Genomic DNA, 72,089 nt, shown 5'->3' with positions numbered 1-72,089 from the left:
CAGAGACCATAACAAAACCAACTCCAAAAACTGCTGTTAAAGGAAGACTTCAACTAGGTGGAAAGATGGGATCAGTGAACTTTTGGGCGTGACATTTTGCGATGCCGCTCGTATAACATATGATCGATGACGATGCAGTTGGAGGATTTTGTTGGTGACCACAACAGCTCCTCAGGGTTCTATGTGACTGGAAGAAGAAGATGTTTAAATGTATAGATGGAGCAGACATGTATGCCCAATGACTGGAAGATGAAAACAGTGTTTTCATGGTAAATGATAATTTTAAACGAGGAAGGGATGTCGTAAGAAGAGAGGGAATAGGAAAAAAAATCTGAAGGAACTTTTTTTATAAAATGAATATACACATTCTAAAATATTCAGTCCCTTTAAATTTACATAAATAATCTTAGGCGTAGAAATAATGTTATTACTGTAATTTATTTCAATCTAAGAAACGGTATTTCCAAATGGTTTAACTCCAGAACGGTATTGTATAATTTTGATGATTTGGGTTTCTTCTGTAGGAAGAGGTGTGGGCTCCCTTATATGAGAAGTGGCACTACACGCTTTTGGTTTGCAGGAAATTTCTCCAGATGATCCACAGTAGCAATCCATACAAGGGCCGGAAGAAGTAGGTATAATCTGGCCAGTGATATATCGCTGTCCATCAACGTGGCAAACTGTAAATATGCCAACCAAAATCAAATGACATTGAACGTCTATGTTATTTTGAGAACACATTATTATTAAAGAGAAAAGAATACTTAAAAATTGCACTGATATATTCAAAACGATTTTAACAATACACGATCAGTAACATAATATTATAAATTGCAAATATATATATTTAAATATTTGAGTACGCTTTATATACTATGAGTTAAAAGTTGGGTTTATACGATAGGAAGGGTAGAAGAAGAAGAGTACAATATAAGAAAGATATAAAATATTCACCTGAAATGCGTGGAGGTGTCACCGGAAGGGCAGCGTGATACTTCACTGGAGGAGCCGGAAATGTAGAAGCTAGAAAAAAAATTATTATTTATTCATTCTGAAAATTATAGCAATTATTATTACTAATGTAAAGTTCGATTTCAAAGTCGGATAAAGAATCAATACTGTTTCTTAAACTTCAGTTAATCTAAAAGAAGTGGCAATGACTCTTCCTTTTCTGTGGTCCATTGACTTCCTAAAAACAGAACTAGGTCAAGAGAACTAACGTAAGAAAACGGCAACATGAAATGAAGAAAGATATTGCTTTTTATTTGTTAAGCCTCATCGTGCTAATTAACAACCAACTGGACATAATCACCTCCTTTCCAAAACGGGTAAAAAGGGCTGATTTCGAATCTCGTCAATAACTCGAAGAATTGGGCTTTTTTCACTACGTGTCAGGCGGGAGTTGCGTGGTGTTCATTCCTGGAAACTTCTTTTTTGTCCATAAAACAGAAAATTCGACAATGGAATGCATGCAATTTATAGACGCAATACACTGACGCCTCATAGCCTTAGTTGCTATGGAGCTTAACACATATATGCATTTATAACGTGCCATTACTGCTTAAGCATTATTTAAAGGAGTGGATTGCATTTTTTTTTAGAATATACGCCGAGACAACTAAATCAATGAGGCGCCATTTGTACGCTTATATCCTCTATTTGGTCTGCCTATTTTAGGGATGAAAACCCCAAGGTTCCTAGAGTAAGAAATCATGCAATGCTCTTCTCAGACTGATTATCACGGCCACGTGTGCCGGCTGTTCATTGTCCTAAATGCGAAAACGACTTGGCCGTTTAAATTAAATAATCGGAGATTGTTAAACATATCACAACGTAAAGTAAATAACTTTACTTTGTTAAATATTCATAATATTCCAGGTCACTAAATCAAAATTAAAAAATAATTGACACTTAACTACACGTAAGGTCTGAGCTCACATGGAGTTAAAATCTGTGAAATGTTTCTGGGACCTCGAGCGAATTCTTGTTTGTAGTTTTTATGGTGCAAAAACAACTTCGGCTATATTGCGCCTTGCGAATTCTTGTATTACACTTGACTAATGAGTGAATAAAGTTAACCTTTTGACGATTGCAACGTTTCGAACTTGAATTTAGAGTTTGTTATCAAATCTGGAATAAAAGAGAAGTAAAGAATTAACTTCTCTAAGAATTTATGGTCCTCAGAAAATTCATTTGATTATGTTCGTCAGTGTTCATTGAAAATCAAAAGATGGACTTACTACATTTGTATACAGGACAACATCGCTGTTTCATTCGAACTTCACGACATCCATCACGTGATGTTTTAGGAGGACACTCCATCTGCCAGCAAAGAATACTACTCTTGAAGCAGAAACATCTCTCGCATGGATCGGAACTTGTTACATTTTCACCATGGAGGTAAATCCTTTTCTCTGAGACACAAGATCCTCTCACGCTGTTGTCAGGATTATCTGGTGAAAGGCATTATGATTAGTAAAGAATGGATTAAGGATTTGGAATTATAATAAAAATTATAAATAAATAATCCTGTCCCTCAACAACTTATTGCTTTTTAGTTATCTGTGATTGTAATAATAATAATAAGATTCTTTATTAACATAAATTGTATACAATCGTGATTCCTTAAACAGAAAACTAGAGGAATCTTATAATACAATACAATGTCAATGCATTGTATTGTATTGTAAAGTCCATACAAGTTAATAGACAGAGATATACAGAGTTAAGCTACATTGAGAAGTTACATAAAATAATGAATAAAGATTTTTAAAAAAATAATAGTAATTAAAGGAAAAAGGACTACAAGTTCAGTAGAACATAAAATGACATTGGCTAACTAGGACCTTCAATTATACAATGGTCCTTTACAAACAGAAAGGTAGGCCAAGATGTCATCGCGATATGGCTTGTCAATAGACCACAGGTCAATATCGATGTAGAGCGAGTTGAGAGTGTCCAGAGTCACATTTGGAAAATGTCTCTTGAAATTGTTTAACCTCTCGAGCCTTGAGCACAAGGAGGGGGTACTGCAGAGATGTCTTCGGCAAACGCCAACCAACAGGGTTGATCTGATCATGCTTTGAGCACTGATGAAGGAATGCCTTTGTTTTTAGCTCATAGACTGTGGGCGTGTATTACAAACTGGAGCAGAGTGCAGAGTTAGATGTCATATAGATCTGGTGAGACCACAATTTAAATTCTGCAGCACACAGAATTCAAGACCCCATGGTTTCCTGAAGCTGGTGGGAGGTGCTGCAGACCAAACTTCCATGGCATAGGAGAGCACACTTTTAAAGTAAGTTGCAAGGTATTTCCTAATTATTTGTTTATTGTGAGTTTTATTTTAATTTTAAATGTGTAATTTTTTCCTAGGACAGCAAATATTATAAATAACAGGACAGCAAATATTATAAATAACAGCAAATAAAGTCAGCAAACCATTAGCCATAATTATGAGTGTTTCCTTGGACTCAGAGGAGACACTCATGGACTGCAGATGTGAAAATGTGACCCAAAATTCACAAAGGAGGATAAAAGGGTGACACAAGTAATTATAGACTTCTTAGTTTAACTTCTGTTCCAGAAAAATTAATGGAGGCACTGGTTAAAGAAGTACTGCAGGATCATCTAGACAAGACTTCACTTATAGCAAGGACACAGCATGGTTTTGTTAAGGGAAAGTCTTGTCTGACCAATTTGATTGGATACTATGACGTGGTCACAAAAGAACTGGATGCAGGGAATAACTTTGATATATATCATATATTTGGATCTTAGAAAGACTTTTGATACTGTTGCACATGGAAGACTGCTGCACAAATTGGAGCAGTGTGGCATTGGAGGCAAATTGCTGCTATGGATAAAGGGATGGTTGCGTGGGAGAAGACAGAGAGTGGTAATCAATGGACACTGCTTCGTGGACTAATGTTATTAGTGGAGTCTCTCAGGGTTCAGTGTTGGGTCCATTGTTGTTTTATGTATTTATAAATGATATTGATGATGGTATATCAGGCTTAATGTCCAAGTTTGTAGACGATACGAAGGTTGGCAGGGTTGTTAATGTTACTAATGACAGTACACTGCTGCAACAGGATCTAGAAAAGTTGAGCAGATGGGCTGAGAGGTGGCAAATGAAGTTTAACCTTGACAAATGTAAAGTACTACATATGGGAAGCAATAACCCCAGAGTAACGTATCAGCTCTGTGGTACTACACTGACAGTGGTAGAGAATGAAAAGGACCTGTGGGTAATTGTGCAGGCAGATATGAAGTTTTCTGAGCAGTGCAGACGGTCTGCAAGAGTAGCTCATGGTGTATTGTCAATGATATATAGGAATTTTTCTAGCAGGGATAAGGAGGTGATTATTCCCTTGTATAAGGTAATGGTCAGGCCACACCATGAGTACTGTATACAGGTCTGGAGGCCTCATTTCAAGAAGGATGTAGAGCTGCTGGAACGAGTACAGAAAAGGGCAACAAGATTAATGAATGGAACAAAGGGTTGCTCTTAGGAAGAAAGTCTTAATTTTTGCAAATTGCAGTGTCTGGAGACTAGGCACCTGCGAGGTGATCTGATTGAGGTGTATAAGGCCTTGAATGGTTTGATCATGCTCAATGCTGATGGGATTCCTCTTCTTGCTCAGAATAATCACCTGAGAGGGCATAAATTCAAATTGAGGAAAGACTGAAGTAGGATAGATGTGCGGAAATTTGCCTTTAACCAGCGGGTAGTTGGTTGGTGGAACAGACTTCCGTCTTTTGTTGTGGAAGTTGATAGCCTAAATAAATTTAAGGCTCAGCTGGACAGGTATTTGGAACGAACAGAAGGGTAAAATGGGAGCATGTTTTTTTTTTGTTTTTTTTTTTTTTTTGACTGATGCTGCATAAGCTTGCTTTCTTGCATCACATGTCTCTACTAATGCTAATACTAATTATTGAGATATTCATCAATAATTTTATCTAATAATTTAACTAACCTTTAGCATGTGTTTCACGAGGGCTTTTCTTCAAAAAGCGCAGAAAGTCCACCACTCCTCTTCCAGGTATTGAGGCTGGAACATAGAAAAGCACCGTAAGTCCACTGGCATCCAGATTACTCTGAATCTGTTGAATAGATAGCGTAAGATAATGCCAACATAAAATAATTATAGCAATTAAAACTTCATTCTCTTGGAAAATGCAAATTATCACCCACCTGATAGAATGCATGGGAACATCTGCAGCAGCAAAACCAAAAGGAAAGCTGATACATTTGGCACCATACTTGACCTAGAAAATGGACAATATCACATAAAGCCCACATCGCACTGATTTGAAAAGAAGTTTAATAAAATGAATATTATATGTTTCCATAAACTTTCTCTTCCAAGGACAAGCAATGTGTATTCTATCAAACATAAATTTACATTTGTTAGTGTACAAATGTAATTCTGGGACAAATAACAGGTATTTGGAACGAACGCCTGAGTATCGCCTGAGACTGACTAATTCAGCCACGTTGTTCAAACGTCTGTAAAAATTCCTTCTGTCACTGACTGGATTCGAATCCTAGCATTTTCCGTTCTGTGTGGGGAGGATGGTACATTGTGCGAACTGCGAGAGCCTTAAATGCTGAAAAAGTTTCGAAATAAGCAATTCAGACGAACATAAAACAGAACCATTCAGGAAAACACTGGCTGATATATTGACATGTGGTCTTTGAAAGGAGACTCGTCTTCTCTAATGATGGTAGCAATCACCTCAGATTCGATATTTCAATGTATTCACGCTATGAAACTGATGCTGTTCGAACAAATGCTAGAGTACGTCAAGCGATCGACAAGACTTACTAAAATTCGGCGCAGATAATAAATGCATGACAAACGTGCATGTTATGGAAAACATCCCACTGAACCCGTGATACCTGTTTTATCTCTTTGTGTGTTCCAAATTTCAATGTGGTGATAACCTCCACCTCCAGTAATTTAATTGCTCCCTCGTCTAGATTTTCAAACGAAGATTTGCAAGAAACATAGATTTTAAGTCTTTGTAAATGCGAGGTCTGGCAAGCTAGTTGCACTATGCCAGTTGTTGACACGGTGATCGAGTTGGTCATTCTAATATGCCACGTATCTTTGACTTCCTGTCTTAGGTCTGAGTACTTCGTGTTCTTTTCCTCGTATGTTTTTTAGAGAGGCTGTTGGTGTTCGGCACTGCTATATCGATCAGGTAGGCAGCCATTTCCTTTTTGTCGATGAGGGTTATGTTTGATCTATTGTGTGGGATCACCTTGTCCGTCATTACAGCACGGTCCCGTTATGACCTGTGAGTAGAGGTCTATTGTACAGAGTGAGGCTCGTACTTGTAATACGGTAAGCTTTTTTTTGATCAGCTGGTATTTTTGCACTAGCTTGTAATGTATTATCCTAGCCACCTGGTCGTGTCTGTGAGAGTAATCCGTCTGAGTGATCTAGCACATCCTGCGGTGATGTGCTAGATTGTTTCTGGGACCATTTGGCATCGACGACGTGTCATCTGTTACTCCGGGGTGCTTGGTGATGTATTTTCTGTAGTTTGTGGTGTGTTGATTACCTGATCTTGGATGGTGAGCATGAATCCTTCGGTCACGAGGAAGAGCTTTTCTTTCGCAGGCTGGGTTGACGACTCTTGGTCATCATTATCCTGGTCAATCTCATAATCTCCTCCAGCTCTATGTTGGTCCAATCTACGATCCCGAAGAAGCACATTAGTACTGGAACTGCGTAAGTTATGGCTGTGACCATGTTCCCACCATTCAGCTTTGATTTTATTTGGCTTTTCAGTCTCTGATGGTATTTCTCTGTCAGACGAGCCTCGATTTCCTTGTGTTCTAACTGCTCGGCTTGCATTATCCCCAGATTTTTGTATGTCTCTCCCTTTGCCATGGCTTCAATCTCTTCACTGGTCTTCAGCTGTTAGTTTTGTCCGACTAGATGTCTTCGATGTAATCACGGGTCTTGCATTTGTCTATGCCAAATTATATCCTGATATCAGTGCTGAACTCTTCGGTGATCTACAGCAGAAGTTGTAGTTGATTCTCAGTTTCGGAATAGAGTTAGATGTCATCCATGTATATCAGGTGAGAGAGGATGTACAGGTTCTTCATTTCTTTTAGGGTATGTTAGTTGAATATAACGGATAGTGGGTTGAGTGCTATACAAAACCATAGTGAGCTCAGGGCATCTCCCTAGAAGATTTCTCTTCTGATGGGTATCGTTTCGGTCTTGGTGTTCTCGATCTAGATGGTGGTCCTCCATTTTTCCATGGTTGCTTCTAGGAAGGAGATTATGAGACTGACCAAATGATAAGCAAGAACCAAAAAAAAAATTATTATATTAGGTTCCCCTGTAAATTACGTGTGTTCTCTGGTCGATTTGCCTGTTTGCTGAACGAAAAAAACCCACTTTCTAGGGAACGAAAACTTTGCTATGTACGCCTGAGACCGACTAACTCAGACACGGAGTGAAAAAGGCCCTTTAAAGTTCTTCGCGTCATCGACAGGATTCGAACCCGGGCCTTTTCCATCCGGTGTAGGGAGGACGGTGACAAAAACACTGTGCTACCGCGCAGAAGATGACCGAGAACCGCCAACACCACCCGAAGTCGACCATTGAGAGACAGATAATAGCCCGGAAAGATGGGCTTTCGTGGGTAGCACAACTGGTGTAACTGCCGTCTTCCCCTTCCCCACAATGGATGGGGGGAAAAATGAGTTCGAATCCCATCAATGACGCGAGAAATTTTTATGGGTCTTTTTCATAACATGACTGAGTTAGTTGGTCTCAGGCTAGGGGTTCATGGTTTTTTCTCCCGGAAACTCTGGTTTTTTGTTCATAAAACAGAAAATCGACCTTAGAATACACACTAAATTTACAATGTAAAGGAGCAATATGGCCTTAGTCGCTAATGCTCCTAAAACCCTACCGCTACATATACTGCAGGACTCACGTAATTTACAGACATACACTGAGTGATCATTGAATTATGACCACCTACCTAATACTTCGTAGGTCCTCCTTTTGGCCTCAGTACAGCAGCTATCCAACGTAGCATTGATTCAACAAGATGTCGGAAGCGTTCGGGAGGTATGGCCAACTAAGCTGTGTGTAATGCGGCTAGCAATGCAGGCATGGACGTGATTAGTGTATCCAGACGCCTAATATGCGTTCCAGTGTCCCACAAGTGCTTTATAGGATTGATATCGGTGGAGTTCGGAGGCCAATCGATATGCTGGGAAGTTAGAACTGTGTTCCTCTAACAATTCCTGCACAACAAGTGCCCGATGGCTCCGCGCATTGCCATCTTGGAAGACACCATCGCCATTCCGGAAAAAGTGTAACATAGTGGGGTTTACACAGTCAGCAAACAGTTGACGGTAGCGAAGACCACTGATACGTTGTTCCACGCGCACCAGGAGTCCAAGTTCTTGCCAGTGAAACATGCCCCACACCATAAAACCGCCTCCATCGGCCTACACTTTTGATACCATGCATGATAGATGAAGAGCCCCATGTTGTTGACGCCACATACATCCGTACACGACCATCCACGGTGTGGAGTAAATAACGTGACTCATCCGACCAGCACACCTTCTTCCAGTCTTCCAACGTCCAACTTGCATGCTCTTTGCACCAGGCGAGTCTTTCACGCTGATGAACCTTGGTTAAGAGAGGATGTCGTTGGAGTCGTCTGCTGGTATAGCCCATACGTGAGAACGTGCGACGCATGGTCATGCTAGATATTGTTCCGGGTTGGCACATGTTGTATTGGGTAGTCAACTCTTCAACAGCGCTGCGCCTGTTCGCCTGTACGTGTCGTCGGACCCGGCGCTCACCTCTAACATCAACCTTTCGCTGACCTTTGCAGTTTTGCTGTCGGATCGTTGTTTTACAATTTTGAAGCCAGTCCTGGTACACTTTAACTACGGCAGCTCTCAAACACCACACCAGTTCAGCCGTTTGGGAAATCGAGGCACTAGCTCGTCGAGCACCCACAATCTGTCCTTTATCAAAGTCCGATAAATCCTTCCTTTTACCCATTACGCTCGGAATTTTACTACCTACTGAACAACTGACACCATATCTATGCTACGTAGGTCGACTAACTCCGCACTCTTGTACCTCACGTGGTCAACGGGTTGCATTCAGTTTTCATAAGGGTGGTTATAATTCAGTGATCACTCAGTGCATATACTGCGCAATATGGCCTAAGCTTGCTGAGGCAGCTAGGCCTAAAAACCCTACAACAGCAACAACAAAAACAACCGGAAAGAAGGAGGTGTTTGACAGACTTCATTGAACAAAGGAAAAAGGCGATTAAAGGAAGAGAGTCAAACGACACACACATCGCTCAACCTGAACAAGGAGCCCCACACTCCCAGATATAAGAAACAAAGATAGAAAGATGGGCGAAGACGGCACTCCTTGGAAGACACATTTTAATGAAGACTACATAGTAGGATGGCTACATAGATAAGATGGCTTTCAACGTATGGTTCACGAGGCTCTTCTCCAAGAGCAAAGGATTCATGCTTGCCATCCAAGACCAGTAATCAACATCTGGAACTACTGGAAATGCATCGCCAAGGACCTCGGAGTGACAGATGACACACTTCGACGATCGAAAACAACACAGCGCAAATATACCATATGATCAAAGAAAGCGTACCGTGTTACAAGTACGAACCCCAGGCCGTGCTAAAGACCCCTACTCAGAAACTATACTGAGACTGCGTTATAATATCAGACAAGACCATACATGACCCTCATGGACAAGTAAGAAATGGCTAATCACCTGATTGACAAAGTGGTGCTCAACACCAGCAAATTCCAGAAAATCTACCAGGAAAAGATGAGGAAGTATCCAGGCCTAAGGCAGGAATTCAAAGAAATGCCGCACATGGAACAATAATGACCATCCCGCTCACCGCCAAAGAGCCTCCGTAAGACCCTGGCAGATCGGCCTCCCAGAGAACAATTACACGGATCTCTAGAAGTCACGATCGTAAACACCTGTGGGACATTAAGAGAGTTTCTTGACCAACAGTAATAATAATAATAGTAATCGGACACAACCAACCGCTCCCTAAAGTTGGTACCCATCACAAGGTGGGGAAAAAACCCATAAGGAGAAAAAGGTTCTAATAATAATAAATAATAATTCCAAAAAACGTAGGATTATAATGCATATGCTGAGATAACCTTGTTGACTATTTCCTCCATAAGGTCATCTGAATATCGGATGCTGTTCGCACGCAGTCCTGTTAGGAGTGCTGTGTTGTTCAAGGCATTGTCATTGTATTAAGCGACGGGGACAAAAAACGAACATTGAAGTTGGGGAAAAGTGCGATTGAAACCCACGAATTGGTCAAACAAATGCATCATAACGATATTCTGTCATGCTGGCGTTTTTCAGCGATTTGCAAGATTTCGAGATACCCGTTTGGTTCTCGAAAACCGGATGCTACCAGACATCCGGTTTTCCGAAATTTGACTCGCTGTTCACTGTTTTGCCATGGTATCCAGAAAGACCCTTGGGACTTATAAATGGCCCATTTTACAAAAAAGTATAAAAGGTAATTGTTTATTCAGCAGATTTTATCATATTCATTTCCACGAATTCATTTTGAATTTGAGATTAGATTAAAGACTGAAGAAAACACTTATGTGGTAAGTTAATCAAGAGCTGATTCTAAGAAAATGATAATGACAACTGGGCACATTTCCCTTCCTTTCTATCTATAAGCGGTCTCACTGGTGCAGGTGCATCCACAAGAAATCCCTCCTGTGGCACATAATGGAAGTGTTCATAGAACATTTTCGGAAATTCACCACTCATTATTGAACATTATTATAATTTTCGTCACCTCAGCTCTTTCACATCGGTATATAGTTCTCAAATTATATTTGACAAAAATGTATAATTGATTTATAAGATTTTGTAATTGTCTGACTGATGGTAGATTGTAAAATCTACCATCAGATACGCTAAAAACTGTTTATATTTTATTGTAAAATTTATTTTTCTGGAATATAGTTTTAACACTCCACATTAATTACAGCGTGTCTTTAAAATGCCTCTCAATCTTGTCAATATTAACGTCATTATTAATTTGTAAAGATAAGAATTATACTGTTGGCTTCAAGTTTCAAGGATTGATGACATTCTTATAATTTATCAAAAGGAGGATTTAAGACAATCTTATAAATTAAACCCATTAAAATAGAAATATTTTAGGAAACTTTAAAGTGAGATTAGTTCCGATGATTCATGTGAATCCGATTGAGTATTCATTCTGTTGGGTGAGACTGAATTCTAAATGAAGACGTGCATTTGAATGTAGAGGCTAAGGAACTTAATGATAAAATGAGATATGACGTCCTCTCCTGCAATTTTTGATGGTCAGATGGAGTTTATTGCATTTGTAAGATGCTCTTTGGTTATAAAAGCGATAGAAAGGTTAATTGTAAGGAACAAACTCTGAGTGTTGATGGAAGGATCTTTTTGGGGCAGCATGGATTTAAAATTTGTCAAATCTTGTAATCAAGAGGAAGAATTGAAGGAAACAAACTGCGTCTGGTGAAGTACAATCTTCCCTTCCCAATAAAACAGTTTCGTTTCTGTACTCCTCTTTATTGTTGTTACTTTGCATCGGTTGAAGACAGCCCTTTCTCAAGATTATAGGGCTTTATCTTGTATGCAGCTCCAGGGATTTTATACTTCCTGCGGAAGAATTGCTTATTTTCGAAGCTGTATGATAGATCTGATATAGATGAACTACCGATGCATAGGATAGATTTATACATTCGTCTCGTGATGGGATCAACTGCGAGAGTTTATCACATTCCTTTAGAATGTGCCATGGTTTATTGGGATACCTCCTTGTACTAAGTGAGGTCGAGGAAGATCAGAAAAATTACGACTGTCTTCTGTACAGTTTTGGGATCCCGATTGGTTGTTGTTGTTGTTGAGTTTTTAGGAGCGTCGGCGACTAAGGCCATGTTGCTCCGTGTATATTGTCTGTAAATTGCGTGTGTTCTGTGGTCGATTTTCTGTTTACTGAAAGAAAACAGAAAATTTAGGGGACTTTAATATGCCACATGCCTACAATGGATATAATACTAATCCAATTAATGTTTAGACACTTAAAGGGAGATTTCAAAAAATTTTCATCTCTCTAAATCCGAATCAGATCTGTGAATTTCCAACTAGAAATGAAAACTACTTGGATTTATTTTTCACTAACTTTCCTTTGGTGGTCTTTAAGCCAACTAATCTTTTCAAATCAGATCACGTTCCCGTGGCTTTTTCCATCAAGAAGAGATCAATTAAAGATACGGATTTAGAACGAAAACAGTTCGTTCTAAATCCGTATCTTTAATTTCAATAAAGTGAAATGGCCTGATATGAATTATGCATTTAGAAACTGTAATTGGGAATTACTATTAAAAATCAATGATCCTCAAGAAGCACTGGTTTGCTTTTACCAAATCATTAACGAAATTACAAACAACCTTGTTCCATTCTATAGTGCTCCTGATCCAAATTACCCACACTGGTTCTCTAAGGAACTAAAATCCCTACTGGAAAAAAAACGAAAAATGCATAGTAGGTTTAAGACAAATAAGAAAATATACCTTTACAATAAATATTCTTCCTTAAGAAGACAGGTTACAGGTTCAGATGACATTAAAACAGGATTACAACAAATACTTGGGCTTTGTCGAAAGAAGAGTCTTTGAGGCAAAAGATATGAAGCCTATATCCAGCTAATTCAAGGCAAAAAATCAAAATGCAGTTGTAAACACGCTAGATATTACCAATGATTTGTCATCTTTGTCTGAGGCAGACTACCTTGCTAGCAGCTTTGAAGAAATTTACAAAACAGATACAGCAGATGACAGGATGGAAGGTAACGAAAATGTTCCTCTCAACTACATTGATACACTAACAGTATTTGAAATCAACCAAGCAGAATTGTTGAACACAATCCACAGTATGAAAAAGGACCTCACACGAGACCCGGACGGTATCCCTACTGTTTTATGGAAAAAATGTGGAACCACACTTGTAAAGCCATTACTTCACTTAATAAAATTGTTCTTTGAGAGTGAAATCTATCCAGCTCAACTGGAAAAGGCCTTTGCTACCCCTCTTTACAAAATAGGAGACCCATCCTCACCCAACAACTACAGACCAGTTTGTCAATTAAATAGACTCTCAAAGATAATTGAATCCATTGTAATGAAGCAGCTATTTAACTTTATGAAAGTTAATTTGTCAGATTACTCTCACGGATTTATCAAGGGTCGTTCCACCTGCACAGATATGATTTCGTTTGTCTCGAATATATCCCAGGCGCTTGACGAAGGAAAGCAAGTCGATTCCATCTTCCTTGATTTAAGCAAAGCCTTCGACAAGGTAGTCCATCAGAGACTAATCAATAAACTGCATCGCTCGCTATGGTCGCAGAGGACAGGCACTAAACAGGATTGCAAACTACTTGGAAGATAGAGAAATGTCCGTGACATTTAAAGGTAAAATTTCATATCCTTTCAAGCCTGAAATTGGTGTCCCACAGGGTTCATCCTTAGGCCCGCTATTATTTCTTATCTACATCAACGACCTGCCAATCACCCTTGGAGACCACCAAATCAAAATCAACATATTCGAACTACATAAAAATCTGTAAAGCAATTCGCAGTACCAATGACTGCATCATCCTAAACGAAGCTCTTCAACGAGTTATTCAGTGGCTGAAGGAGAACAAAATGGCAGTCGATGAAAATAAGTGTGAGCTGATGAGCTTTGTTAATGCACACAAGAAAAACAAACTTCATTTTTCTTATTGTATCAACAACAAGGCAATCAAAAAAGTTAGTACAGCCAAAAATTTATGTATCTTTATTAAAGAATAATTTTCCTTTGATGTCCATATTTCAAACACTGTAAAGAATTAACCGAGATTTCAATCAATTGGCACTTTTCATCTTTCTCTACAAAATCTATGTTATGCCAGCCCTAGAATTTGCCTCATAGGTCTGGTCAGCACATGCAGCTTACCAAAAATTAGAAATTGAAAATATTCAAACGAGAGCAATACAGTACGTTTGCTTTAAAAGTGGCTTTGAATACAATGAGAAATCCTACCAAGAGTCGTGTGTATTCTTTGGACTTGAAACGCTGGAAGAAAGAAGAGAAAGCCGACTTACTCCTTTTTAACCAGCTGTTAAATGGTTCCCTGAATTGCCCTCATCTCGTCTTACAAATAAATTTCAACGCACCGACAAGAGCTTTAAGAAACCATCCACTGCTGAAATCATCCTATGCGAGAACAAATTATGAATAATACTTCTACAACAGGACTGCAAGATCAATGAACAAAGCAAATCTGGAGATATTTGACACTCCTGGACACTTCAAGAGGCAACTGAAATTGTTAACCTCATCCGTTACCTGAACCTTAAAATGGACTCTTCTTGCAAGTTCTAAGACTGATTGTGTAATGTGTGTGAAGAAATACCAATGCTCTATCTTACTCCTACATGTTCACTTAAATAGGACGGATCAGTCCTATATTTATTTATTTACTTTTATTTTTATCTGTAGACTTCAATTTTCTGTTCTTTTTATGTACATTTACTTTTTTCTTTACTTTGGGAAATGTATACTCCAAGCTTCTGCTTTGAAGCTGTGTAATAATGCTTTGTAGCTGCACCCTCAGGCACATTTGATTGCTGTTTTGTAGCTGTTAACAATAATAATAATAATAATAATAATAAAACCCCGAGTTTTCTGGAGAAAAACCATGCTACCCTCGCCTGAGACCAACTAACTCAGCCACGTTGTGAAATAGACCTATAAAAATTCCTCCCGTCATCCACGGGATTCGAACTCAGGTCTTTTCCATCCGGTGTGGGGAGGACGATAATCCTACTACTGTGCTACCCACGAGGGCTGGAATCTCAAAGTTAGGCGTAAATAGCAAGAGAAGTAATGCAGTTTATTTCCGTTGTAATGCAGTTTGTGGCAGTGCAGCAACTTTGAACCGAGGTGTCCACTTACTTATCATTTAAACTGGCCTGTACTGTGAACCAGTTTCCTCTATTCCAAAGGCCTTCCTTATGACCACTTGGTACTTTGATAAGACCAGATATGAAAATATGTGATCAGATATGAAGGAATGTGTGGTGGTAAAAATCGCAAAGGTCGATTTTCCTGTTTTGCTGGACGAAAAAACCCCAGTTTCGGGGGGGGGAGTCTTGCTATCCCCACCTCAGACCGACTAACTCAGCCACGGAGTGAAAAAAGCCCATTAAATTCGAATACTTAAACTTAAAGCCCATTAAGTTCGAATTCCTCTCGTCATCGACGGAATTCGAACCCGGGCTTTTTCTATCCTGTGTGGGGAGGATGGTGATGATAACACTGTGCGCAGATCATTTAACATGACCATCTGCACATATCTAAGGTCTCCATACGATGGGTTCCAAGATTGCTGACGCCTTTGCAGAAGCAATGTCGAATGCAATGTTCTCGCCAACTGTTGGATTTGTGTAATGCGGATGTTGAGAACTTCTTTGATCGGTTGGTGACAAATGACGTATGCTGGGTGTACCAGTACGATCCGGAGACTAAAGACATGTGAAAGCAGTGGAAGCACACCTTCCAACAAGGCAAAGACCACTCTATCTGAGAATAAGGTGATGTTGTCCGTGTTTTGGGACAGAAAAGGGGTTATCCTGACAGATTACCTATCTCGTGATTCCACACTTACCAGAGAACACTACAGAAATCTTTTGGAAAAGTTACACGGTGCTTTGAAGGCGAAAAGGCGTGGAATGTTAACCAAAGGTGTCCATCTTCTGTCAAACAATGCACCAGCTCACACCGCCGTTTCCAACACCAACTTTGTTTCCCAATGCGGCTTCGAACTTCTGCAGCACCCACCCTATTCTCCTAACCTAGCACCGTTAGATTTCTTGTTTCAAGAAATGGAGAAACCATTGCGTGGACGCCGCTTTGATTCGTCTCAGGAAGTCATCAATGAAGTGGAATCGTGGTTTCAGGCAAAACGTGAGGACTTCTATGATCAAGGCATTAAACAACTGCGCCATAGATGGGAGAAATGTGTTACTATGTATGGAGAGTACATCGAAAAGGATTGAAGTTCCTGTGAAGTTTCACCTTTCTACAGCTATTATTTCTAGGTAAGGGTACGAAAATTTTGATACCACTCGTAAATGAGCAGCAGATGTGCGTAAAGCAACTAAGGCTATGAGGCTTCTAAATATTGTACGCGTAATTATACACACAATATACAGAAAGTGCGTGTACATAGAATTAGATAAGTTTACAAGATAGAGAAAACACCTGCGCATCTTCGTGGTGGATGCGCAGGTAATTCTGTATTATATACTGACTACGTGACTATGACCAATGACGTTCCATTTATTACGTCTTCTTTAATTTATTTTTTTTTTTAAATCTCAGAACTTTCAACTACCTAACTAGACAATGCACCTTTGTAATCTATATGGGCCGACAAAGAACCAGTGGTTATTATTAATAACCACTGGTTCTTTGTCGGCCCATATAGATTACAAAGGTTGTTTGATAAATTCCTGGCTTCTCAAAGAAGGGAGATGCCTTTTTGGATACATATACTTTTTCAATAATTTAACCTTTATATGAACGCATAAAAAGTTATAGTTCATAACTTACAGTATCGTTTTTTAGCTCATTGAAATCTGGGCCAACACAAATGAGAAAAAATTGAACGTTGAGCGGTAATAAAATATCTTTATAAAAAGGGACTAGCGAGCAAGGATATTCACGAAGACATGGTAAATACATTACGAAAATCTGCCCCATTATGTGCATTTGTCAAAAATTAGACAGTTGAATTTAAACGTGGCAGAACCAACATCGAAAATGGATGTCCCAAAGCAACCACTCCAAAAGTATCAATAAATTTCATAACATGGTGGTGGATAATCTGCGAATAACTGTTAGGGAAACAGTAAGAGGCTACAGATCTCTCCGTTAAACGTGTACGAAATGCTCTGTCAAATGAATTAGATATGGCAAAGGTTTCGGCACGATGGGTCCACTGCGTTTTGACATTCGCTCAAGAACGTCTTATTCAAAATTTCAAACTCAAAGTAACTATTTTGCTCTTTATGAAGCATATCCTGAAAACTTTCGGGCCAAATATGTAACTGTGGATGAAACATGGCTTTATTGCTACCAACCAAACAAAAACTGCAATGAAAACAATGGAAGCATGTCAATTCACCATCTTCAAAGAATGTTAGATCAGTTCCATCGGCATGCAAGGTCATGGCATCTGTATTCTAGTATCCAAAGGAATAATAATGGTAGATTATCTTCTAAAGAGAAAAACAATAAATGGATAATACTGTGCTAACTTAGTAATTAATTTACAAGGTAAGACCAAGACAAAGAGGCCAGGAAAGCTGACTGACAATGCACTTCTTCACACAACGGCCAAAACTCAATAATTTTGGCCTTTTTCAAACACGTTTGGCCACGAGTTTTCTGTTTTGGCCAATTTTTGGCCTCTTTTTTGTAAATATGTGTTATTTACTTAAATAAAAAAATGCTACTACTACTATGTCAGCAGTCCAGTCTAGAACTAGTTCGAACAGTCGAACAAACAGACTGCCGACCAGCATTGCAGCGCAGCGCCAAACTTTTTCTGGATTCATCATTGGCACAGTGACTGCCTTGACGTGCACGTTGCGAGGAGAGCAAGCTTTTTAAAACTTCTGGATAACCCTTTTTTAAAATGCCAAAGTGGAGGACTTCATACGATTGTGGCCATAAGTACAAATAAGAATGGGAGAAGAAGTATTTGTGGTTACAGAAAGCGCCAAATAATAGTGAGGATGCTTTCTGTAAACTCTGTCGTTGCACAGTGAAAAGTAAACTCTACAATTTTGCTCAACATGAAGCGTCTTCTGAGCAGAAATCTCATATTACCGGTTTCAATCAAAATACTCTAGCATCTTCTGTAACTAAGAAAAATTCAGAATCTGAAGAAAATATCGAACAGGCTGAAATTAATTTGGCAGTGGCGGTTACTTGTCATTATTCAGTAATGACATCATTTGAGTGAGGTTATAAAAGATCATGGAAAAGGTAGCATTTTTAGAAGCATAAAATTGCATCGAACTAAGTGCTCGCGGATAATAAAATATGTGGTAAGTTTAGCATTAGAATTAGATTCGAAAGAAGATGTGAAAGGATAGAATTTTGTGCTGCTCATTGATGAATCAACGGATAATGCAATTCAGAAGCACTTGTGTATAGTGGTGAGGTTTTTTTCTGAAGATCTAGCCATCAAAACTGCGTTTGGGCCTAATTCCTGTACCATCGGCAACAGCACAATCTCTTTTTGGTGCATTAAAGTTTAATTGAGTAAATATGATATGAATTTAGAAAATTGCACAGGATTTGAAAGTGATGGTGCTGCTTCTATGGTCGGACTTAAAAGTGTGGACACGAATAAAGGAAATAGCACCAAATTGTGTGCAAATGAAGTGCGTTTGCACACAATTCACATTGTCATTCTTTGGCATTTATGCATTTGAAAAACTTCCACCCAACTTTGGATTCTCATAAGTGAGATTCCACTTTGGTTCTGAAATAGTAACTTACGTAGAGAAGAATACAAATCTATATTTAAAACATTTAATCCAGAAAATAATTATCAAACACCCCTACCATTTCAGAAGTCTTCTGGAACTAGACGGTTTGTTAAAGGAGAGGTAAGGTTCAATATTCTTTTAAACTAGCAAGAACTGAAAGGTTATTTTGCAGTATCAGAAAATTATGGTCGAACAGATACAAAGCCGGATTTTAAATACTTTATCATAAAATGAATTATCTGCATTTTGTGTTTGCTACACCCATTGTAAAAGATTTTGAATCTGTTAATGCAATGTTTCAGTCATCTAACTTTGATCCGTATAAACTGCCTAATGAATTAGAATCACTCAACGCCTCCAACTATCTGGCAAACTTGCTAGAAACTTGTCGAAGCCTGAATTTCAGAAACGCACAGATATAATATGTAACGCCAAAAATAGTAAAAATTTATATTTTTACTATAAATAGTATACATTTATACATTTACCACTATTTGTTTACTACAGAGAGTATTTCAATTTTTATTATATAAAGAATTCAGGAAGATGTTTTAAGGTGTCTAATTTTAATTACGAAATTTACTTAACTAGTTTTGCAACTTCGAATTATTGGAGGAAAATCATGTACAAATGAAAGCACCGAGCCTAATGTTGAGGTCAAGCCGATATCCGTGCGTATCTCGTGCCGGACCTCCGCCCATTCAAAAAAGCCAAGGTCGTTCAGAACGCTAACATTAGTGACTCCTCAGCGAACCGACGCAATAAAGATTCTTTATCAAATTGAAAGAAGCATGCGAAACAAATTGGAAACTTTAGACCAGATTTTATTATCTGGCTGTACAGATGTCTGGTGTGGCTGAAACATGGCTTCATTCTGCTGAAGAGTCAATTGCGGTCGCTCATTCTGCTGGGTTTAAAACCCTTTTCACCTTATGTGGCTCTAGAAGGGTTTAAATGGTGAAGCCATCTTCTTCAATGACAACATTCTTTACCTAAAATATCATTCATCGAGCCAGTCTGAGCATTTTGAGACTCTGAACACCTTGGTAAAATTTCATCATATTTTAATTGATAACCACTCTGTACATTCCACCAGTCCCAGATCTTGAAAATCTTGATATCTTTAAATCTCCTTGCAATCTTTTCGGTCGTGAAGGGAACTTTGCCTTTGTGTATATATACTTTGCTATTTGTATGTATATACTTGGCGATAAAGACTTATTTATAACGTTTGTTGCCGTGCGTATATTGGAGGAATGAATGGTCAATATGATGGATGCGCAGTAAGGAAAATTTGTTGGGTTAAGCACTGTACAATGAAAGTCGTTGCTTTTTGAGAGAGCCGTTTTTTTTTTTTTTTGTTATCAACTTGCTAAATGTATGCTATATTTTTACTATAAATAGTATACATTTATACATTTACCACTATTTGTTTACTACAGAGAGTATTTCAATTTTTATTAAATTACAAGAACTATAAAAAGTATTATTAAATCGTGTTGCAGTACCAGCAATGAAGTGGAAAGAATTACTTTTATTAATGAATTGCCAATTACCCGCTATATATAACTACGATGTTCGGGACAGTTAAAGCCAGTCTTGCAATTCCAAGTGAATCGTATCGAGTTCCCTCAATACTCTGAATGTGCTATTACACAATACGCGTATTTTGTCGACAATGCATCTGGTTATGGACTTCAAGTTCAGTCTATAAAATCTAGGCTATTGCATAATGTATGCCATCAACACTAGAAGTGCTGTTATTAAACTTTTGGTATACTTTATTTTGTCTCATGCTGTATGATAGTCATTAGAAACAGAAAAAAGTCTTCTAAGTAGAATTAGATTACGCCAACTAAAAGTATGAAGTGCCAGTTTATAACCTCTAAGACCTGAGAGGTAATCTTGATTACCTCTAAGGTCTCGGTCAAGCGTATCTAATCAGGTGTATGTGGATGAGGATTGTAAGGTCACGATTTACTGGAGGTCAAGGGGTATCAAACTGAAGGACGGAGAAGAAGGCCTGAGGTTGCGTTGGAATACGCATGTAGAAGTAATGGGATACCACGAACTTCATGTTCAGAACGTTTAAATGTACCCTATAAAGAGCGTTTTTTATTTCTGTTGCTTCAATATACTTTTGCGAAAGAGGTTAAGCCGGGTTAGTTTACTTTCTTAGAAGCAAACCGGTTTCATGAACTCGACATTCACGAAGAGCCAACTAAGCAACACAAAGCAGTTCCAACAGTTTTATTGTTTATCTTTAAAAATCTGAATACGGGATATTTATCATCCCTCCCCCTTCACGGGTCCCCCTATCATCATGAAGTCGGAGCATTGATATTAGTTACAGAAGAGGCAACCTCACTTCTACTGTTAAAGATGGGCGTTCACTTCCTACCAGCTGTCAGACAGTGTGTAATTGACGTTGATAGTAAATCTCAGGATCCAGAAAAAGAAATGTTGAGAACATTGACCTCTGAATAGCGTAAATACCACTACTAGCAAGGTTAACTGGACAGCCAATATTGCAAAGTTTTAGTGCATTCAGAACCACTCAAATACTTTCAGGTTGTCATTTCTTGGTGTTAAAACCCTTCGGGTTGGTGTATGAATTCCTTATAGCAATTCCTAAACTAGCCCTTCGGAAAAACATCTTCATACGCAAAAAAGAAATTTAGCCCGAAGATATTTTGCCTAGTATTTGCTGCCGGGCTTAATAAACAGGAAGGATTTTAATAAACAACATGTATGCCAAGGTCGTTTGGAGGTCATCATGTGGTTTTATTACCCAGCTATTAAAAAATAAGGAGAATAAATACAGCAGTCCTGTTTTCGGTGAAATTTTTCTGCCGATGAATTGGATTACTTTGCCATTCTAATATGAACATCAATGCACATACTGATACGAATCCTCTTAGAGGCTGATTTTCTCTCTCGGCTAGGTCCCCAGAATTTAAGTGCTCGAAATATAACGTAACAGTCTTAATTCTCCCAGTAGAACAAACGTTCCTTTACAACGAGTTGCCCTGTATTGAACTACTTTCAATTGTGGCTTTAGCTATATTACAGCTTTGAAAACTGATTTTGCAAACCGCATGACAGTTCACTTCAAACAACTTCTTTAGAGTTGTTCTGTGTGCGTGTTGCCACAGAGACCACTAGATATCTAGAGAGTCTAGTTAGTCCTGAAACGAGTTGTCAAAGCAGATACGTTTTAAATAAATAGCCAATTAAGCTTTTAGCGAGCTATCTGATTGAAAATAGTACAATTCCATTGCAACTGGTTGTAAAGGCAAGTTTTTTATGTGATGAGAATTAAGGCCATTGCGTTATGTATGCATTTTAAATCCAGTTGGCCTGAGACAAGTAGTCCAACAAGTATCTTCTAAAGAGAAAAATGTCACCCTATTTTGCATGAATTGGTAAAGACAAATGAGATCATTCACACAAATTCTGGATTATTTTCTTAACATTTCCGGACTGTAAAATTTGTTTTTTATTTTACAAAATGTGCCTCATTTTACAGACTTTATTGTACGTTTTTTTTAAGTGATATTTATAATATAAATTTAAAATAATGAGTTACTTTATACGTGTGTTTAGATAATTTATTTTGCCACTTGAGAAAAAGCCACACAAACGCATGCATATGTCAAGTGTCTCAAGATGTGATAATTAATCTATACATCATTCTTAAAAGTAATGAATCAAAAAAAAGATTTAAAAAACTGAAACGCAATCTACTTCATAAAGCATTAACGGTGGCACAATTCAAACATTTATTAAAGTAAATACATACATACCTAATTAAGCTTTTTTTTTTTTTTTTTTAGCTACAGATAAAATCTGTATCACTGACAGGAAGCGATTAAGTTGAAACCGGTCTTAAGTTATTAGATCTCCATTATGGTTATTTAATAGTTGCATGACTCTGCATCATATTATTATTATTAAATTTGATATAGAAAACAAAAATGACCTTGCGTGGACTCCCTTGACCGCGAATATAAATTGCAGAAATAGAATGATCTTCGCGTTACTTAAGACGGGTAACAAAAGAGACACCAAAGCGGCTGAAATTGGACATTTATTCACTCTATTTTTTCAAATACCCACCCACACTTATTTGTTAAAACCATGTAACCAAAAATATTCGCAAATATAATTCAAGAGGCAAAAAAATCAGAAGTAGTGCTGTTGGAAGAAAATACGACTTGGTGAAAGCTGTGTAAGGGACTGGAGAAAAAGAAAGAGTTGATGGTGCAAAGCACGTTGATTGGAAAGAACCTTTTGAATGTCTAATGGTATGGCTTATGGGACAGCGATCCTAACCACAGTAGTTCAATAAATAAATGGAAAAAATCGATACATATGTGTGTTTATGTTTTTAAATTAATTTTCTGATTGGTTGGTTGCTTGGGAATTTATTTGGTGCATCAGCATCTATGGCCATAGTGCGCCATAATTTTCTGATTAATTTTAGTTACTTCAGTGGGATAATTCCTATTTACAAATGCAAATCTTGAATTCCGCTTTATGGCGAGTGGGACATCGAAATTCTGCTTTCAACTTTTTACTGATTGATAGATCATCGTTTAATTTGATTAAATTAACAAATTCCACATTTAAACGCCATGGCGGAGAAAATCTTTTGACCGATGATAAAATATATTAATGTTGCAAGTGGAATTCATGATGAAACACAATTTTGATTTTAAAGAGTTCAGGGAGCATTGCAACACGCCAGATGGGAAAAAACTGCTCAAAGATTTCTGAAGTGCATTTGCAGTGTTCAAATTCCTTTCGTGTTGCAATAACTTGTTTTTGTTTTTTTTTTCATTTTGCTTGAATATTTGTTAATTTTGTTGCTAATAACACGTGTAATACACTGTATATCGAGAAATTCTCTGTGGATGGACGATTAAAAGCTTTGTCCAGATTTGACATTCACATTTGCATGTGACGTTACGTCTAACAGGAGTCCTGGTTTCGAGATTTGAAAATATGGTATCTCTAAGACTAACATCTGTGAATTTTCTAATTTTCCAACTCGTTTTAAAACCATAACCCAAGCAAACAGGGATTATTTTTGTTACTTGGCAAAAAAATTTCGGTTCGTCCTCATAAATAAGTACTTCGTGTTATATTAGACAAAGTTTAGTATTCTAATAAATAGGTATATGGAATTTTAAAATGACTCTGCGAAAGATGGGTTGACCACAGTATCTATATTAAATATAATAATAATTAATTTTTGGATTTCTGCAGGCACCAAGAAAACCTCTTGAGAGCAGTAAAGGTGCTGGTTGGGTAGCACTGTTCCAGATCCTATGAAAGTAATACCTCCACTTCCAATTTGTACCACTCTTTGTTCTAGAATAATTTTAATTAAAATAATTTTGAAATGCGTGGGAGCACCTGTTGCATAAAGGGGCTCAAGTGAGAGTGAAGAATAACTATTAAAGTACTTTGCAACAACAACGCATTCATCAAAGAAACAAAATATTTGCAGCACAGTCCATTCCACATCACGTGAAAGACAGTTATGTTAAACACGATGAAATCCGAAAGTCGCTACAGCATGTCAAGACAAGTTTTGAGATTAAATGTTCTATGGCATCTTTATTTTATGATTTCCGTGGTCTGGAACAATGTTGCTCACATGCTGCTTGTCTTCACATCTACGAATGCTTATACAGTATATTGCTTACGATGGAAAAGCTGTTTGACTCTCATTAATTTTGTATGAATAGTATATTAAACTTTTCCTCGTCACTGTTGTGTTTGGTATGCCCACCCGTTGTGCAACAGCTCGTATACCATGACTGCCATCTATATTATCCATTGCTTTCTACCGTGCTTCTACCTCTTTCAATAATTGTCTCAAGAACTTTCTTTTGACCACTTCCGGCTTAGAGGAAAGAAGGTGAATCCCATGGTTCATCTGTGGGCGCAAATATGGCTAAATTATATTAGAAATAAATGCCTAATTATAAATATATATCATAGGCCAGTTATAGCTATTTAATAATTATTATTAGTCATATAACTCGGTCAGTAACGAATATATTATTATTTTAAAAAAAATCTCAGATGCCACGGGAAAACATGAAGAATAAATGCTTTATTATTATTTTTGTGGCGGTCTGCGTACTGCTAAACTCGACTTAAGCATCCTTTTCCAAAATATAATTTACTTAATTAAAGAAGAAACCAGTCATGACAGAATAAACAACCTTCAAAGTGATTTGTGAAATAATATCCTTTTACAAATTCTTGCAAATAATATATATGTTTGTGAAACAATAAACCCGAGAGAGTTCAACTTTCCTTATCAAATAAATATCGTTACATAAATTGTATACAGCTGACTTACGTGCATGTTGGCCAACGGAATTAAAATAAAACGAACATATTTGGCAAATACTGCGCTCTGCAGCGAGCAGTGATTTAAAATATTCTCATCCAATGTGGACGTAGTTTGTTTGCATAAATATCAGCTTTAATAAATATGATATACCACATAAACAGTCGTAAATAAACTGTCATAAATCATTACTAACATTAATGTAAAACTGCATAAATCAATAGCAACTAACAATAATAATCTCATAAATCAAAAATCGCCATAAATGGCCACTAAAGTTAACATATTCTGCCAGAAACAAATGTCTAAATATGAAGCTTTGGCACTGTGCGTGTATTTTCAACTGCGCCCTTAATTATCATTTCAGAATAAGCCTCATTACGCATCAACTTGATTAGGAAAATAAATTTTCAGTTCATTGCGTATTCCAAAAGCAAGCGATTATGACCTAAATGGACTTAATACTTACTGAATAAATTCTTTCCGCGAGTAAGAAGCCTCCAATTAACCAGTCCTTATCTATCAACCGTCTTGCTGTCTTGTTGGCCGCTATTTTTCGAGCCCCTCCTGATGGTAGCGTATTTATGTCTCACCTGGGTTACATGAGTCACCTGCATCCAGAACTAGTTCCTTGTCTCTTCCTGGGTTCTTTCTCATGAATAGAATGCAGGTCTCTTCTTCGCCTTTTTTCTTTCTTTTTTTAATCTTTCCATACTCGGAACCTGATTCGTGAAACGAAGGAAAAGATTGGAAACAAACAAAATAGTTCTCCATGAACTTTTTTTTGTTATCCTTTCTAATAGGCATACCACAATGTTCACTTCTGGTCGTCGCAGGAGTGTAATATTTAGGGGGCAAATATTTGCCCCCATTTTTGTAAGCATTTCTATGTGTTCAAGACAGAGATAGGTATTTGCGCTTCTTGTACAAGGAAACAGTCTCTCAAACTAACTGTAAAAGTAGTTAATTTACATGTCAAGTTCACATCCGCGACATTACACCTACTGGTTTCGTATTAAAGTACCTGAGGAATTCGATACACTTCTTGGTGTTATCTTACAAGTTTTCTCGGTTATAGTTCTCTTACTTATCTGAGGATTTAAATTACCACTCCGAATAATATTGTAATAATAAATTTAAAATCGTTATCTGCGTATAGATCCATTTATAGCATTTTACTTGCTTCTGTGACACAATAAAATAATTTATGTCCCACGTGACATAATAAAATAAAAATTCATCTGGAAATTTATTCTTAGAACATCAACTAGCATTAATATTCGAAGATTTACTTAATACTGTATTTTCAAACATATTCTGTTATTATCAATTCTAATATTCAAGGATTTTATTTTAAAATATGTTTTATAATAATTTTACGTTTTACTTTATATTTATAGTTTATTTTTATTTTTTTATTTTTATTTTAAGTGATATCGTTAAAACACACATAAAATGATTCTATTAACACTTAATTTTGCATTACGTTTCTTTACAATCGAGTTAAATAACTTATGCTATTCAAGTTCGAATATTTCAAAAGAGTGCACTGGTAGATATATACAGAAAAATGAAAAAATTAATTAGATCTATTACACCTTTGTCTTGAATGGTTTCGTTGAATGGGGAAGCAGCCTCTCGGAACATTGCACACTAATTGGATATTTTAAATGATCACTCTAATACTTATACGGATTTTCCTAATTAAACTGCTTTAACATTTTCTTTTCATGTCAAGCTCAATGCTGATGAATTACTTTGTTTACGTTTCTCCAACTGTAAAGTTTGTTTTAATTAAATATGTGAATTGCCTTTAAGATGTTTGGATTACTTACGAGATAAATAAAAAAAGAAGTATACTTTTTCCCTGAAAAATTTATTAACATCATTTGAAATTGCACTTAAGTTCATAAGTTTCTTGTTAATTAACTAGCTGTTTTTCGTAATATTCTTTGAAATTAATTATAAAGAATATCAAACCTCTATCTTAATATAAAAAATAAAATAGTATGTTACTTTGAAATTAAATTCGAAAAGAGTTAAATTACACATTCCTTGATCAAATTTACAATTCTCAGAAATCGTGAAATTCGTAAGATTTTTCATTTTGATTTCTTTTCTGTAATGAATAATTGTCATTTTCCACAGTGAAAAAGGAGAAATATTCGTGTTCCACAAGATAATAATTAAGCAGTTCTAAAAAAACTTTGCAAATCGCTTATCGACCATAATCTGTGAAAACTGTTATGCTTTAAACGTAAAGACTGTTTAAATCGAAATATTTTTTATACCCGACGTTATTTGAAAATTAGTCAGGGGTCGATGAGGTCGTGTTCCAGTTTAATATCAAAACAAAGCCACCTGAAGGAATTTCGGGAAAAAGGAAAAGCCTATCTACACTATTTTTTTCAAAATAACATAGAATAGTTTGCATTCATATAAACTCCATGAATTCTGAAATTCACTACTTGCATCCTCGGTCCAGAGCAGAGTAAGTCTGGCACACGGAATCTCACAAAAAAGTGAATTTGGCATCTGAAAAGACGCCAATCCACGACATTACTCTAGGCTATGTCTGCATCCAAAAATTTTACCACAGATATTGTAGTACTGGGTAGTATCATAAATGTTTCAAAACGCTCATCATGGGATTTTTTAAATAAATAAATAAATTATTGTCCTCCAAACATTGAAATATAAGCCAAGCAAAGAGGCAATCAAATATAAAAGTTTTATATATGATTGACAAGTGTTCAAATAATCAAAAGATCCTGTAGGAGATATTTTTTTTTACAAAGTGTAAATGTAAAATAAACATTAAATGATCATAAGTAAATAATCCGAAAATCTCAATAACAATAATTAGGGTGCATTGTGCAGTTATATACTTCTTGACTGCGAATGCATGAATTTTCCTCAAGGAAACTTTCGATTCTTCAGCTTGGTGACAAAATCATACTACCAAGCCCGCAACTGTGGGAAAAGACCTGAAGAGTGAGGGTTGTTGTTATCATAGTAGGCTTTTAGGAGCACCAGCGACTAAGGCCATATTGCTCAGTCTATATTGTCTGTAAATTGCTTGTGTTCTGTAGTCGGTTTTCTGTTTGCTGGACGAAAAACCCGAGTTTCCAGAATAAAAATCATCAAAGTACCCTCGCCTGAGACCGACTAACTCAGTCACGTTGTGAAAAAGGCCCATAAGAATTCCTCACGTTATCGAAGGGACTCGAACTCAAGCCTTTTCGGCACGGTGTGTGGGAAGGACGGCGATTCTACCAACTGTGCTACCCACGAGGGATGAAGAGTGAGGGAGCCCGACGGTTGATATTTTATGATAGTTATAGTTTCTCTCCTTGTACCCGAGATTTAAGTCTTGGCAGGCCTTTAGTGGAACTACACCATCTGATGGCAACTTGATATCCACAGTGCCTGGGTCAAGGTCCTCAGTCGACGAAACGCCCAAGGAACGAACACAGCAATAAAGTGAACACTTTAATATCTTGACAAGTTAACCATGCACCAACACTAACTTATCGCAGCAGCTCTTCAATAAATTAGTAAGTTCAGTAATTTACCCTTTGAAAAATCAAAAAAATTCTCTTAATTTATTCGTATTATTTATTTGTTTTTATCGGTTACAACGAGGTTAATCCAAATTTGTATGTGGAGGAAATTTTGCACTGTCTTGCAGGAAATGGGTCTGTAAAAAGAGGAATTGTATTCCGAAGTGATCATTTTCTACCACCATAGAGATGATGGTCGTATTTTAATAAGATGCGATGAATATATGTACGGTGCCATAAGGTGTCAGTGTATAATGAGTAATTGAAAAATTCGAGTATATTTTTTTCTACAGTCATCGATTGGAATAAATCACACCGTCCGTCGAAGGATGGTGTGATGTATCCAAACTATATCAGCATCATTCAATTTCAGAAAACGTCTAATTAGCGAATAATAAAATATACTCTTTGTTCAATCTCATGAAACTCGTTGTTATATACGAGACCTCCACTGTCTTGAGTCCTTGAATTAGAGTCAATTGTGTCGCAATCGAAATTCTCCAAGTTAGCATTGTAGGTCTTCCCGATAGCCCCCTAAAGGCTAATATCTGTAACTGTGTACTTCCTATAATTACGAGACGCCGCATGCAGTACCCCAAAACCCTCTAGCGTTGCTCCAGCATTGTTTGTCCAAAATATTGGCCTCTGCAACGATGCTAACTATGGTTTCATCGAGTATATAAGTCTTTGTCAAACGTATATAATCAAATGAAAAGCAAATCAGAATAAAAGGACGTTTAGTATTATTTGTTTAACCAATCCTAATAATTGATATATACATATTAGAAGCAAAAATATTAATAGATGTTTTTTTAAGCATATTAAGTGTTGTATCTCTAATAGTTTCAATTCAGCTGCATAATTACGCACTACAAAAATATCGAGACGATAAATGTAAGGAAAATAATTTTAATAAAGGATATTTGATGTTTTTCATTTTTATTAAATATACGTTATATTACATGCACAGATAACACAAACTTTCCACGTATTCTATAATACTGCTTGAGAAACCACAATATCTAACGATCCATCTGCAAATTATATTTGAATGCAAATAATTAAAATCATACAGATATTGATTTTGTGTAGATCTGTTACCTCTATGGTTGACGTTGTGTTTGGACGCCCTCTACTGGGTGATGTTTAGCAACCAGATAGAGAATATTGTGATTAATATTACAAATTCTCAAATATTACAAATTTTCAAAAGAAACTGTGAAAAAATTGTGTTTGCAAAGTGTAAAACAAAACTATTTCTTAGCAATCACATTTTTAATTTATAACATCAGATATCCTGCTGACTATAGTTTCAAAGCACAGTAGAAAGCTTTTCATCTGAAAGTCATAATTATTTATTAACGTGCCATTAGAAACATTACTCAAGAGGTGGTCATACCTTTAACGTCACAGGTAATGCACACCTCTACACAGCTGTGGTTTGGATCAAGATATTGTGTGTAGCATATGCAGGTTTGAATCCAAGAGGGTACAGAAGGAATATACTTGCAAGAGAAAACGGTTTCACACCACCACGACAGTTTAGTTATGCATTCAGATCTCTTTATAACAAGAAACAATGTTTGTGACTTCGTTTATTTATAAAACTTCCCTTCGGTGTCCATCACTAATTCTCTCTCCCTCAGCGGGAAAGTCTAGATTCAACCCTGATTGTGTTCTTTATGTTCTAATATTTCCATTTTTCAAATTCGTCTTTCAGATGGTGTAGTGGGTGTCTTTCAATGGGTCTCCAGCCTTGCCGTAAAGTCCTAAGAGCTTGAAAAGACTCTTCGTTAATATTACCTGGTCTGAAACAACATCTGGGAGCGCAATACATTTCACCTTTGGCACAGCGACACTCTAAGCATGGATGACTAGCTACACCTATGATATCTCCTCGTCTATAAGGGACACCAAGGATGCTACAATCTGAAAAAAGAAACAAAAACTTCCATTATGCCGCCGTGAACAACATACAAAAGGTGAAATTATTATAAACTACTCTCTTAATTTAGATTATTGCTTCCATATTGCATTTATCAGTGTAATAGTCATTAAAAAACGAACAGGACTATTTTTTATCAGCCATGTCTGTGAGCCTTTCTTGCAGTCTTACGGTTTTACTAAGAACGTGTGATGTTCTTTACCTACCTGATTCTTCATAGAAATCTTCGTAAAAGTCTTCAGGAGGGATGTCTGACCTTCTGTTGCCCATTTCTAGTCTCTGAATCCTAACTGCTGTATAATTATGGGCTGGAATAGCTATCAGTAATAGAGAACAATTTAGGTTAGCGTGTACATTGATAAATGATCTCAGTAAATAGAAATACAAGTACTGTATTATTGCGACATCTTTAAATAAATGTCTCGCTACTCATTATGTAGAGCACAGCGTGTCATCGTACACTGAGGATAATGAGCACAATTATAGGAAGGGAAATATTAATTGGCTCTAACTATTAAAGTCAAACTAAAAATGTTCGCGCGTGTATCTTTAAAGGTACTTACGGCACAGATATAATGACGGATTACACACTCCTGGGAAGTTCATTTCTGCACACCCTTCTGGAGGAGGTGGACAATCGATCCATGCACAGTCGATATTTCCTTGAGAGCAAATGCAGACTTGACAAACATTCTTACGAGGTATCCTGTCTCCAGAATAGAACAAACGACCACCATAACGGCAAGGTTTATTGTCATTTATTAGTTGATCTAAAAAAAAACAAAAGCAACACAAGTATTAGTAATAATAATAATATTCGCCATATAATTCAAGGAAGCCACGGGCTTTTGCTGCATTAGCAAAAAAAAATCCCAAATTATATTCCAGTTGACCGTTGAATTTATTCAAACTGTCAGCCTCAACTACCTGCGAGGGCAACTTGTTCCAGCAATCAACGGACTGGCTGGCTAGAAGAAAACTGTACACTTCCTATAACCTAAACCTCAACCCCAGTAATTTGAATTTATGATCCCTAGTTCTGGAATTCTTTAGAACAGTGAGAATTCTACCATCATTCATTTTACTAATCCCTCTCAGAGCCTTATAAACCTCAATCAGGTCACTTCTGAGGTTTTTTTTTTTTTTTTATGTGAACCCCAAACACGAGAGGTATTAGAACCTATAGGACTTAGTACCGTGCTTGGGTTGGAGGTTGAGAAGACGAAAGAAGATATTTGTTGACATTGGACTTGAACTTCTGTAGATTGTAATTTTCAGGAAATACGTATGAAGGAAGGTTGTTCCAGAAAACGGCAGTTGAATGAATAAATGAGGAAGATGAAAAGTTGGTTCTGTGGGTTTGAAGTTGGACAGTAAATGGATGTTGGCTGGTGGCGGCACGTGTTCGGACTGTTTTGAAAGAGAGAGCGGGAATTATAGAAGCCAATTCAGAAGAACAGTGCCCATGGAAGTATCTGTAGAAGAGGCATGCAGCAGAAACAGTGCGTCTATGAGAAAGCGAGTGGAGAGACTCTGTTAGAGATGAATCATTAATTAACCTAACTGCCCTCTTCTCAATGGAATCAAGAAGCCTGAGAGAGGTTTTGGGGGCACCGCCCTAGATGTGGGAACAATATTCCATGATAGGACAGGACAGGTTTGCGATTTGTACAGAGTGAACAGCTGTTTGGAAGAAAAGTAACACCGAGAGCGAAAGAGAAACCCAAGTTTTTTAGATGCAGAGGAAGCAATATTTGTAATGTGCTTGTGCCTAGAGAGATTAGAAGTCAGGGTAATCCCCAAAAGAGATATATCATTTTGCCTAGAAATCGGAGTGTCACTAAAGATAAGCATAGGAGCAGAAGAATCCTTTTTGCGAGATATAAGACAAGACTGAGTTTTAGAAGGGTTGAAATCAACTAAGTTGTCTTTGCCCCACTGGAGAATTACCTAAAGATCGGCATTTAAGGAATTGGTAGCAGATTTTCGAGAAGTTGAAGCGTCTCTGGGGGACACTGGCATTAGTGGAGAAGTTAGAAGACAGAAAGCCATCAATCATCACCCTCAGTGAGCGATCAGAGAGAAAACGATAACCAATTACTAAAAACAGTTGGCAAACCATAAGATGGAAGCTTGTTTAGATGACCTTTATGCCAAACAGGATCAAAAGCCTTTGAGATGTCAAGAGCAACTACTTGTGTTTCACCGAACCTTTCCATTGAATTAGCCCATAAATGGGTAACATAAGCCAGAATATCACCAGTGGATCGACACTGACGGAATCCATACTGGCGATCGTTGATCAGACGGAAGGTTTCTAGGTAGTTTAAGAGTTGGCGGTTAATCGATTTCTCCATTACTTTAGAAAGAGTAGAAGTAATTGCAATGGGACGATAGTTGGATGGGAGGGATTTGTCACCCTTTTTAGGAATTGGCTGGATATGAGCAAATTTCCAAGCAGAAGGAAAAACACCTTTGGAATAAGAAAGTGAAAAAAGGCGGCAAAGAATAGGAGTAAGTTCAGGAGCACAGATTTTGAGAACAAGTGGAGAAATACCATCAGGACCTGGAGCTTTTTTAGCATCAAGATTCATCAAAATCCATTTGATGTCCTTTTGACGGAAGACTACAGGAGGCATTAAATGGAGCGTGTTGGGAATGGTGGGAGGTGTTTTAACAAGATCATTAATACATGAGCTGGAAGAAAAATGGAATGCTAGCAGGTCAGCTTTATCCTTGGCTGAAGTGATAACAGAACCATCTAGTTTGGACAGAGGTGGGAGCAGAGATGGGCAAAAGTTGCGGCCAATAGCTTTGGCAAAAGACCAGAATGCTCGGCTACCATTAGGGCAAGAAGCAAGTTTTCTACTCTTAGCCTGTTCAAACTCTTGTTTGGACTGATTAATAACTGCTTTACAATTGTTGTGAGCTTTGGTGTAGGCAGAAAATGAAACTGAAGAATTAGAAACAAGCCAATTACAATATGCAACATTCTTCTCTTGAACAGCCTTAGCACATTTATTGGAAAACCAAGGTTTATTTAAAGGACGAGATTTTAAAGTGCAGTGTGGGATAAAGGATTCCATTCCTGCAAGAATATTTATTATTATTATTATTGTAGGGTTGCCCGTAATTAAATACATTAACCCGTATTTGTGTCTGTAAATTGCGTATGTTCTATGGTCGATTTGCCTGTTTTGCTGGACGAAAAAAAACCCCAGTTATTGGGGAGAAAAACCTTGCTATCTACGCCTGAGACCGACTAACTCAGCCACGGAGTGAAAAAAGCCCATTAAAGTTCCTCGCGTCATCGACTGGATTCGAACCCAGGCCTTTTCCACCCGCTGTGGGGAGGACGGTGACGATACCACTGTGCTACCCGCGCAGACTTCCTGCAAGACTACTACTATTACTATTTTAGGGTTACCCGTAAATGATTACATTAACCCGTATTCGTGTCTGTAAATTGCGTGTGTTCTCTGGTCGATTTGCCTGTTTTTCTGGACGAAAAAACCCCAGTTTCTGAGGGAAAAAACCTTGCTATATACGACTGAGACCGACTAACTCAGCCACGGAGTGAATTCCTGCAAGAATAGTTTCACTGACACGATCTGAGCAAACGTTGGCATCAGAAGTTTTGGAACAGTAATCCGACCAAGGAAAAGAAGAAAAGAAGTATCGCAGGTCATCCCATTTTGCATTCTTGTAATGCCAAACAACACGAGGTTGGGAATAGCCATGAGATAAAGGTTCCATTGGAGAAGAGACAATCACCAAGTTGTGATATGAAGTGCCTAAAGGACCTTTCACTTCGACCGTGTACTTAGAAGGGTTGTTTGTGAGAAAAAGATCAAGCGTATTGGCTGTATGATTAGGATTGTCCGGTATTCTTGTAGGTAAATGGTCAATCTGTGCTAGGTCATTAGTAATTGCAAAAGTCTCAGCATCTCGACCAGCTGGGTCGGTGTGACTAGAAAGTGTGGCTGGAGTTGTGAACATTAAAATCACCAAGGAAAATTACCTCACTGTTAGGAAAGTTGGACTGGAGAAAGTCAAGTAGCAAAGAGAGGAAGTCAAAGAGCTCCAAGTGATTAGTGGAGTTGGGAGAACGGTAGAGACAACAGATGAATTTGACACAATGAGGTAGAGAGATTTTAAGCCAGAGAAGATCAAAGAGAGGAGATTCCAAATTGTCAAGTCTCTAACAGGCAATATCAAAACGGAGGTGCCTGGTTGCCAAGATCTGTAGCCCACATAATTGGAATCTTTCCTCGTACCGTCGTCCTTCTTCCGATCTCACCATTCGAATTGCTCTTCTTTGGATCTTACAAAATATAAGCTGATTTTTGCTTTCATGTCATATTAACAATAACATGATTTAAAAAGTTAGTACATTTAAAAACTTGGGTATTTTTATTAGAAATTTGATCTTCATGTCTTAAGCATCGTGAAAGAAGCTGGCAAAATTTAGGTTTCTGAAAAGGGTTGCAGAGATTTTAATCAGTGGCATTAATTAGTTCATGTTAGGCGCATCATGTTCGCATCATGTTAGGCGAGCCCTAAAATGAGCCTCACAGGTTTGTGAGGCTCATTTTAGAGGCAACCTATCATTTTGTGAGGCAACCTATCAAAAATTAGAAAAAGAAAATATCCAAAAAAAGGAGAATATAGTACGTTCGTTTTAAGATTGGATTACAATATAAAGAGAAATTTTGTTAAAATTGGTGTGAATTGTTTGGGCTCGATATGTTGGAGAGAGAGAGAGAGAGCCGATTTGCTATTGTTTAAATAAACTATTATTTTCTGTTAAACGGAACTGTCTTCAGCTTAGTTTCAAAAATGAACTTCAATGAACCGACCATAGCCTATCCACTGTTAAATCTTTCCTGTCAATATAGAAATTTGAACATGCAAGAAACAACTTAAATCTCTAAATGCACCTCTTATCGCCTCGCGGGTAGCACAGTTGGTACGATCGCCGTCCTCCCCACACCTAGTGGAAAAGACCTGACTTCGAGTCCCGAGTCCCGTCGATGACGTGAGGAATTTTTAATGGGTCTTTTTCACAATGTGAGTAGCAAGGTTTTTTCTCCCGGAAACTCGGGGTTTTCGTCCAGAAAACAGCAAATCGATCTCAGAACACACACACACACAATATACACGAAGTGATATGGCCGTAGTCGCCGATGCTCCTAAAATCCTATTTCAAGCAACACAATTTTAGGTTACAGTACCGCCCTTCCAGTATCTGGAGTTGTGTACATCCATCCAAGATAAAGCCCAGACGAGAAGACCTCGACCGCCATATCGATCCCTTTCAATGATGTTTGCGGGGTGTTGTGCCAATCTCTCGTCAGATTAGCTGACGTCCAGAATCGATGCTGAGACTGAATCTATTCTCTCCAGTAAAGAGTGCCTTAAGTAAAGATTTTGTGGTTGTAACCTTTAGAAATAGTATTGGTCCTTAATTTTGGCACAACAGTGTATTAATTATATGTTTTCCTGATGTGAGAGAAGAAAATCAAATGTAGTTATATTTTCTCCTTGCATAGGCTGATCCCTCTTTTTAATCTTAATTTTTTAAGATTGATTTGCTTTGGAATTGTGTTATCATTTTATGTAGCTGCAGTTTAAGGTATGTACAATTGTTTTTTTGTTTTGTTTTTTTTTGTAGTTGAAATAAATAATTAATAGAGGACAGAGTAAGATTATAAGAGAGGGATCATTAATTAACCTAGCTACTCCCTTTTTGGATAGAGTCAAGATGTTTTTAGAGAGGTTTTGAAAACATCTCTTCAGATGTGAAATCAGTATTCGCGAGCAAAAAAAAAAACTCCTGGAGAAAAAAAAACGCTGTTTGTGAGGGCACTTTTTTTGTGATGTTCTTGTTTTGGGAGAGATCAGTTAAGGTAAATTCATATAAACAGGTGTCCACTTTTATCGAAATTTAAGAGGTCGGCGAAGATAAGCATAGGAAGTAGCTGTTTCTTTGTCGCTGAAATGAGAAAGAATTAGGTTTCAGAGGGATTGAAATTGATAATGATTTAGAAATTAGCTTTTAAGGAACTGGTGATGAACAATTATAGTAATTTCTATTGAATTTCGGATCTTATATACATTTAATCTCTCTTTCAGCCAAACGTTTTCTTAATTGTAATGGGGAGTTCCTGTAATGCATGACGATGATAAACAAGATACAACATAGCAATCGATCAGAACCAGCTTCAACCAGTAAACCTATATTATGTTATATTTACTGGCAATCAGATATTTCTCATCATATTTGCGTTTAATTTTGTTTTACTCAAAACAAAAGTAAATATAATGCTAGCACAGCCTATTAATCAGTGACGCAGAAGGTTGGTATATAATTCTTACCTGTTTTCATGCCAATATCCAAGTTGTCTTCGTTGCCTGTTTTCAGGTCTATTGGACCTACAAAAGAAAACTAGTTTGGATGAAACTGATACAGAGATACAGATACCAAGACAACATAAATATTCATATTATAAGTCTCCCTTTGCGATATCGGAAGGTAAATAATTCGGACTATTGTGGTAACTACAGTCACTGGAAAAAACTTAGAAACCTTTTGCAATTGGCATCAACAGATAATGAAATTTTCGGTATGCAAATACGGGTTTTCGCTTGGTATGATCACAAGATCTGTGGTATCACATAAATAGTGTACGCTTTTCTGGGGCTTTTTGGTCCATCCAGTTATGAAGGAAGCCAGATGGTCTTTCCGATTATACGAAATATGATATACGAAAGCTGCTTCTTTCTATAAAAAATTAAAAGATTCGACTGGAATGGAGCCGCCAACGCCAAGACTAAATGGTAGTATAGTGAAAAAGATCATGCGGTGTGACGAGTCTTTATTTACACTTTTTTGCACTTGCACCAATGGTAGGGTGAAAGCGTGGGGTGAACTCATGAGGCCATGCATCCAGACTGTCTTGTGTCCACCACTGAATCGGTATCATGGAATATGGTATGTTCTGTTTGTACTGACTAGGTCTACTCCTTCTGTTTGAAGGCCGTGTTACTTCTAATGAATATATTTTTGTAGTATCGGACCAACTTCACCCTGCAGTGCTTCATTTTCATCCGAATTTTAATGGACTCCTTCGAAACGATATGAAGACAAGTGTTTTTGTAAGGGGTCGCTCCTAAAACGTCAGTTCAACTCCGCCTCGTATCTCTGTGAAGAACAGTACCACTGCAAACGGGCCAGATATGATATTGTGTGTGTTATGTTATTCTGTCTGCGCGGTAGCACGGTGGTATTGTCACCGTTCTCCCCACATTGGTTGGAAAAGGCCCGGGTTCGAAACCCGTCGATCATGCGAGGAACTTTAGTGAGCTTTTTTCCCTCCGTGGCTGAGTTAGTCGGTCTCAGGCGTAAATAGCAAGGCTTTTTCCTCAGAAACTGGGTTTTTTTTCGTCCAGCAAACAGGAAAATCGACCAGAGAACACACCCAATTTACAGACAAATAAATAAATGGGTAGATGTAATCATTTACGGGGGACCCTAATATCATAATATTTTTTTGTTGTTGTTGTGTTGTTCTGACTGCATGGCTACTCAGAAGCATCGGTTACCTGGAGAGATGATTCTGGGCACTCGTCCACGCCACAGGAAAGTGGGCCTGCTCCGGCAAATAACTCTGTCTGTCTTTACGTTGTCGTCCTTCAATACGACAACGTAATTGTATCTGAATGGTTCGAGGAACATTCCCAAGATTTCCAAAGTGTACCTTGGACTCCTAATTCCCCAAATCCGAATCATTCTGTGTGAGATATGTTAGAAAGGACAGTTCCGCTTCACAATTCTCTACTCGCCAGACTACAGCAACTGACAAATATCTTGATGGAAGAATGATCAAATCCGGAGCTAGATATCCTTAGTGGAATTCATACCACGACGTGTAATTCCGAAAAAGGTGGCCCTACCAGATATTGAATAAAGGTTTCTAATATTTTGTCCAATAACTGTATGAAAAGTAACAGTAACCAATAATTATTTTAATTTTAAAATTGGACAGTCGTTGCGATGTTATCCTCTAGCCATTGAATGAGAGCCCGTGACCACCAAATACAGAGGATGCGGAAATGTCAGGGAATGACCATCGCATATCCCAGAGCAATATGGCCTTAGTTGCTATTGCTCCTAAAAACCAAATAACAAACAACAACAACAACCATTGAATGAGTCCGCATTTTCGGATAACTTTTCTCTAATCATGTACTTTTGACGCTTCTAAAAATATATGCATTACAATTAATACACGAGTATTTTAGCTTTGTAATATTATAATTTATTTCTAATAAATTTATATAAATTTAATTTATTTTAACTCTATTAATAATGTTAAGAATTAATAGGTAATAATTAATAATTTATTTAAATATAATTCTAAAAAAAAAGCTAGGTCTTTTAAAAAGTAATATTGCTCTAAATGTATTAAAACCCATCATCAGAAATGTGGTATGTGTAAGTTTTTTAATTTTTGTCCTCTACTGGGAAACACGAGTTTTTCATCCGGCAAACAGGAAAATGGGCATATGTCTCCTTATTTATTCTCTTATTTCTTCAAAATACGAGATAAATTATTACCCTCCACGACAGTATAGTTATGCCGAAAAGCGCACGTGTACTTGCTTAAAAGATCGGTGAGTAAAAAAAAAGAAAAAAGGAAATAAATTTATCTTGTTCGACTGGTTATTCGAAAGTGTTCATTTTTTCACGTGTTTCGATTTATTTCAACGTTTAGCTTTAATACGCTTCAGTGGGATCAGTTTTTAATCTGGATTTTTGCATTATGGGTGGTCTGAAAGTGTTTACTTACATTTTGACTCTACAACAGATGCTTTTTTATTTATAATGACTCATGCCGGAAGAAGTCCTTCAGACATAAACATTTTGTAGTATTCCTTTAGGTTTTGATGGTTTTGTTTTTCTGTTATTGGGTAACATGGTCGAGTTTCCTTTGTCAATATTCAATCGATGTTAAAAGACAATCACTTTGTTAACGTTTCTGTTTAACCATCCAAGTGCTTCTTAAAGCAGGAGAATACGCAAAAGTTTAGTTGATGTAAACTGAAGAAAGATGTGAATGAAAATAAAGTCTACCTCCAGTAATCCAGATCACGTGATTTATGAGGCATGCGAACACAGCAGCCAGCTTTATCTTGTCTACCATTTCCGAAAGATAAATACCTGTAGAAGAAACAAAACTTAATGTCAACATTCATACTTGAAACTTTTTTTTTACAAAGTCATTCACACAAGTAAAGATAGGGTAGAACCAATTCTTTAAAGTAAACAAGAGTTTTGCATGGGTGACCAGTAAGATTACATTTTTATCATCGTGTGTACTAGCTGAATCCAACTAACCATTGCGTGTCTGGTTTATATCTGCTAAAAAAAATTACATCCATTACTTATATGTAAAAACAAATATCCCAAAATAATACCCCGTATTTCTTGGACAGAATGAGAGCATTATCTTATATTCCTTCATAATCTTCAAATAGTAGTTTGATAAATATTATTTATATTTACAATAATGCTTGTACATAAAAAGTCAGCCAAAGAAGTTTCTTTATTCCAATGTTACCATTAACTCATAAAATTATTCATCTACCTATACCAAAATAAACATTTTTTATTTTGAGCTTTAGGTTATCTCATAAATCCATTGCTGAAACTTATGGGTCTCTAAAAGGTTACTAAATAATTTAGAAAGCAGTGGCTACTGATTTTTATTATGACATAACTCTACAATGAACCCCAAAAGATGCTCGAAATCAAGGTGACCAACACCGTGGTCTTCTTCAGGACTTTTGTGGATCATGAAACAAAGGTCGGACATTTATTTTTGTGTCTTTTAAGCCCCTTGAAGAAAATTTTAAAAGTGGCGTCTTTTTATTCTTTTTAGGTCTTCTATGCCAGTATAGTGGTTTCGCCACTTGGATGAATCTGGATTCTAATTCCGTAAGAGATTTAAAGTTCTCTTCAATCGTGGCTGTAGTTAACCAATCTCATAAGACATTTAACTTACAACAGCAGCCTTTTACGCAGCAGATTTCAAGAATTTCATGAAGGGATCGGACAAGTGCAAAAATGTTTTCGATGATTATTTCACAAAATATATATTCTTTTCAGGTCAAGATGTCCATCTTTCTTCTCTTCAGTCTCTTGCCTGTCACTTCCTCATTTCTAACAGATCAGTCCATTTCACTCTTTCTAATCTACTCTACACCCACATCTCAAAAGCTTCATTTCTTCTAATATCCTTCTTTAGTGCCCATTTCTCAGCTTCATCAAGCATAACCCCATACAAAACAAACATTTAAGTAACCTCTCCCTTCTTAAATCAACATCCATTATGGATATAAATATCTCCGTAAATATCCCCTCTTCTCAAATCCTATCTTACTCATTGAGATGCTTACAATTTCCCGGCTGCCTTCTCCCATCACTTGATATTCACAAGATATCCGCATCTATCCATTTTTAATATCCTCTTATCATTCATTTGAATAGTTATTTTCTTTTCATACAATTTAGCCACAGCGTCAAAAAAAAAAAAAAAGAAAAACCATAAACATTCCTCCCGTGTTGTCTGGTTTTTGTGTGCTGATAAATGTTGAGTTACTCGTAGATCTATGATTAAATTTAATATTCTGTAATTGCAATCAGAGGTATATCATTACGAGCTTGGGCCCTGGCACAGCGCTTCTTTAATGGCCCATAGTCTTATGTCTTTTCATTTGAGCTCCATGAGCTCAAGGCCCTGGCTCAGCTGAACCACCTGTACCATAGGATGATATACCACTGAACGCAATGCATATGAAAAGCAGTAATTTTCCTTCCCACCCCGAAGAACCGTGGGTTCTGCTCAACCAGTTGTACAATTTTAGTTTTATCCAAGGATGCTGGCGCCACCTAGTGGTCTGTGTCGCATTTACTCGTATACTACACTGAAGATGGTTTGTTTTGTTTCTTCTGATTTGTCGTTTGCTTTTTTTTTTTTTTAACTATTACACAATTTAATACTTATCACGTGTTGCAGTATGTATTATATTATACGCATACTGTTCGACCTTTAAATAATATGCCTTTAAATCCATAAATGATTAATATTCCAAGCGATTGACTATTTGTGATTAGAGGTAGCTAATATTTTATCTAGGAACACCTGCCTTAAATAAATAAGCAAATAAATTACTGTTGTATAAAAGGAAGAGACCTTTACACAATTCCCATCACGACCGTAAAGCCAAGGGTTAAATTTCAAATGACAACTGGTACTAAGATCCGCAATTGAATAATGAGCATCGCTTTCAAACCGGTAATAAGAATACTGTTAAGTACCTTTTTTTCCCACATGCTTGTGTCATGGAGAGAAAAATGCAGTGATAAAACAAGTAGTTCTGTCTAGAATTCTGGCAGCCTACCAAAGGTGTAATATTTGGATGTACAAAGGGAAGATCTAGGAAAAGGGGAGAGTAAATAGGAGTAAGATAATTCAAAAAACGTTTTTAAATGTTCTTCTTCTCTGTTATCCTTAAACAGAATAGTTTTACTGAGCTCTTATCTCCTTACACATAAAGGCTGGATTTTCCCTTGAATATTAGATTATTGATGAAGGTATGGGCTGATTGAATAGGTTATTGATGATGGTAAATCAGGCTTAATGTCCAAGTTTGCAGATGATACAAAGGTTGGCAGGGTTTTTAATGACAGCAATGACGGTAGGCTGCTGCAACAGGATCTAGAAAAGTTGGGCAGATGGGCTGAGGTGCTGCTACCCCAGAGTTGGTATGTTATTCTGGGGTAGAAGCACCACAGAGTAACATACCAACTGTGCAATACTACACTCACAGTAGAGGAGAATGAAAAAGACCTAGGGGTAATTGTGCAGCCAGATATAAACTTTTCAGAGCAGTGCAAACAAGCAACCAGAGCAGCTCATGGGATCTTGTCAACGATATACAGGACCTTTGCTAGCAGTGATAAAGGAGGTGATTATCTCTTTGTATAAGGTAATGGTCAGGCTACACCTTAAGTGCTGCATACAAGTCTGGATGCCTCATTTTAGGAAGGATGTAGAGCTGCTGGAACGAATACAGAGAAGGGCAACGAGATTAGTGAGGGGGAACAAATTGTTTGCTTAAATTCTGCAAATTGCAGCGTCTGGAGACTAGGCACCTGCGAAGTGATCTGATTGAGGTGGATAAATGCTTGGAATGGTTTGAGCAAGCTCAATGCTGATGGAATTCTTCCACTTTCTCAGATTACTCACTTGAGGGAGCATAAATTCAAATTGAGGAAAGACAGTTGCAGAACAAACTTCCACATGTCGTTGTGGAAGTTTATCAACTTGTACAATGACAGCTTATCAGCTTAAATAGAGTCAAGGAAAAACTGGACCAACTTTTTGGAGCGAATGGATAGATGAAATTAAAAGGTTTTTCTCAAGCACTGATTACTTTTCTTCATGGTGCGACAGTTGTTATGGTAACATTAGTGTTAGTTCATGTTATTAATCGAGTATTACGATGTGCGGGATGAAAAAACGGAATAATTCGTGTATGGAACCCTGTTTCTCCACCTAATTTTACCCGAAAACGGGGTTGATAGTCACTGTGCTAACCGCAATGGCAGACAAGATGGGATACCATACCTACTGGAAGAGTGACCAACTTGTTTTTCCCGAACGTGACTTTTGTCAATGATAAAAAAGTTCGCAGTTGGTTTGCACCTAGTTTACAATCGTCATTTTTGTTAACAGGGCACGGATCAATGAATGAGAAATTATATGCATTAAGACTAAGCAGCACGGATCTTTGTTTTTGCGCTGCCATAGAAGGCTGGCAGCACATACTATATGATTGTCGAATATATGACAATGCCGGAACAGCGATACGTGAAATTCTTGACAGTATAGCTCCAGGAGAAGAAGCTATATTTTGAAGAGACTCTAGTAAGTTTCAGATGTTCTAGGTATTTCTAAAGAAATGTTTGAACTAATGAAAAGTATGATTCCAGTGATACGAGGTTGAAAAAATTCATCTGGCTGAAGGCTCGATGTGTTTTGATGCTGCCGTTCTTAATGATTGCACAACTGGAAGATCTACTCTTCTTTTCTTTATCTCTCTCCTTTTTTTATATATATATTTTTTTTCCCTTTCGGTTTTTATTATACTTTATTTTTTTCTTCCTTTCGGTTCCCCCCCCTCTGGTGTGGCCCCCAGAGAAGGAATTTTTTTTTTTTTTTTGTCTTATACTCTGATACTCTGAGATCATAGGTGTCCCATCTACTGGAACTGACCCACCTTCGCGTGGTGTGGACGAGTACCCAGAATCATCTGTCCAGGTGACTGATGCTTCTGGGTAGCCAAGCGGCCAGAACATTACAACAGAACACACACATAATACACACAAGCCTACGTCATTCATATATCTGGCCCATTTGTAGTGATACTGTTCTTCGCAGAGATATGAGGCGGAGTCGAACTGACGTTCTAGGAGCCGTCCCTTACATAAACACGTCCACATGTAACCGCGAGGCTTTTACATTTCTGTTGATGGTTTTAACGAAAGTGCTTCTGCGAATTTTTAACTAATTTATCCACTTTGCCAAAGAGTTTTGCATTCATTACGCTATCTAAAAAAAAACCAAGCAATTTCTTAGAGTTCCTCGTTAGGTAACAAAGTGCGTTCTCAGACGTAAATGGACAATTGTACAAAACAAGTAATTTCTATCGCAAATTGTCCTCCAAGCCACTTTATCACCATCTCCACGACACACGCGCATTTAACAAAAGACCAGCTGCTAATGATTATATTTTTCCTTATCCTGGTCACGACGGTTACGAAAAGTCGAAAAATATAACTATTTGGATTCGACGTCCTTCTCACCTTCCACAATTTAATTGCCCAAACACGTGACGTAACCAACCACTTCTCATTACTGTACTTCGAAAGATTGCTTTTCCGTTTACTATTGCTTATATTTTTCCTTTAGCCACACTTGTACCACGATATTTACGCGAAGAAATATCAGATAGGATATTATGTCTCTCACAGTGATATATTCTCGCACTGGCTGGATATTCCATAAAATATGATTTCTGTTTTACAAAATTATATGCCATAAGTTGACTATCCAATAATCCTATTGTAAATCCACTTTATTTATGCTTTTCTATATATTCAACCATTTTTTCCCGTTTTCAGACAGTTTTCTGACTCAACTTTCCTTTCTTTTAATTACTATCATCAATTTGTCAAGTACTTGTGCATAATTTAAACGTGAACAGATCCGAGCCGTTTGCTTCATCTGCGCCATCTTATGCGGCACTTCGATGATTCTCTTCCGTCAGTGTTCCTGTTAAGTTTCTTTAAATAAATATGAGGCATTCTCAAACATCAAATCTGAATTTAATCCATTTACCCAAATCCTTTATCAATTTCAATGGGAAATTTTGAAAATATCAGCAAACGTGGCTGCTTTCAGACAAGCCACATAGACACAAAAATGAGTATAATTTTACCACAGCATTAACTTCATTTGAAAGAAATGTATAAAGCTGATTTTATCAAATACAACAATGCAAGGAAGCCAAAATCGAGCTAACCCACTTTTTGTCATTTTTTGCGTTCATATACAACACTGGGAGTAATCTATGGAACATCGATGCTCTCGAATCGAATTTTTTCCAATTCGAATCAGACCACTCATCTACAATACTGAAACTTCCTCATCGAATTTATGTCGACACTCCAGCAGAGCAACTTAAAGAATTGCATACTCAACGGAGTTCATAAAAGCAGAAACCATTGCCTAAAGGGGTAACGTAACCGAATATTTGCTGGGTTAAACCTCATAGCCTGATTCTCATAAGGAATCAGGTCTACTTCACTGCCAAGCAGTGAAGCCTACAGAATATTTTGAAAACTCCAATAGCAGAAAAGAACAGCAGATTTAAAAGCGTAGACAGCTTTTGCAAGAGCCAGGACCCAAGCCTTGAGGAACATTTTAATTGGGATACTGGCTATCTCTAATAGGACATTTCTCAATTCAATCAACGACTCCCACCTGGAACCGCTACTCTAAGAATCGAGCTGAACATAATTTCCAAGGTTGGACTGTTATCCCCGCCTCTGATTCTACAACCCATTCCCTTATTTATTCTAAAAATTTATGGCTCTTTTATCATTAATGTACTTCTGAATTCGTTTAATGGAATCCTGGAGTCGACCCACATCCTAACAGAATACGATGCTATGTAACCTTTTCTCTTAGTAACCTTCGACCTAATTCACCAAACAATAAATACTCTAAATACAGGAAGCCAAATATACAATATATATTTGGATATAAAATCAAATATGCCCTACAGGTGGTACAGAACATATAATCACTGTCCTCTCCACACTGGGTGGAAAAGACTAGGGTTCAAATTCCGTCAATGAAACCAGGAATTTTTATGGGCCTTTTACGTGGCTGAGTCTCGGGCAGGTCTCTAGTGAGAGTTGCATGGTTATAATATGGGTTCTGCTCCATCAGTGAACCAACTCATAATGTGATCTCACCTAAACGAACATTTGCCAGAAAAATAACTTCAATAGGATTAATTTTTCTATTGAAAAAAAATTTCTTAAAAATCTGTGGGTTATCCGAGAAAATTAACAAAGAAAGCCAACCTTTCAAGCTGTACGTGAATGTATTTTAAGTCCAAAGAGAACAGCATTAGAAATGAAACAACAGTAGAGTCAAGAAAAAACTATCGGGCTTACATGGGTATTCACTTAAAAGAAAGAAACCACAAAATGGTATCGTTTCGTTTGCGACAGACATGAAGTCAGCTACATGATTCACTACTTATTCTAACTGCAATGGGTTTAGAAAGAATGTGTAGAAATTAAAAAGGGAACAAAGTCTATTTGTTTTATTTTTGCTGCTTCAGAATAACTTGATGGGAGCGTACCAAACTATACTGTAATTTTTTAAAAAAATTCATCATGATCTGCTTAATAATATTAGCAGTTTATCTTTTTAATAACTTCATTTAATAAAAATCTAAATTTTTCACTGACTATGTTTCACTGTCACTTATGTTTGGATGATAAACATTATACCATATATTTTTTTAAAAAGTTGACATAATATTTTGAAAAAAAACACAAAATGCTTGTTAAAATGTAAATTTGCTTTTATAATACAAAATATTAGCCTCTATCATTTATTATTAGTATTAGAAGTTGCAAATGATGCCAGAAAACAAGTTAAAAAAAAAAAGTTGAGCATTTCAATCCTCTTGAACGGCCAACCTATTAACTGGGTACAGCACCATTCAAATCAAATGGGACAAACAGATCTCATGTTTGTCCAGCATTTCACGTACTTCAAGAGAAAGAAAATAAATAAATAACCGCCCCCTCCCCCACAAAGGGCTAACTGGAATGCACTACCTAAAATTGGACGCCCAATCCACCACCTCAACATCAGTTTTTTTTTTCTTTAAGGTGGAATATTTAATACCTAGTGGCTCAACTACATCCTAGTCAGACCATCAAAAATATCCAGAAAAATCTGTATACCTCGCTGGCAATTCATCTCGACTAGGAGGAATATCATCACCCATGCAAAATGCCCTCGTGGGTGTCACAGTTGGTAGAATCGCCATTCTCCCCATCAGATGGAAAAGACCTGAGTTCGAGTCCCGAATTTTTATGGGTCTTTTTCACAACGTAGCTGCATTAGTCGGTCTGAGGCGAGGGTAGCATGGTTTTATCTCCAGAAAATTCGGGTTTTTCATCCAGCAAACAAAAAATCGGAACAATATCGCCTTAGTTACTAATGCTCCCAAAAACTATATTAAAACAACAACTCCTTACGAACATTCACATATTTATTGCAGTGGTTATTAAGCATTGTCTTCGATCATAGGCAACCACAAATCAGTCGTTGTTTTTTCAGCGATAATAAGTCTCGCGAAAGTTTACAGCTCATCACATAATGAGAGGAACTGATAACTGCTGGTACACAGACTATGCATACCAGCAATAGGCTGTTGGCACACACAGTCTGTGCATTACTCGCCTTTACAAGAATTCTGTAAACTGAATGCTCAGTGTAACTCCGCCTGAAGTCCTGAGTCGCTTTGGCACTAATACAAAACAACCACAATCGCATGGATAACGAATTAGTGACAGTGTCTAGTTGAACTACACCTGTACTCCATTCTCCCACTTACCTTTAACACGCACGCGCATAGCACCTTAAAGAATTACTCTTTTAACTTGTTTTATCGAAGAAAGGGAACAAGACATTCTTGCCACTAAAAAGTGTTAATGCAATCCTGATAAGAATACGTAATAAATAAATTATAAAAAAAATGAACACTTATCAGATGAAACGGAGGATGGTTTATGTTATATTTTACAATAACTGAAGCGTCCATTAATCATAAAGATATCAACTATCAGCAGTGAGCCATACTCGAAGAAAACTTCCTTTTGCAAAACAAAACAATAAGATTAGATGAAGGCTAAACTTTTTCAGTCACTTACCGTCCTGGGAGTTACCTGAGAGTGGAATGCTGTGCCGGCAGGTATCCGCCGAAAGCAAACGGTGAGACAGCGTTCTTTGAAAACGTGTGATTTCAACAGTTTGGCGATAAGCATCGTATCCGTTACGTAGCAACGACTTCCCGACCAGCCCTTTCCTTTTTCACAGATCCACTGTCGACCTTCATTACTTTTGTCGTCAAAGACCAGATATGTAGAGGAATATGAATTATGCCTCCAAACTTCCTTTAGATTTTCCAGGTATTTCGTGACCTTGTAGTCATTGAACATCAGAGGCCACGGCTTGCACCGTGTTGTGAGCAGATGCTGGATTTCGTAATCTCACGCTCATTTGCTCCAAAGGCATTGTCTCGACAGCTGAGAATAGAAAAGGGGAGATGTAAATCTCTTCTTAGAGATAAAAGATAAAAATCTGTTGTTTTTTGATAATGGCAATGGTTCTGATATTACCCAATTAGCAAACAGAGGGCGACATTGGCGTGCATATAAATTGCGAACAACAGAAAAGAATTGAGAAAAGCGAAAAGTGTCTACTTGAAATGTTAAGCATGTTTATTCTTCTTTCTGATAGTTTCACTTTCTTCCACCTTGGATATCTACCATTGTGACTTCAGTCTCGCCTAGCTCGACCATCTTTAAATCACCACGTCCATACACGAAATAAAATTTGAACGGATTTCTCTGTTTAAGAGAATGGTTTAACAAATTCTAATTTGGATTATTAAAAATGATAGGAAATTGTCTTTAAACTTCAAGTACCATTATTTATTTATTTACTCTGTTATATACAACTTCATCTCGGTGCGCCAGTATGTGCTAGTGGAGTAGATAAACTTAAATAATGACGTGTGAATAAGAAGAACACAGGAAAGTGAAATATGTCAGTTCTGTAGGTTGTACTGTCAAAGTTACTCGATATCTATGGCCAGCCGGTAACAAGATTTACCATATTGTACGTGAACATCTGTTGCAGCTTCTGAGCTGTTCCTTGTGCTATCCTTTGGCTGCGAGGAAAAGAAATCGTTTCAGAAAGGTTTGGTACGTCTTTCCAGGATGATGATGTTGGTCCTGGTTATGATTAATTCCCAGGGAATAAATTAAAAGGTGGTATATAGGATGCTTCTTGAGATTGTGAAAGGTTTTCCGAGTGTCCTGTTTAGCCACCTTAGGATCTAGCATTCCATAGTAAGGAAGCTCTTGAGTCTAATACACGATGCAGAGTTCCAAATGCCAGATAGGTAAAGTGCAATGAAGAAAGCACATCTCAGAAGAAATTGCGTTATGAGGCAGGGATTATGAACTCTGGTGATTCATGCTTTGCTCGCCAGAGTGCTGCAAGGATCTTGGTTGAAAAGTGCCCCGAGAAGTCGAGTTGTTCATTCCAGGTCACTCCTAAATCTTTGTAATTCATGACTCTGTCGAAAGAAAGGCCATCTAATAGGACTGTGATGTTATTTTTATGATTTTTGTTTGAAAAAGTGATCTGGGCGAACTTGCTGGAATTTATTTATAAGCCAATAGCTTTGAAGTAGGTTAAAATGTCGGAAATCGTACGCGTTGCAGCCTGCGAAATATGTACAACGTCTTGGCACTCTGGTGAGGAGACAAACATCTTGAGGTCGTCTGCATACGAAATAAAATTCTTATACAGCGATATGAAGAGGTTGAGGGAGGCCACAAAAAGGAATGGGGACAGATCGCTTCTATGGAGAACCTCCTTGTCTAAAAATCTCGAGTGTGCAGTCTCTAATTCTGAAGTAGTTTTCCAGTACTATAAGTAGGGAATTGACAGAGAGGGTTGCGTTCATATCGAGCAAAAGTACTGTATATCCATTTGTTATCTAATGTTTAGGGAACGTTGGATTCTCAGACGATCTGAAGGAAGCTTGAGTTTATTGATACCCTTGTGGATAACACGTGGGTAGGATCGCCGTCCTCCCCACACCAGGTGGAAAGGACTTGAGTTCGAATCCCATCGATGACGGGAGGAATTTTTATGGCTCTTTTTCAAAACGTGGCTGAGTTAGTCGGTCTCAGGCGAAGGTGGCATGGGTTTTTCACCTGGAAACGCAGGCTCTTCGTCCAACAAATAGAAAATCGACATCAGAACACGCAATTTACAGACAGTATATACGGAGCAACATGGTCTTAGTCGCCGATGCTCCTAAAATCCAAAAACAAAAACAAAAAAATACCGCAAAAAATATTTTTAAACGGCTCTAGTAGCCGAGTGGGTAAGCTCGAGGGTGCATAAGTACACTCCCTTTGAGTGACTGGGGTTCAAACCCGTGACCGCTCAATACGGTGCTGTTTCTTGTATTCTATCGATCTTGTGAACTCCTCTGACGGTGTGGTCGTCCGGGAGTATAAACAGAGATTTCATTTAACAACAAAAGCAGCAGTTTATTGACCTGTTCTTTATAGTGGAGTGTAGGTAGCCGGGCACTCTCTGGCCGAAGCAGTTCTCATTTATTAGTCTGAGAAGAGCTCTTCAAAGATTTCCAGCATACGGCATTTCTGGAGATTATTCTCTGTTAATTGCTGGACTTTTGTCCGTTGTTTTTTGGTATGTACTTTGCCATGTACTACTTCCAGGTTGAAAGGTATAGTTGCAGACGCGAGATCCTGTTGAAAGTAAGCATGATGGATCTATTATGAATGATCTCCAAATTTTTATCATGAATATAGGAAATCCGTCGAGTCTGATAGTGCATTTGTTTTTCAGGTTGTGTACTGAGCCGACAAGGTCCTCCTTGTTCAAGCTAATAGAGAAAAGTGGAACTTTATTATTTACCGGAATAAATTCGCCGTCATAGCAATGGAAGGACTGCAGGTCAACCCCAGAAAGGTCAAGAAATTAGGCGCCAACTCAGCGTTCTAATGGGCGTCTATAAGAGTTTGAAGAGTAGAGTAGATGTCTTGAAAGGAATTAAAATGGGGGACCGATCAAGCTCGCAGGTGCCCAACTCACCGCCAGAGCTCACTCTTATGCATCATGAAACACAGCGGCAATCTTCAGAGCATTATTATTATTATTATTATTATTATTATTAATTATTATGTCTAAGGTGGCACCTAGACTTCCGTCTATCTCCACCTGATAAAGTTGACTTTGTGCAGAACCTCTGCAAAATAGACCTGTATGGAAGGTCTCTTCGCCATCAGGGAGAAGCTGTCACCTGCACAGTCGCTCCCCGGTGGCGAAGAGACCTAATGGCCGCCCATATTCACTTGGTGCTGGGCCTGGTCTTCTATTTTAATCTTCAGAGCATTTTTTTTTTTTTTTTCTATTTTAATCTTCAGAGCAGAATGCGCTGGTCCCACAGGAGCCAGTTACTGTCAGTGTGTACATTGTGCAAAAAGAAAATATTTCCTCATCTCAATTCACTTCGCTGGAGTCTTTGACTCCCTCTGGTGGCCCAGTGTTCTGGCCAGGCTCCTGCGGACTAAAATCCCATCAAATCTATTTTGCTGCCTGAAATCTTTCCCGGAAAACCGAAGAATCACGGTCAGCACTCCCTTTACCTCTGTATCCAGACCGGTTTACAGGGGCTGCCCCCAGGGATCCGTCCTGGGGCCGCTCCTGTGTAACCTGGTGCTTGATGAGTTTTAAATCTGAATATTCCAAATGTCACTACACAGGCATACGGTGATAATCTGATTATGGTGCTTCAAGCAGACAGCAGGGTTCAATTGGAGGCCATAGGCAAACATGCCACACACATGCTACAGGATTGGGCCAAGAGGAATCTTCCAACGATCTCCATCGAAAAAACAAACTCAATACTCCTCAGGGGTGCTCTTGACCCTGGCAGACCTTCAATAATCAAAATAAATGGAGCGACATCAAACTCAAACAGGAACTAAAATATTAAGGAATAAAACTAGACCGAAACTTGAACTTCACATCTCATCTCTGTTACCTCAGAACCAAAACAAGGAGGCTCTCGGCCCTGATAACCAAAATCACCAGGAGGGACTGGGGACTAAAGAAGAGAGCCCTCTTCCTGCTATACAAAGCTCTCTTCATCCGTATCCTTGCCTATGGTGCAGGCGCCTGGTATCAGAAAGCAAACACAGCAGTCAACAAGAAAAAGCTGGAGTCGATCCACCGATCCATACTATTGACAACAACTAGAGCCACGGTGAGCACCCACGCGCACCAGGTCCTGGCGGGCTTCCTTCCCCTGGACCTGGAGATTGTGCGCTGTGGGCTGCTACACCAACATTCGAAAGGAAGAACCACAACTTATCTAGACTAAACAACAGATCCACAGAAAAGAAAATCCTCAGAAAATAAGAGGTTAATGGACCATCTGCAATCTATCTGGCAAAATAGATGGAATCTTACAACAAAAGGGCAAGTCACCAAAAAATTTATACCCGATGTCAGCAGGGCATATCCTATCTTCCCATCCTGGTTTTCCCCTGGCTTGCACACCACCTTGCTTCTTACGGGACACGGCTCCTTCAGAGGGAAACTCCACGAGCTGGGAATCTCTGATAACCCGAGCTGTAACTGCGGGCAGGAGGAAACCTGGGAACACTTTATCCACGACTGTGACAACTATGAGGACCTGAGATATCAGCTATACACACGCATTAACCCCTTGCTAAGGAACCGAGAAGAAATAATATTGCAAGAAGAAGCTAATTACCGGGCTTTCACCGTCTTTGCCCGCGAACTCTTTGAAAGACAAAGATCCGTGCCACACCATCACTAACCTATGAAAACGCAGTCATGACTACCGGAAATGAACACCTACACTAGTGACCACCTGAAGTAGATTCAAAGTGACGAACTTGACCCGACTTCTGGACTTGGACCTCCACTGGACTAACACAAAGGTGAAGATTGCATCTTATGGTGTCATACAGCCATATGGCGCCCCGGCTAGACACTCTGCCTAGCCAGCTTTTTACTCCTCTTTCCCTGGCAGGGAGGAAGGGACGGCCTGCTGTCTCCACCCCCTCCTGCCACTCCTCTTTCTCCTCTGGTGGGGCATAGGCATGCCCCACTATTTCAACAGGGGTCATTTTCCCTATCGACGCCTTACTTCCAATTTCCAACCCCCCGGTCTTCCACCTTCCCCCATCTCTTTCCCCTTACACAGCACCTGCCCCACACGTCCAAATTTAAATCATCAAAATTCATGCCCGACCTATTAGGAAATCTTATCACTTCCAGCGCATGTCCCTTATAACCCCTCTAAGCAGCGTATAATATACCATCTGTGCCCAAAAGAAAAGAAGAATTTTTTTTTTTTTATTAGATCCTAGCCACTGAAATCTCAGGAAAGTAGGTGTCAGGACCTGCCAGAGCAAACTTTAAGGGAACACCTGGCTGGCCTCCACGTGGCGGAGTACGTAAACATCAGGTCCCATCAGGGGCCTGGCGGCTAACAAGCCAGATGAACAAGGGGCAAAACATATTACACAACACATACCCACGCACGTTTAAACCTCTGGCATTGACAGCGTACTGTCAATGCCAGATACAAAAAACATACGCGGGAATGGGGTAAATCCCTGGTGCCATTAGACCCCAAAATACTCTGTATTCTGTACTCTTTGCAAAAAGGATAGGCCGAATAGGACCAGGATATGCCTACCAGGGGCAGAAGTTGATGACGCTGTAGAGCAGATATCATCTTTTAAGGACACAAAGGGTGATATTGTTGTACACGTTGGCACTAATGATATTAAGAGTAGGAGATGAGGACTTACTTATCAAGTACGGGTCAATGATGAAAAAAATTTGCGAGTTTGGGTTTAATTTGAAAGTGTCTGCAGTTCTGCCCAGACACAATAGGAGGGAGTATATGATGAGAGCCTTGTCGATCAATTCGGCCCTGGAAAGATTGTGCAAGGCTGAAGGGTTTGAATTTTTTTTCAGCGTGCTCTGTGCTTGTTAACAGGAGAGACTGCTTCAACAGTGGTAGGACACACTTAAATAGAAAAGGTGCAAGAATATTTGCTGATGCTATCGGGGCAGTGTTAGGTGGGTCGGAAAACTGCTAGCTTAGGGGGATACACTGATTGACAGTAGCGGATTGACACGGATTGACGGGGATACAATAGATTGACAGTAGCCGCATGCAGAGGTGAAATTGAATCTTACACTGCTTCTATTGGAACGAGCAAGAGCCTGGAAAGCAAGTTGCTAGGGATTTCAGGAACTACTACGAGTCATAGTGAAACATATAAATACGTGAAACAAGTAAATACATTAGGGTGTAATTAAGAGTAAGAACAGGTGCATGTATACTTGCATGTACATCAATGCTAGGAGTGTAGTAAATAAATTTGATGAGCTTGAAGTGCTAGTCAAGACGTCAAAGGCAGATATTGTTGGGATATCAGAGACGTGGTGTCACACAGATATAAGGAATGCAGAACTGGAATTGGGGGAGTACAATGTGTACAAAATTATAAACACGATAAGAAGGAGGAGGGGTTATGCTGTTAGTTAAGAAACACATAAAATCCGAGGAAGTGCATTCAGTTAACCAGGGTGGACAGTGCAATGTTCAGTTAGTTTGACGCGACATAAGCACTGGGAAAGCAAAAATAAGGGTAGGAGTTTGTTATACGCCTAATGAGTCTGATGACTACAATGAACAACTGTACAGAGAAATAAAGCGGGCTGGTAAATAAGATTGCCTTATAATGGGGGCTTTTTAACTCCCCACATATTGGCTGGAACTTGTAGTTTGGTCACTCGCACACTAGTAAGGCGTTTGTGGATTTATTGGATGATTGTTTTCTGCAACAGCATGTTCGAGAAGAAACCACAGAGGGTAACACTCTTCATCTGATTATCAGCAGTGATTCTTTATGCATTAAGAATTTGTATATAAAGGAACAGTTAGGTGGCAGTGATTGTAGTGTGTTAATGCGGAATTTACTCAAAATGTAACTACCATCAGGGGTAAAGGGAAGGGTTTTTGCTTTCGCAATGGCGACTACAGTGGTCTCAGACAAATTTAAATTCTATACAGTGCAACCAGTTGATGATATTACCAACAGCATATTCTAAACGGGAAGCCTACAAGGAATTAATCTTGAAAGCTACTAGGCTTTTCATACCAACTAAGAAATATTGTTATAGGTTTAAGCCTAAATGAATGTCAGATGAATTAATGAGACTCGTGGCAGAAAAGAAAAATTCATGGGATGCATATAAATTATCGGGTGAAACAGAAGACTATGGTAGATATAAGGTAGTCTGTAATCAAGTCACAAAGGAGGTTAGGCAGGCAAAGGCAGATTAAGGGAAATCTTTGGCAAAGAATGCTTAGAAAAACATCAAAGATTTCTTTACTTATGTAAATTCTAGAAGGAAGGGGACGAATCAGATTGGTCCACTGGATATTGATGGTTCGACTGTTGATGATCCTGTTGAGGTAGCTGACAAACTGAATGATATTTTGGATCTATATTGACACATCAGGAATTCTGTAGGGAAGTGGAAAACAGAAGCTTATTAAACTGAAGCACGGAGCTAAATAATTTTTGTAAAACCTGAGAGCAAAGTGGAGGAGAAAAGTGTTGAATTTAAACATAAGAAAGACACCTGGGGTGCATGTAATCTATCCAGTTATATTGAAGGTGTCAGCAGAGGAAGTGAACGGCTCTTAGCCAAAATTATGAGAGCTTCCTTGGACCAATGGGAGATCCCCGTAGAATGAAGATGAGCAATTGTGTCCCTAATACACATAGGGGGATCAAAGGGTGACGCGAGTAATTGCAGACCTGTTAGTTTAACTTCTGTTCCGAGGAAAATAATGGAGTCACTGGTTAAAGAAGCACTGCAGGATCATTTAGACATGACTGCAGTTATAGTTCAGACAAAGCATGGGCTTGTTAAGGGAAATTCTTGTCTGGCAAATTTGATTGGATACTACGATGTGCTCCCAAAGGAGATGGATGCAAAAAATAATTTTGATATCATATACTTGGATTTCATGCTGCTGCACATGGAAGATAACTGTACAAATTGGAGCAGTATGGTATTAAGAGGCAAGTTGCTGCTATGGATAAAGGGGTGGTTGATTTAGAGAAGACAGAGAGCGATAATCAATGGACACTGCTCTTCGTGGACTAATATTATTAGTGGAGTCGTCCAGGATTTGGTGTTCGGCCCATTTTTGTTTTCTGTATTTATCAATGATATTGATGAAGGTATATCAGAATTAATGTCCAAGTTTGCGGATGTTACGAAGATTGGAAGGATAGTTAATAACAGCAATGACAGTATGCTGCTACTGAAACAGGATCTGGAAAAGTTGGGCAGATGGGCTGAAAAGTGGCAACTGAAGATTAACATTGACAAATGTAAATTACTGCATATGGGTAGCACTAACCCCAAAGTAACGTACTAACTGTGCGGTACTACACTCAGAGTGGTAGAAAAATGAAAAAAAAAAAAAAACTGCGGGTAACTGTGCAGTCAAATATAAAGTTTTCTGAGCAGTGCAGACAGGCTGCAAGAGTAGCTTATGGTGTCTTGTCAATGATATACAGGAATTCTGTTAGCAGGGATAAGAAGTTGATTATCCCCTTGTATAAGGCAAAGGTCGGGCCACACCTTGAGTATTGCGTGTGCAGGTCTGGAAGCTTCATTTTAGGAAGGATATAGAGCTGCTTGAACGAGTACAGAGAAGGGCAACGAGATTGATGAATGGAACAAAGGATTGCTGTTACCAAGAAAGGCTTAAGTTCTGCAAATTGCAGCGTCTGGAGACTAGGCCCCTGCGAAGTGATCTGATTGAAGTGTATGAGGCATATTGACGGTTTAAGCAAGCTCAATGCTCATGGAATTCTTCCTCTTGCTCAGCCTACTTACCTGAGCGGATATGAATTCGAATTGAAGAAAGACAGTTATAAAATAGATGTGCGTAAGCGCGTAAATATTTTTTTGGCCAGCGGATGGTTGATTGCTGAAATAAACTTCCATCTGTTGTATTGGAAGTCAACAAATTAAATAAGTTCAAGGCAGAAGTAGACAAGCATTTGGAGTGGATGAATGGGTCAAATGTGTGGTCAAATGAATGGGTGGTTTTTTGTTGGCTGTTGCTGTATCAGCTTGCTTTCTTGTATCATATGCCTCTACTAATTAATCCGATCTACAAGCGCATTCTGTTCCAGAGAGAAGTCAAATCCTGACTTGGGAATAATTCTATTTGAGCTGGCAAGCCTCCCCATAAGGGTGTGTGTCGATGAGCTTATCTCTTAGTGCGCATGAAGACTGCTCTTGTTTCTTTATATTCTGATTGTGTAATGTTTTTGTATTCTGTAATTTTGTAATGTTTTTGTATTCTGTAATTTTGTAATGTTTTTGTATTCTGAATATTTTCTGAATACTTTATATTCTTAAGATTCTGAAGGCCCATTGAATGCCTTTGAAAAAAGGTTGAAGGTTTTTGTGAACTTAGGTTTTGCCTACTGAATGGTTTAATCATTTTCAAAGCCACAGCCAACGCGACTGCTCCGAGATGTTGTGAGATGCATTTTAATGTTTCCTCAACGGGGCCTTGAGAGATCGCCAAGCGAATCTTGGGGAATACCAGATTAGTGAAGAAGTTAGAAGATAGAGATCCATCTATCTTCTCCCTCAGTGAGCTATCAGATAGAAACTGAATGTCAAACGAAATCAATAGTATTTTAAATGTCAAGAGTAACTGCTTGAGTTTCACCAAACTTCTCCATTGAATTTGAAAATAGACAGGTAACATATGCCAGCATTACACTAGTAGATCGAGACTGACCAAATCCATAATGGCAATCACTCATTTGAGGGTATTTCAAGATATTTTAGGAATTGGAAATTAATGGATTTCTCCATTATTTGAGAAAAAGTAAAAGTAAGTGCAGTGGGACGATAATTTGATGCTTAGTATTTGTCACCCCCTTTAGGTACTGGCTGGATATGAGAAAATTTCCAAGCAGAAGGAAAAATCATCAGTGGGATAATAAAGCGTAAAAAGGCAGCAAAGAACAGGAGAAACTCAGGAGCACAGATTTGAAGAAAAGTGAATAAATACCATCAGGACCTTGATCTTTCAAATCGTTCAAAATCATTCTGAAATCCTTTTGACAGAATACCACAGGAGGCATTGAATCGAGTAAACTGGGAATGGTAGGAGGTGGTTTTCCATTATCATCAATACACGAGTTAGAAGAAAAGTAGGATGCCAGCAGATCAGCTTTATCTTTAGCTGAAATGTAAATAGAACCATCTGGTTTCGACAGCGGTGGAAAACGAGATGGCAAAAGTTGCGACGAATAGCTTTGGCAAGAGACCAGAATGCTCAACTACCATTTAGACAAGAAGCAAGTTTTCTATTTTTAGCCTGTTCAACATCTAGTTTGGACTGATTAATAACTGCTTTACAATTGTTGCGAGCTTTGGTGTAGGCGGAATATGAACCTGGAGCTTTGGATTCAAGCCAATTGCGATATGCAACGTTTTTATCTTGAACAGAGTTAGCACATTTATTGGAAAACAAAGGTTTAGATAAAAACATGAGATTTTAAAGGCGGAGGGTGAAATAAAAGATTTCATAACCATAAGAATAAAAAAAATTATTTATTAGGGTCAACCCTAATTGATTACATCTACCAATGTGTTTTGTGTCTGTAAATTGCATGTATTCTCTGGTCGATCTGCCTGTTTGCTGGACGAAAAAACCCCAGTTTCTGGGGGAGAAACCATAAAAATAATTTCACTGACACAATCTGAACAAACATTGACATCAGCAGATTTAAAATAGTAATTCAAGCAAAGGAAATAAAAGTAGAAATCCTTCGCCGATCGTCCCATTTTGCATCTTGTAATGCCTAATAACATGAAGCTGAAAATGGCCACGATAGAAAGGCTCCCTTGAAGAAGAGACCATCAACGAATTGTTATCTGAGACGTCCAGACGACCACTCACCTCGACCTTGTAGTTTGAAGGATTTTTCGTGAGAAAAAGATCAAGAGTATTCGCTGTGTAATTAGGATTGCCTGCTATTTTAGTAGGTAAATGAATCTGCGAGGTCATTAGTAATTGCATGAGATTGAGTATTGCGACCATCTGGGTCCGTGTGACTAGAAAACGGAAGCCAGTTTTAGTTGTGAACATTAAAATCACCAAGGAAAATTACCTCACTGTTAGGAAAATTGGACCGCAAAAAGTCAAGCTTCAAAGAAAGGAAGTCAAATAGTTTCAAGTGAAGGTAAAGTGGCTACGATAAAAAGCGATGGCCGAAATCATTGGAAAGCTTTCTTTCTGGAAATCTTAAGGAGTGAGAGTCCCTACGTAAATAGGTCTGAAATCTTTGTGATCTTTAGGTTGTGATTTTTCCGAGACAGAGATGAAAAAAGCAGTGTCCTATTCTGTAGGCAGTTTTCCGTCCTAGGAATGTTATCAGTGTGATGGGTTTATAGTCCCTGCTATTGCATTACGTTAGTCACTGGAAGTTTAATGGTAGATTTTTATCTATTCCCTGAATATTTCTTCCTCCATGACAGCCTTTTTTTTGGGTTGGTATGCTAAAGTGCTCTTAGAGGTCTTTAGCCTTCTTCAGATCCATTAAAGATATACCTTACCTTTTTGTTCCTATGAAGAGGGCATGCTCTCTCTCTCTCTCTCTCTCTCTCTCTCTCTCTCTCTCTCTCTCTCTCTCTCTCTCTCTCTCTCTCTCTCTCTCTTTTTCTCTCTCTCTCTCTCTCTCATAAGGCAATAAGTCTTCCTGATGTCCTATCCTTCCCGAACGTCTGTAAGTAAGCTCGTTTTTTTTTTTAATATTGGAATGTCTGTTTTAATTTTGGCTATTAAACCATGGATTAGTTCTTTACACGATAACAATGCATTTAGAAGCCCTTCCATTAGTCATCAACGAAGTCAGTGCATCGTTAGAAGGCATACCACAGACATTATTCCAACTGACTGTAGAAAGATGTCGAAAAATTATACCGGATATTATCAGGAATTTTTAGAAGCTGGTTCTTTGCTTAATCCTTCCATTAGGCAGAATGGAGAACTCATCTGCATCCACTGAAAAATAAAAATGACAGTCTTGTGGCCAGAATCAAATTTAAACGGATTCTTTATCGGTTTTTGTCGGTTTTCACTCTTCGAAATTGTGAAACAGAAAGTCAAGGGCTTGTTCCCTCTTGTTGACCATATCTATTCCTCAATTTCTCATTTAAGCCGAAGCTCCCAGTTTTCTTCTAAGTTCAGCTTTGGCTTCTTCATACTGAATGTTAAAATTGCCTGTAATTTTCATATACCTATGTTGGCATCTGGAGGTTTATGTTTGCAGTAAACCAAGAAATGAATACACTGGGCATACCTGGATCGGGAGACCTCTACAATTGAAAGGAACATTTATTGCTTCAAAGTGGATGGTAGTACCTGCCAACACCTCTTAGTGACAAGTTGTTTCCAAATATTATGTGTATACTTTCTCCTCCTCTCACCCCTTTTACTAATACATCAAAAGACAAAATTCACTGTAAAATCATTAGGCTATTTATTATGCATCAGTAAGTTCCTGCAGTATTATAAAATCAAGCTCATCAAAAAGTTGGACAGATTATGGTGTAGTTAGCTTAGGCAGGACATCCGCAAACTAAGCAGTTTGCGGATGTCCTACATCCAGAGTGGGAGGGTTCGTATCGAGATGATGTTCTTCTGTTGTCACAGATCCTGACCACCATATTTATACCGCTAAAATTTAATGTCTGGCGTGCAAAAACATCATAGACGCTGGGCAGGGTATTATGAACGAAGTATATGCTGTGTAGCTTGTTTTCAATAGTTGTACTTCGACAGTTATCTCATATTCAATGATATTATATTTGATTGTGAGTTGTAATCAAGTACAATATCAATGTACTAATAGGTAACTAACAGGTCTCAGTGAACCCGGGTACGAACTGGGTTCACTGAGACTCGTTACTTACGTTTTTTCTGCTTAACTGGGGATTGCCGATTTCATCTGCTCTAGTTTTCTAGCCCATCCATTATTTATAAGTTTGTCTAGCATATTCTGTTGATATCTGCTGAGGCATTTTTAATTGGTGATTCTATAGATGCTGGTTCTTACATGTACAGAGATGACAAGTTCAAAGTTCAAAGTATTTTATTATTTTTTTGGCGGGCTCCAGGGTTTCCCCTATTCACCTGTACAGAGATGACAGTTATTTTCTCCTAAGGGAAGGGCAAGAAGACCGTGAACCGTGGCATTCTCTTGGGAAAGCGTTCTGTCACTTGGTTGCATTGCGCCATCCAATTTCTTTCTGATTTTGCTAGGGTTCCATGGATTGCGACCCTTTGTTCATCAGTATCGACCTTTCATTATCACATTTGTTTTCTGGAGCAGTAATGATAGGCTTGATTTCGTTGGAATTTGACCGTCCTCTAGGCGTTTTTCATGTTTTTGCTCTTTGAAGAAATATTTGATGGGAGATAGTTTCCTCTCCTAAGCCTTTCCGCGTTGAAGGGTTTCCTAGTTCTCTTTTATTATTAAATATTTTGAATGTCTCGTCTGACAGGCATACGTGTGTAATTATAGGATTATAAAATGCACGCTTTAAGTGGAAGGAATTGAACAAATGTACGAATATAATGAAGATTACCTTGCTCTCTCCTCAAGCTAGTCTCTCCTTTCTTCCTTCTGTGCGCTTACTTGAGCCACTTCAAACGTTATTAGTTTGAGGGCTAAGTTTTGTTGTTTATCCCTTTTCGCAACACGCATAACTTAGAGATGATTCGACTCGTAATCTCTGCACTCACACCATGACAAGTTTACGAGCACCATTCGGCCTTCAGTGCTTGTATTGGTTCTAAACAACTTGTTAAATTGCTTCAGCCTACAAGTTGTAACGTGCAGAATGCGGCATCTCAACAACTTGACAGTGAACAGGATATTTAAACTACGAAGTCTTTTGAAAACTGAATTTTTGTTAGTTAGAAAAAGGAAGGTGAAGTGCGACACATTTAACAAAAAAAAAAAAAAAAAAAAAAACAAGCGGCCCCTAGTCAGAAACTGGAAAATCCGCTATGTACATACATACATATTATATACAATGATATACATAGAATCATGTTGATTACAATGTAATAAGTGAAATGAATGTAACATGTCCACACAGCAAATCACATCACGCAACTAATCAGAAGTATAAATTGTGGTACAGGAACCACAAGACAGCAGTTTTTTTTCTGTCCTAGGAAGAACGAAAACCGCACCCACTGGAGGTAGGGCTAAACCAATGGGTGCTAGCTAATCCTGCATCCACAGCTGTCCAAATTAGGGTACCAGCTAAAAAAAAAATAGTAGATGGCAGGTGATATCAGTTTTAAGAGATATCGATTGACATTGCAGGTGTTGGGTTGGTTCCTCGTTGTTGATATGTTGATAGACTTGAGAAGAGTTGCTTTCTTTTGGTGAAAACAGCAGAGCAGAATTGTTGTAGAGCTGAGAACGATTGAGAATTTTCAGTCAGTGCCACTCCATTTCCTTCTGAGAAGTTGCTGCCAGCAGCTTTAAGTGTAGATCTGTCGTCGTGATAGTGGCTGCAGCGATACAGAATGTGCGTCCAGATTTCCTCAACACCACACAAGCAGAGATTGGTGTCAGACAAGCCAAATTGAAATAGTTTGGAGTTGATGGAGCCGTGCCCAGTAAGTATATACGATGTTGTTAGGCTGGGAGAAAACCATTGGCGGACGTTCTTGTTGAGAGGGAAGGTAACTGCAGGAACAAAAGAGCGAGTTACTTGACTAGTAGTACTGGAATCCCATCGTGATTGCCACACACTGATAAGTTCATTCCACATTCTCCGTTTCTCGTCTTTGATGTTAGCAGTTAAGTTGCATGAGATGCCGAGAATCTCGCCAGGAACTCCGTGCTTTAGACGATAGCATAGTCCTTTGAAGATGACATGCAGGTCTAGTGGTAAGACTCCAGCAAGGACCTGCAGAGCAGCAGATGACACTGTCCTGCAGGCCCGGAGCATGGCAAGCAGCATAATCCGTTGAATGGAGATGATCTTGGAACGGAGTTTGACATTAACGGCTCTATGAAACCAGACTCCCGAAGCATATGTTGTTATTGGTACGAATACTGCTGTATAATATAGTAAGAGGGTCTTCTTATTTAGTCCCCAGTCCGATCAGAAGTTCGCTGCAGCAATTATCCGAAATGCGGATAATTGCTGCAGTCAACTTCTTAATATGAGAGGAGAAGGTTAACCTGTCATTTAAAATTACGCCAAGATGTTTTAATTCGGGTACAAAAGGGATTTACTTACCGTCTGTCTTTATATTAGGACCGCTTCAGTAATCTAACTTGCCCTTAAAAACCATCGGTTTTGTTTTTGTGGCAGATATTCGCAGTTTATTTATACTTGACCACTTGATTCACTCAGAAAGAGTTATTTTGGCTGATTGTTCTATCTGAAGACGCGATCGACCTGGATTAGAAGAACCAAATCATCGGCGTAGACGAAGGCAGAGATATTGTCAGGTTTTTGCATGAACCAGCTATCCAAAGCTATGTTGAGCCAGAAGAGGGGTCCCAGAACTGATCCCTGGGGGGGGGGGGAATCCTCTTGAGATGGTTCTTGAGAGAGATTGCTGTTTCGAGATTACTTAAATGAGTCTATTTTGGAAGTAGCTTCTAATAACTTGGAACAGTTGCTGAGAGCACTTGGCTTTTGTAAGACTATTGAGAGCGCTCTCCCACAAGAAGGAATCGAAAGCTCCCCCGAAGTCGATGAATATGGCCAATTCACATTTAGCCCTCGAAGCTGATATATGGTTAACTAAAGAGACCAAGGCGTCTTCACAGGATTTTCCCTTCTTGAAGCCAAATTGGGATGGAGACATTAAGTTTTGACCTTCGATTAAATCTGTTACTGTGGGTGCTAACAATCTTTCAAATAGTTTGCCAAGGTTTGCCAAAAGAGAGATGGATCTGTATGCTTTGGGATCAGATTTATTTTTGTCAGGCTTGTGAATAATTTTGATCAAAGCTATCTTCCAGAGATTAGGAAATATTCCCTCAGTAAGACATTTGTTGTACATAGAAGTATTTCTGGAAAGATTTCGGCAAATTTGATAATTACAGCATTTTCCACAAGAAAATGCTGTAATTATAAAACCTGGACATTTATGGATATTTATTTTGCTTAGGGCCAGCTTTAGCTCGGGAAGAGTGAAGTTAACATCTGCTCCCTTTTCAATCAAGTACTGAACCACATGAATGTTACCCATGCTGCTAGCTATAATTAAGATCCGTTTCATATGAGGAGTGGTAGGTTGAGCTGCTATTTCTAATAGATATTTGTTCTGGAGTTTCTGTGGTGAGATCGTCCAGGGGAAGCAAGCGATCCAGGATGGCATTAACCGAGTCATTCCAGTTAGTGGTTTCTGTATGATTGTTCACTACAGTGTTGTATACTTCATGAGAGTGAGACTTGTTTCTGCTAATTTAATGTAATATACCCTAGGAATCAGAATTTCCTGTGGAGTGAACTAAGTATTGCCAAGAGGCAAGTTTTTGTTTTGCAATTGTATTTATGTATTCTTTCCGCTGGCCTTTATAGATATTTTTTAGCCTGATGACTTCTGGTTGCAAGATGAGCCTGATGACCTTCTCCGTTGAAAGTCTCTGCGTGCTTTGTGTACTTTTTTGCGCAGAGTAGAAAGTTCAGCTGTCCACCATGGAACTGTAGTATGCTTGCTAATTTTCTTCTTAGCGGAGCGTTCTGTAGCACGAAGTAAGGCAGCCTGTACATAGAATGCATATTCTGAGGCATCGAACTGGTTCAAAGAGCGACAAGCTGTCAACGTTAAAAGCCTGATGAATTGAAGACATAAATAAAGGCCATTTGATGGCTTTGATAGAAAATCTTTTAAGATCTTTTGGAGGAGGAGAAGGAGGGGGACCTGTAGTATTTGGAAGGAGAGATACCTTAAAAGTGATTGCTCGGTGATCATTGTTTGTGTAGTCAGTATGTATGGTCCAATCAGAGATCCTCGAGGAAATGGCGGACGTTGAAATGGTTAAATCAATTTTTGATTCTCCATGGACGTTTGAGAAGGTGTAAGGTTGGTTGGGTAAGTTGTGCAGATTTAAATTGTAAGTGAATAAGAATTTCTCGAAAATCCTACCTCTGTTGTCCAAGATACTGCTGAACCATAAGAAAGATTTTGAGTTAGAATCAGTTGTAATTATTAAATATGTGGGATTTAAAGTAGCAACACCTATTCTAGATATCTTTGTGATAAATTAATATCTGCTGATGTTGGACAATATCGTGACAGTAAGTAGAATGCGAAAGTTGATGTAGAGACTAAAATGCAGGTGGAATTTTGATTAACGGCTCTATGAAACTTGACTCCCGAAGCATATGTTGTTATTGGTACGAATACTGCTGTATAATACAGTAAGAGGGTATATTTGTTACATTACTGTTCGTTGTTGGTTGGAAGTAATGCTGTTGTATGTTCACTGCAGCTGTGTTTTGCTGCAGATAGCTTTATTTGGGTTGTTTAGATTTTTTATAGTTCAGTTCTGAACCTCTGACAGCCGGTTTAGTTGGTCGTCTGGTGTTCTGAGGCATTATTTCTCCTTGTGGAGTTGGTAAATTTTCTGTTTATACTCCGGCACGACAACCAAGTCAGTAGAGTTTACAATAAATCGTCAATACAAATATTTATCGTATTTAGTAGTCACGGGCTTGAACCCCGGTCCACTCAAGGAACGCGTACTATGCACTCTCGCTCCTGATCACTGGGCTACGTCAGGCCTACTGGTGTGTAGTCTGGTTCGGTCGATTTAGCTGAGAGGGTCTGTCACCACTTAAATAGGAATCTGGAGTTTTTCTTTGTGTGATTTTTTTTTAATAAATTCTAAGTAGTCAGAATTCCTTAGCATTTCTTCTAGAGAACTAGAGACCTCAAGAGCAAGTATATTATTATTAATGGGCACCTTAGGTTGCTGCGGTACAGTCTCACTAGGCACACAAGAGACAGGATCTGACGTTTGAGTACCGACTTCCCTTTTGAGTATGGCTTCCTTTTCTTTAGTTGAGCTATTCAGGGTTCTTAGGTATGTTTCAAGAGTATTGGCTATTCTGTTAATACCTTCAAGAACCATCTCAAAGCCATTTGTTTCCTGCCCTTTTCTGCAATATTAAATCCTCAATTTTCTCAAGACGTTGTACCCAGGTTTCCAGTTTTTTCCCATTGGCCGAGATATATTTTTTTAAATTATTTATCTTGCTAATACAAGTGACATGCAATTCTGAATTTTTTTTTTCTTTTTATATCTCTATTTTTGAGGTTTTTGGTACCGGGTTCAAAGATCGCAACAGATTGTGGGTTACGGTCCTCTGTGTGGGTTACTGCTCGGGGCCTCCTCGGTTCAGGTATGCCGTCCGAATCAGGCGGTCCAATAATTGTAATGTTATTTCCCATATTCTTTGCTTTTCTAAGTGTTTTCTTCATTGTGGTTTTCCTGTACGGAAATCTAAAAGGGACAGTGGTGCAGGTCGGGGAGTTATTCCTATAAACGCTAGAGCATACAGCTTACACTTCCTGGATTCTGTACATGCTAAATATGGATCAGTTTGGTGAAGCTAATATAAGAACATAATACCTAAACTTGCAGCACAGAAACATGCGACCTGACGCTTTATACTTTTTTGAGAAGTGTGACAAACAGGACAAAATTGGGTGGCTGCACAAAAATGTTTCAAACTCCTTACCGAAGTGCAAAGACGCACTGGTCCAGGGTCCCAAGATCGCGTCAGTTTGGAACAATGAAATTACTAATGGTCCAGGATCGCAGCAACCTTAAAGTAGGTCCTTTAAAAATATATGCTCCAGGACCACAAACTACGAAGTTGGCAACCCGCCTTGAAGTGGGTTGCCAACTAGCATTAGCATTAGTAGAGGCATATGATGCAAGAAAGCAAGCTTATGCAGCATCAGTCAAAAAAAAAAAAAAAAAAACTGCTCCCATTTCACCCCTCCGTTCGTTCCAAATACCTGTCCAGCTCAGCCTTAAATTTATTTAAGCTATCAACTTCCACAACAAAAGATGGAAATCTGTTCCACCAATCAACTATCCACCGGCTAAAGGCAAACATCCGCACATCTATCCTACAACTGTCTTTCCTCAATTTGAATTTATGCCCTCTCAGGTGATTATTCTGAGCAAGAGGAAGAATCTCATTAGAATTGAGCATGCTCAAACCATTCAAGGCGTTATACACCTCAATCAGATCACCTCGAAAGTCCTAGTCTCCAGACACTGTAATTTGCAAAATTTAAGCTTTTCTTCATAAGAGCAACCCTTTGTTCCATTCACTAACCTTGTTGCTCTTCTCTGTACTCGATCCAACAGCTCTACATCCTTCTTAAAATGAGGCCTCCAGACCTGTATACAGTACTCAAGTTGTGGCCTGACCATTGCCTTATACAAGGGAATACTATTCCAAAATGCAGACCACATTAGGAAATGTTAACTCCAATGCACGGAGGCGTTCAAAGAATCCTTTCAAATGTTACGAATGCAAAATATAAAGCAAGGAGCATTTTGCTGCGTAAGCAGAAAGCAAAATTCGCATGTCGTATTTACGAGAATGTAATATCCGAAACCCGGTTATACGAAACATTCTGACACTGACTTACTTATTCCTCCCCATAGTTCTACTTCTTTTAAATCATTCATCACTTTATATCCCAAGTCCAGGTATTTTTCTGAGAAATTTCAAGGGCGCAATGTAATATAACTATATTTTAATGCATCCGCAAGGATTGGAATCTGCAATGAAAAGAAATATTTTTTTGAATTTTACCGTTTGAAAGTGGCCCCACCTAGTGAGACTCCTATAAACTAAGGTCAGAGGAAATTTTATAAATAAATATTATCGAGCATTTATGGAAATTATTATGCAAACTGTTTACTCTTTATTAACAGATTAAAGTTTGTATACAATTTCTCCAGAGACAAAAAGCTGATGATTGAATTAACAACACAAGTGGGCGTACAAAATTCAATTTTTTAATTAATAATTGGCGAAGAATGATTTGATTCTAATAATAAATGTTAAAATCTATTTTGTTGAATAATCATAATTGTTGATTATGTGGGGTATTATTGTATATTAAAATATTTTATATTAATATATATAGCAAATATTATATATGTAGAATTATATACAAATAAGTATATACATTGTGTACAAATAAGTATATACATTGTGTACAAATAGCATATACATATAACAAATATTAATTTTTTTCTAAAATAAAAAATATATATATATTCTAGATGAAAGATTTTTAATCCTGGTAGGAAAAATAAATGAAAGTGAAACTATCTAAGGTTGTCTTCAACGATAACAAATGTAGGTGGCGTTACTGATGCTGTATTCCACTGAACATGAAAGGCTATTCACGCTATGCGTGTTTTAGTTGAATGCGACTTAATACGATTAATCCAATTAAGATTTTTTCCGATTAAATTTTTCAATTTATTACTTTTTGTTTGTTTTTTAATATATGTATGTTCGAAAAATCTCTCCTCCCGAACTAAGGCGATCAGTTCTAATTTTAAGGATTTTAAAACCACCAGGAATTCTTAAAATTTTCTCAGGGAAGCAGGTCTGGATACAACGTTGTCGAGGGCACATGCAAGTGAGTTCTTGATGCTTGCATATCGTTCATGTACCAGTGTCAATTTGTTACTTCATAATTCCTTTGTGTAATTGTTCGTTCATGCCTTCTTATCTCTTGAGATTCTTGTCTCAAGATCATTGATCCTTGGGAGTAGGGCAGGGTTACGATTACATAACAGATGCAAAGGATAAGTCCCACCATCGCAGTGTCGCCACTGTAGCAACTCAAACAGAAGACTTCGCCAATATCCCGCATGCACAGCCAACAATGCATGCAGATCCCCAAAGAAGGAACTCCCCACCTTCTATCATGTTTACTAATGTGTCTACACAAACTGATTTTTCGCTTGCTGAATCTTTGTTTCCTAGCCACTCCACGTGCCTCTTCAAGAACCGTAAATCACTTGAAATTATTATAACATCAATACTTGAAGATATCAAACACCGTATGCTCTGCACTACTAATAACTACGTATCCGCCATAGCTGATAACTTTTCTCAAGATCCAAGTTTGTGTACATGTAATGAAGGTGGTCCAGCTATTAAATGCGCTACGACTCAGACCTGCGCTACTAATCAGGATCACAATAACTTATCCTACAGCACTAATGCACTGAATTCAGGCCAAACACTAAATTGCCCCGAGATCCAGATAGCCAAAGAACTTCCTTGCCAGGAAAACCAGACCAGAAACCCTGCCAATCCTACGGAAGAATCAGCTAATCCAGATAAACCACTTAGTGTCCCACTCCACAAATCACAGAAGCCATCTACTACATTGCAATGGAAACCCAATCCTGAAACTATCGTCGAGCCTTACTCGTACTCAAGCCGAGTGTATCAACCTACTATGCCGAAGAAACCCGAAATCCACAATTGCGGCCCCCCACTGCTAACATTACAACCATCCCGGGCGGAAGTTGTAGCTGCACCTCCTCGTACACTTGTGGCCCGGAGTTACTACAGTAAGCCTCGCCACCCTGAAGAGGGTCAAATGGGAACCCCAAATGTACTAAAGAGAAGGCGATCATTTAAAATGGGCACCTCGGCCACCTCCAGGCTGCAGGCGATGAATCCACCAACTGTCCGTCTTCGACGAAGTCTATTCGTTTCCCGACTGGCCCCAAATACAACTCCCGATGATATCGAGTCATACATAATGCATGAGCTGCACTTTACTGTGTCCGTCACACTTCTTAAGAAAACACCCCTGCATACATCGTTCAAAGTTGAGTGCGATGCACAGAATTTCAGCTCCATATCAGCGACTGCTCTCTGGCCGTCTGGATCACTACTCAGGCCATACTATGAACCTAAATCCAATATCACCCCACGCCTAGTCATGGCTAATGCGCTGTCCCACCAAGACTGCTCCCAAGCGTGACGGTTTGATAGGCATTCCTATTCTCAGAAGCCCCAAAACCAGGAATCAGGGTCACATGATGATGAGCCCTATACATACCCCAATGACAAAACCTCTGATCAATCTCTGCAATACCACAGCTGCAATGAAATCCACCCTCAGCTCATACCAACTATTATAACCAACCGTGCTAAAAAGCCAACAAAGAAAATAAATAATGTCCTCGAATCAGCACTCGTGAAGGTCTCGTGTCACCTTACACTCAAGATTTTTTATCAAAATGTTCGTAGTATTCGGAATAAGCTCGAGACACTTGAGCAGATGCTTCTGTCCCAAATGGCTGACGTCATCTGCATGTCTGAAACCTGGCTGGAACCACAACAAGAATCAATTGCCTCCGCCCAAGCTGCTGGTTACAAATCTTTCTTCACCTCCCGCTCTCATACCTGCGGTGGGGGCGTTGCTGTTATCATAAATGCCAGTAGACTTGAGTTCGTACATGTAGTCTCCAGCAAATCCAATCTATTCGAAGCAGTGATAGTAACGGTCAAGATCAACTCTTGCTTATTAGATCTCGGTGCAATATATACACCCCCAACCCCCGATGCTCAGACAATCAATGATATTGCATCCTGGCTAATAAATACGCTTCACACATCTGCTATCCACCTCATCTGTGGAGATTTCAACTTACCACCAAATCTCCAACATCTTCATGAGTCACTTATGGCTAAGATCGCACCTAGTGGCCTCAGGATCATAAACGAAGGCCCAACTAGAGGTCTTCATCGCCTGGATCTCATATTATCGTCTGGTTCATGTAGCGTCGACATTAAACCCGAAACTCACTTTGAATCAGATCATGAACCCATCGTAGTCCTATTGCAGCTCCCAACACCCAACTTTAATGTCTCCCACTACGTCAAAAGGAAGTTCATCACCTCTCCCACCTTCCTACAACCGAACAGATGCCTTTATGCAACAAGATTAATTCCCTGGGAAGTTCTCGAATCAGGAGATCCGGAACTGGCTCTAGACATATTAACTAGATGGTTGCACACTGTTACTATGTTCTCAGCAGCTAAACAGGTCAGTATCTCCGCTAGAACTAATGCTTGGTGGTCTTCGGAGCTAAATTACAGTTTCAAGTGCAAACAGTCCCTCCATAAACAATGGAAACAGTCTGGTACAGCATATGACCGAACTCAGTACTCCAAAGCTAGAGCACTGTTTAACAGACTGAAATCGCAAGCCATTAAAGAATACACTGACAAGACCTTATCCAAAGGCAAAGTGCCATATACCCGTAACTCTGAACCAGATTCCAATTTCAATCCAGTTGAATGGATCAACTATGTAGCCAGATTCCAAGACAACATCACACAACCATATGATTACCAACCAGACCCCATTTCAAGTCCAGATGATGAGCTGTTTTCCATTCAAATCGATCGACAGCAGCTTCGTCAAGCCATCAACTCGCTGCGTCCGTCATGCACCGCTGGCATCGATAATGTCCCACATTTCATCGTAAAGTGCCTCAGTCCATACATCCTTGATCCTCTGCTCTACTTGTTCAACTCCATCCTCTCTCATAGAGTGTTTCCTGCATCCTGGAGCAAATACAGTCTTGCCCCACTACCTAAAGTTCAACTACCAAGCCAGCCGAAGCACTACAGACCGATTTCCACTGCATCCACCCTCCTAAAGCTACTGGAAAAAGTCCTTCTTCCGCATATAACACGCCATCTTCTTCCACAATCATCAAAACAACTCCATTATGTTCTCCCTAATAGATCAACTGTCTCCAACCTTCTGGCAGTCCAAACGGAGATTTTAAATGCATTTGAGGCCAAATCAGA

The 72,089-nt window shown here is 38.5% G+C and overlaps 1 protein-coding gene across 1 annotated transcript; it reads right to left on the bottom strand.

Moving 5' to 3' along the window:
- Positions 1 to 30,203: 30,203 nt before the first annotated feature.
- On the bottom strand, positions 30,204 to 48,310 carry LOC150080455 (von Willebrand factor C and EGF domain-containing protein-like). The gene is made up of 6 exons (XM_090381328.1): positions 48,161 to 48,310; positions 39,707 to 39,793; positions 36,949 to 37,005; positions 31,134 to 31,340; positions 30,777 to 30,887; positions 30,204 to 30,554 (listed from the first exon to the last, which is right to left on the bottom strand). Exons 2-6 carry the CDS (start codon positions 39,774 to 39,776, stop codon positions 30,313 to 30,315), a joined length of 687 nt encoding a protein of 228 aa, XP_090237454.1. The 5' UTR covers positions 39,777 to 39,793; positions 48,161 to 48,310; the 3' UTR covers positions 30,204 to 30,312.
- Between the last annotated feature and the right edge of the window lie 23,779 nt (positions 48,311 to 72,089).

The sequence above is a fragment of the Mastigoproctus giganteus genome, chromosome 9 (assembly GCF_048544385.1).
Source record: "Mastigoproctus giganteus isolate SK-2022 chromosome 9, ASM4854438v1, whole genome shotgun sequence".
Taxonomy (NCBI): domain Eukaryota; kingdom Metazoa; phylum Arthropoda; class Arachnida; order Uropygi; family Thelyphonidae; genus Mastigoproctus; species Mastigoproctus giganteus.
The sequence above is the reverse complement of the archived record's forward strand: the minus strand, read 5'-3'. Positions and strand labels throughout refer to the sequence as shown.

What these genes read in the sequence shown, in the direction of transcription:
- LOC150080455 (XM_090381328.1), bottom strand. Translation starts at nt 39,776, where the DNA reads ATGGTAGACAAGATAAAGCTGGCTGCTGTGTTCGCATGCCTCATAAAT. An exon ending in CGTGATCTGGATTACTGGAG is followed by an intron (nt 37,006 to 39,706) that starts GTAGACTTTATT and finishes TTTCTTTTGTAG; the next exon opens with GTCCAATAGACCTGAAAACA. An exon ending in AGATTTCTATGAAGAATCAG is followed by an intron (nt 30,555 to 30,776) that starts GTAGGTAAAGAA and finishes TTCTTTTTTCAG; the next exon opens with ATTGTAGCATCCTTGGTGTC.